This window comes from Schistocerca gregaria, chromosome X, assembly GCF_023897955.1.
Source record: "Schistocerca gregaria isolate iqSchGreg1 chromosome X, iqSchGreg1.2, whole genome shotgun sequence".
NCBI lineage: Eukaryota > Metazoa > Arthropoda > Insecta > Orthoptera > Acrididae > Schistocerca > Schistocerca gregaria.
Window position 1 is genome coordinate 318672074 of NC_064931.1, and position 72089 is coordinate 318744162.

Here is a 72089-nt window from a genome sequence, read left to right on the forward strand (position 1 = left end):
CATACATTCACTTCTACTGAAACAGTACAAGAACGGAATAATGACTGCACTATAAGTAGAATTTGTTAACTAACCTTCCCCTCAGACGTTGCTTCGGATGGTTCCAGTAAGGTCAGTGCACGTATCTACGATAAAATTTAACTGACGTACATAGGGCGTTATTTAAGAATTACTATAAAAACGAGTAAAGTAATTACATATTTGTGAGAACATTTCATTTGGCATAACGATAGAATGCAATCAATGTAAAGAGCAATGAATTACATAAGAATGAGAAGTACGAGAGCAGCAGGTGAAAGTCCACTGGTAGACTCTGCTGTAGAGTCTGGAGAAGAGGTGAAATTTTCTCCATAATAAGTAGCTTAAACAGAACATCTTTTGCTTCTGGTGCTATTCTGATTGAAAAAAATGTGTATCTATGAAATTATCATGTTAATTGTTGCAACTGACACATGGTATTTAATTATCTGTTCATTATAAACAAAATGAATTACGTTAGCGTCTCATTCCCATCTGATGTGGACTTTAAATCCAGACTCTTTACTAGGGCCGTGGGGGCTGTAAGAGTATTAATCATATAAAAACATTAGATTTGATGCTATACAGTGTTATTCTGTTACAAACATAGAATGCCATACTTGCGACTCCATTTCACAGATTATGTCCTGTTACAACATTCGTTGGTACTGTATTTTACATGGTTTAATAATTTAACCATGTACACATAGAAGTGTTATCCCTGGTTTGTGTAATCAAGAAAATCGCCGTGCTGAGGATTCACATGAGTTGATTCCATTAAATATTACAGTGAAGAGACAAAAAGTTGTGACACCTGCTTAAGGTTACATTGGTCCAGCGTCGGAATGCAATGCAGTATCGATTCAGCGTAGCATGGATTCGAAACGTCATTGGCAGTACTCCCAGGATACGTTGACGCACAGGTTATGCCAAACACAAGGTCGGCGATTTGTAGGCGTGGAGCTGGCACCGGGTAGCTTCGCAGATATAGTCCAGCGGTATCATATTAGGTGTATTCGGTGGCCAAGGCAGCAATACCAGTTCCTTTATGTTCACCAAACCACTATAGCACGATTCTGGCCATGTGGAATGGATATTTAAACTCCTATCGCCATCGGACGAGACATCAAACATAATATGATGCAGATGGCTGGTGGCCTAGATGCAGTGCATGTTTCCAGCAAACGTTTTGGTGGATGATATATCCGGACACAACCATCGACGTAGTGTTACAAGAAATGTGATTCATCCTATTAGGCGACACTTTTCCAATGAACCACAGTTCGATCGCGATGACTCCGTGCCCACTGCAGTTGCTTTTGGCGATGTCTTTGGGACAACATGGGAAATAAGTATGAGCTGTCTGCTACAGAGCCCCATTTTCAACTATGTGAGTTGCACGATGTGATCCGAAACCCTAATGCCTGTACCGTCATCGTTCCCTGTCGTTAGATCTGCCACAAGTCACTGCCAATCCTGCTGTACAGAAAATGGAATAATCCGACCACCATGTTATGTTATGAGACGTAGACACCACATTTCTTGTCTCGCACTTGTGTTTTCAGCGTCTTCACAACACTTTCCATAGATGCTCACGACATTAGCATGCAACCAGCCGACTCGCTTCGCCGTTATTGAGACATTCATTCACAGGCTTCCCTTTGTCAGTTATATCAGCAGATGTCAGTGGGAATCCCCATTCGTTTCCCAGTTCATCGCTAGAAAAGCTCACCATTCGTCCGTGCTCCGATTTTATAACTTCCTTACTCCTTCACGTGCTCGCAGAACCACTAGGTAGCATTCCGTCTACCGGTCGGCAGTGGTCATAATGTTTTCACTCGTCATGGTATGTCTTTTCAGTCTTACAAGACTTACACATTATTTTTTCTACCATCCAGCAGGAAGTATCTTATTTGTTGCGAGTAGCTATCGAGAAACGAAGATGAATACTCGGTCATTCACGACACCATTAGACGAGGCGAATGAGTTTGGACTAGATGAGGATGGGAATGATATCAGCCGGATCTCGTATGAAGTAAGTATTCCAGTGAAAACGTGCATGTTTATAAAATCATTTTTGTGCGGATTACTGTTTGTATACCAGTTAAATTGACTATCACGTTACACGCTTTCACAGAATGAGTATGAAATTAAAAATTAAATCCTTCTTGGCTGTTGTTTCTATTTAAATTAACGCATCCAGTTTTAAGAACGAGACAAGTGAGACGGAAATGTTGTTAAGGCACTGAAATACCATTTTGTATGAGGGTGGCTAAAATCAGTGTCGCTCCGTTCAGATACAGATTTTCCGTGCTTTTCCTAAACCGAACCCCCAGGGGGCTCACAATTCTTTTGTGAGAACGTGTTTTTCTACTACGGGGCCCCAGCCGTTGACTCATTACATCCTTACCCTGTTGCATGCTTATACTTCCACTATCCCTTTCCCCCTATGCTTGTCTATCGGATGATTTCCTTGGTGCTACCCCTGCTCGGACCTGGTTTATGACTGGGCCTAGAGTTTCCACTTCCCATGTATTCTGCAAATGTTCGTTAAATAAACACATTGTCCCCATTGTTGGGTTTGACATGCCACCAATTTTAAAAATTCTCCAGCAGTGTGGATGGTACAGGGAAAGTCGCCCAATACAGTGTGTGCTCTACCTTTGTGCCTTTCCACCTGTGCACCTTCTCTTTCATACAAATACAGGTCGGCGCCAAGGAAATCATCCGATGGACAGGCAAAGGGGGAAAGGGATAGTGTAAATACAAGCATGCAACACGGAAAGGAAGTAATGAGTCAAAGACTGGGGCCCCGTAGTAGCAATATCCAACATGGTATCCAACCCGTTGTTAGGTGGGGGGTGGGGGGGTGGGGGGACTCACCAAGCACCTACATGGTGGTAGCCTCCTGACTACACACGGATTGCTGTGTTGGTGCCTGAGCTGAAATCTTTCCATGTATGCCAAGGAGTATGTGCCCATTGCGACTGAGGCGCAGGGACTGCAAGCAGCTAGCAATTGTTGAGGCTGCATAGCGCCCATGGGGTCAGCCCGCTGAGGAGTGGGTGGCACCGTGGTGATCAGCCGCAAGTGAGACAGATGAAATTATCTCCCGCTGGTAGCCAAATGGTCCCAGCAGTCTCTATGAAAGGACAGTCCCCTTTTCCATCAGGAGGGACACAACCCTAAAATGTTCCCTTCTCTTGCTACACTGTGGGAGGAATTTAGGTCTAAGTGGCAAGCAGAGCAATACTCCCCGCAATACTTGGTTTGCGCCAGGACTGATGATTATTTCTTGGCCACAAAACCCTTGTTCTTTGTGGAGAACTTAGAAGACCAGTCTGGGTAAGTGGTGGCCATCTCTCGCTGGCTCTCAGCACTATGGGACTTAACTTCTGAGACCATCAGTTCCCTAGGACTTAGAACTAATTAAACCTAACTAACCTAAGAACATCACACATATCCATGCCCGAGGCAGGATTCGAACCTGCGACCGTAGCGGTAGCGCGGTTCCAGAGTGTAGCGCCGAGTACCGCTCGGCCACTCCGGCTGGCTGGTAGCCATCGCTAAAATTAAACGTGGGTCAGTTTTGATTGTAATGACATCTCCTGCCAATTCATGGGCACTGCTTTCTTGTAAGAAGCTGGATAATATACCAGCGGCTGCCACACCACATAACAGTCTAAACTGAGTTCAGGGCATCATTTTCCACAGATCCTGCTCTTATAATCTGATGTTGAGCTTCTCACAACTTGGTGTGACACTTTGTCTGTCGTGTACGTGGGGATCCAAAAGACAGTAGGGTTGCTACCAGCGCCTTCGTCTTGGCCTTTGAGGGCCATTCACTGTCTGAAAAGGTCAAGTTGATAGTATATTAATGGAATGAAAAATCATATGTTTACCTTCCCTCTGTGATGCTGCAAGAGGTTGAAATACCAGCACATGTCTTTGTATCGCAATTCTAGCTCCATCTGTAGAGATTGTGGGTGAATGCTGCATGGCGAATGCTCACTGTGCATCTCCCCATGATCTGTGTTAACTGTGGAGAGCACCATTCTCCCTGCTGTACTGTTTTCCAGAGAGAAAAGAAAAGACAAGAATACAAGAAGCTGGACAAACTCAATTATCATGAGGCCAAGCAAAGGTATGAGCAGTTGCACACAGCATGTCAAACAGTGTCATACGCTACTGCTACGACGACGTTTCCCCCCCTTTTGGCGACGGTACTCCCACCCATTCCAACTACTACAATAAGCCCTCAACGCCACTCAAATACTTCTGTCCACCTAATGGTTGGGGACTCTCCTCTTGCTGCCTCTTCCCACCAGGGACATTGGTCCAGGCACCTTCCAGCAGGAGACAAATCACCTTTCTTGAGCTCTTGTCGTCAGGAAGGGGCCCTTGGGACACTTTTCTCCAAGGTTTTTACCCAGTCTACCCCAGACACGAGCCACTGGCTGAAGACGCCATAAGCTATTTGTCACAGGGCTTCACGATCATTATCTTTACCTGAAACTGATTCAGAGAAGCCCTTCAGATAACCAGAATACTCTAAGGAGAGGAAACACTAGAAGAAATTCTCCAAGATGGACATTTTGTGGTCTCCACTCCACCAGATCCTGCATGTTGCGCTCGTGTGGCTGAGGTTCTAATTCAAATGGTTCTAAGTACTATGGGACTTAATATCTGAGGTCATCAGTCCCCTAGACTTAAAACAACTTAAACCTAACTAACCTAAGGACATCACACCCATCCATTCCCGAGGCAGGATTCGAACCTGCGACTGTAGCAGCAGTAGAGTTCCGGACTGAAGCGCCTACAACCGATTGGTCACAGTGGCTGGCTGTGGATAAGGTGGAGATTCTAGTGGGCCCTGCCACCCCAGATCACAGCACATAATGGAATCTGGAAGATGTGCATATTGATGTCATAGCCTCTCATCCAGTAGCGACAAAGGACTCTAGGCATAGCCTGCCCTCTTTGCGCCTTCATGGCCTCACTGTCCAGTGACAGCATTATTCTTCAGTGCAATTGTAGCGGTTTTTTCGACCACCTGGCTGAGCTATGACATTTTTTGAGTATTTCCCCTGACTTCTATATTGGCCTTCAGGGACTTGGTTTCCAGCAACGCAGACCCCAGCCGTTCAGGGGTACTGGGGATGTTGTAAGAAACGTATTGGCTAGGTCATGGTGTCAGGCAGAGATTACACATATGTTCTTCTGTACAGCAGACTCATGCCTCTTAATACACCTTTGGAGGCGGTGACTGTTTGATTAAGGGCACTTCAAAATATTATCATCTCCAATGTTTACCTCCCTCTCAATGGCGAAATGTCTCAGACCATATTTGTTGGCACTGGTTTCTCAAGTCCCCCCACCTTTCTTAATCTTGGATGATTTCAACAGCTATAACCCTTTGAGGGGTGGAACCACGATCACTGGTGGTGGTAAAGACCTCGAAGACTTACTGGCACAACTTGACCTTTGTCTCTCGAATACTAGTACCCCCTCACCTTCAGTGTGGGGCACAGAACTTTCTCGGTCATTGACCTTTCCATGTCCATGAAGAACCATGTTCTTCTCCCATTCATCCACTGGAGGGTCAATGATGACCTGTGCAATAGTGACCACTTCTTGGTCTTTCTGTCCCATCCTCATTGTCACTTCCCTGGACACACGCCAGATGGGCTCTCAACAGTCCTGACTGGAATGATTTAATCTCTGCTATCGACCTTTGGTCCCTGCTGCGTGGAGATATCGATAAGGTAGTCCAGACCACAACAACAGCCATTCATTTGGCAGCTGCTTTAGCAGTCACTCATTCCTTGAGCCTGCACTGATGGAAGACAGTTCCTTGGTGGTCCTTGGAAATAGCAGAGACCATTTTAGATATTATGTGAGATCTCCAAAGCCACAAGCGGCACGAATTGATGGAGAACCTCACTGCCTTTAAGCTACTTTATGCCCAGGCCCACTATGCAATAAAAAGATGGAAGTTAGAATGTTGGGAATGGTACATTTCTACCTTCAGACCATGTACCTCTCCTTCACAGGTTTGGGCTAAGATCAGATGCCTCTATGGATACCAGACACCTGCAGCTGTATCTGGTACTACCCTGAATGACCCTGTCTACATTGACCCAGGCTCAATCGCCAAACATTTTTCTCTGGACTATGCTCAAGCTTCAGCGACTGGGAATTATCAACCTGACTTGCCTGTCCTAAATTAGTGGTTAGATCAAAGGCAATTATCTTTTACTACACACAAACTGAAGACATATAATGCTCCATTCAGTGACTAGTTCTAGCCCACTGCCCTTATATAGGGTGTTACAAAAAGGTACTGCCAAACTTTCAGGAAAAATTCCTCACACACAAACAAAGAAAAGATGTTATGTGGACATGTGTCCGGACACGCTTAATTTCCACGTTAGAACTCATTTTAGTTTCGTCAGTATGTACTGTACTTCCTCGATTCGCCGCCATTTTGCCCAATTGAAGTAAGGTAATGTTGACTTCGGTGCTTGTGTTGACATGCGACTCATCGCTCTACAGTATTAGCATCAAGCACATCAGTACGTAGTGTCAACACGGTAGTGTTCATCACGAACGTGGTTCTGCAGTCAGTGCAATGTTTACAAAAAATGGTTCAGATGGCTCTGAGCACTATGGGACTTAACAGCTGTGGTCATCAGTCCCATAGAACTTAGAACTACTTAAACCTAACTAACCTAAGGACATCACACACATCCTTGCCCGAAGCAGAATTCGAACCTGCGACAGTACAATGTTTACAAATGCGGAGTTGACATATGCCCATTTGATGTATAGATTAGCACGGGGCAATAGCCGTGGCGTGGTACTTTTGTATCGAGACAGATTTCCAGAACGAAAGTGTCCCGACAGGAAGAAGTTCGAAGCAATTGATCGGCGTCTTAGGGAGCACGGAACATTCCAGCCTATGACTCGCGAATGGGGAAGACCTAGAACGACGAGGACACCTGCAATGGACGAGGCAATTCTTCGTACAGTTGACGATAACCCTAATGTCAGCGTCAGAGACGATGCTGCTGTACAAGGTAACGTTGACCACGTCACTGTATGGCGAGTGCCACGGGAGAACCAGTTGATTCCGTACCAAGTACAGCGTGTGCAGGCACTATCAGCAGCTGATTGGCCTCCATGGGTACACTTCTGCGAATGGTTCATCCAACAATGTGTCAATCCTCATTTCAGTGCAAATGTTCTCTTTACGGATCAGGCTTCATTCCAACGTGATCAAATTGTAAATTTTCACACTCAACATGTGTGGGCTGACGAGAATCCGCACGCAATTGTTCAATCACGTCATCAACACAGATTTTCTGTGAACGTTTGGTGAGGCATTGTTGGTGATGTCTTGATTGTGTCCCATGTTCTTCTACCTACGCTCAATGGAGCACTTTATCATGATTTCATACGGGATACTCTACCTGTGCTGCTAGAACATGTGCCTTTACAAGTACGACACAACATGTGGTTCGTGCACGATGGAGCTCCTGCACATTTCAGTCGACGTGTTCGTACGCTTCTCAACATCAGACTCGGTGACCGATGGATTGGTAGAGGCGGACCAATTGCATGGCCTCCACGCTCTCCTGACCTCAACCCTCTTGACTTTCATGTATGGGGGCATTTGAAAGCTCTTGTCTACGCAGCCCTGGTACCAAATGTAGAGAGTCTTCGTGCTCGTATTGTGGACGGCTGTGATACAATACGCCACTCTCCAGTGCTGCATCAGCGCATCAGGGTGGATGCATATATCCTCGCTAACGGAGGACATTTTAAAAATTTCCTGTAACAAAGTGTTTGAAGTCACGCTGGTGTGTTTCTATTCCATGATTAACGTGATTTGAAGAATAGTAATAAAATGAGCTCTAACATGGAAAGTAAGCGTTTCCGGACACATGTCCACAGAACATATTTTCTTTCTTTGTGTTTGAGGAATGTTTCCTGAAAGTTTGGCCGTACCTTTTTGTAACACCCTGTATAGCCCCAGGGCCAGACCACGTCCACAACCGAATGAACAAGCAACTACCGATTTATTGTCAGTGCCATATCCTCGCCATCTTTAACAACATCTGGAGCAAATTGTTGCTCATGTCGGCACCAATGACACCTGCCGTCTGGGTTCAGAGGTCATCCTCAGTTCGTACAGGCGGCTGGCGGAGTTGGTGAAGGCGGAAAGCCTCGCTCGCGGGGTGGAATCAGAGCTAACTATTTGTAGTATCGTTCCCAGAACCGATCGCGGTCCTCTGGTTTGGAGCCGAGTGGAAGGCTTAATCCAGAGGCTCAGACGATTCTGCGGAGAGCTGGGGTGCAAATTTCTCGACCTCCGCTATCGGGTGGAGAAATGTAGGGTCCCCCTGAATAGGTCAGGCGTGCACTACACGCCGGAAGCGGCTACGAGGGTAGCGGAGTACGTGTGGAGTGCACATGGGGTTTTTTTAGGTTAGAGAATTCCCTCCCTAGGCCCGACAAGACGCCTCCTGAGACGCGGCAAGGCAGTAGGCAAAATGCAACAAGGAATAACAATATTAATGTGCTTATAGTAAACTGCAGGAGCGTCTATAGAAAGGTCCCAGAACTGCTCTCATTAATAAACGGTCACAACGCCCATATAGTACTAGGAACAGAAAGTTGGCTGAAACCAGACGTAAACAGTAATGAAATGCTAAACTCGGATTGGAATGTATACCGCAGAGATAGGCTGGACAGTGAAGGGGGAGGCGTGTTTATAGCGATAAGAAGTGCAATAGTATCGAAGGAAATTGACGGAGATTCGAATTGTGAAATGATTTGGGTGAAGGTCACGGTTAAAGCAGGCTCAGACATGGTAATTGGATGTCTCTATAGGCCCCCGGGCTCAGCAGCTGTTGTGGCTCAGCACCTGAAGAATAATTTGGAAAATATTTCGAGTAGATTTCCCCACCATGTTATAGTTCTGGGTGGAGATTTTAATTTGCCGGATATAGACTGGGAGACTCAGACGTTCATAACGGGTGGCAGGTACAAAGAATCTAGTGAAATATTTTTAAGTGCTTTATCTGAAAACTACCTTGAGCAGTTAAATAGAAAACCGACTCGTGGCGATAACATATTAGACCTTCTGGTGACAAACAGACCCGAACTATTTGAATCAGTTAATGCAGAACAGGGAATCAGCGATCATAAAGCGGTTACTGCATCGATGATTTCAGCCGTAAATAGAAATATTAAAAAAGGTAGGAAGATTTTTCTGTTTAGCAAAAGTGACAAAAAGCAGATTTCAGAGTACTTGGTGGCTCAACACAAAAGTTTTGTCTCAAGTACAGACAGTGTTGAGGATCAGTGGACAAAGTTCAAAACCATGGTACAATATGCGTTAGATGAGTATGTGCCAAGCAGGATCGTAAGAGATGGGAAAGAGCCACCGTGGTACAACAACCGAGTTAGAAAACTGCTGCGGAAGCAAAGGGAACTTCACAGCAAACATAAAGATAGCCAAAGCCTTGCAGACAAACAAAAATTACGCGAAGCGAAATGCAGTGTGAGGAGGGCTATGCGAGAGGCTTTCAATGAATTCGAAAGTAAAGTTCTATGTACTGACTTGGCAGAAAATCCTAAGAAATTTTGGTCCTATGTCGAAGCGGTAGGTGGATCAAAACAAAATGTCCAGACACTCTGTGACCAAAATGGTACTGAAACAGAGGATGACAGACTAAAGGCCGAATTACTAAATGTCTTCTTCCAAAGCTGTTTCACAGAGGAAGACTGCACTGTAGTTCCTTCTCTAGATTGTCGCACAGTTGACAAAATGGTAGATATCGAAATAGACGACAGAGGGATAGAGAAACAATTAAAATCGCTCAAAAGAGGAAAGGCCGCTGGTCCTGATGGAATACCAGTTCGATTTTACACAGAGTACGCGAAGGAACTTGCCCCCCTTCTTGCAGCGGTGTACCGTAGGTCTCTAGAAGAGCGAAGCGTTCCAAAGGATTGGAAAAGGGCACAGGTCATCCCCGTTTTCAAGAAGGGACGTCAAACAGATGTGCAGAACTATAGACCTATATCTCTAACGTCGATCAGTTGTAGAATTTTGGAACACGTATTATGTTCGAGTATAATGTCTTTTCTGGAGACTAGAAATCTACTCTGTAGGAATCAGCATGGGTTTCGAAAAAGACGGTCGTGTGAAACCCAGCTCTCGCTATTCGTCCACGAGACTCAGAGGGCCTTAGACACGGGTTCACAGGTAGATGCCGTGTTTCTTGACTTCCGCAAGGCGTTTGACACAGTTCCCTACAGTCGTTTAATGAACAAAGTAAGAGCATACGGACTATCAGATCAATTGTGTGATTGGATTGAGGAGTTCCTAGATAACAGAACGCAGCATGTCATTCTCAATGGAGAGAAGTCTTCCGAAGTAAGAGTGATTTCAGGTGTGCCCCAGGGGAGTGTCATAGGACCGTTGCTATTCACAATATACATAAATGACCTGGTGGATGACATCGGAAGTTCACTGAGGCTTTTTGCAGATGATGCTGTGGTGTATCGAGAGGTTGCAACAATGGAAAATTGTACTGAAATGCAGGAGGATCTGCAGCGAATTGACGCATGGTGCACGGAATGGCAATTGAATCTCAATGTAGACAAGTGTAATGTGATGCGAATACATAGAAAGATAGGTCCCTTATCATTTAGCTACAAAATAGCAGGTCAGCAACTGGAAGTAGTTAATTCCATAAATTATCTGGGAGTACTCATTAGGAGTGATTTAAAATGGAATGATCATATAAAGTTGATCGTCGGTAAAGCAGATGCCAGACTGAGATTCACTGGAAGAATCTTAAGGAAATGCAATCCGACAACAAAGGAAGTAGGTTACAGTACGCTTGTTCGCCCAATGCTTGAATACTGCTCAGCAGTGTGGGATCCGCACCAGGTAGGGTTGATAGAAGAGATAGAGAAGATCCAACGGAGAGCAGCGCGCTTCGTTACAGGATCATTTAGTAATTGCGAAAGCGTTACGGAGATGATAGATAAACTCCAGTGGAAGACTCTGCAGGAGAGACGCTCAATAGCTCGGTACGGGCTTTTGTTAAAGTTTCGAGAACATACCTTCACCGAAGAGTCAAGCAGTATATTGCTCCCTCCTACGTATATCTCGCGAAGAGACCATGAGGATAAAATCAGAGAGATTAGAGCCCACACAGAAGCATACCGACAATCCTTCTTTCCACGTACAATACGAGACTGGAATAGAAGGGAGAACCGATAGAGGTACTCAGGGTACCCTCCGACACACACCGTCAGGTGGCTTGCGGAGTATGGATGTAGATGTAGATAGATGTAGATGTAGCGGGGGCGAGTTGCCAAAGCAATGGCGAGACAGCATTATTGTCCCAGTACTAAAACCGGGTAAATACCCTCTAGAGATGGACAGTTATTGTCAAATATGTCTCAACAGTGTCCTCTATAATTTGCTTGAATGCTTGGTGAGCTGGCAGCTATGTTGGCTCATTGCGTTTCCGCGTCTTCTGGCCCCATCATGAGGTGGTTTCCTCCAAGGCCCTTCTACTATTGATAATCACGTTTACCTGTAGTCTGCAAGCTGAACAGCATCTTCCCGCCGTTAACATCTTATAGCAGTCTTCCTTGATATATAAAAGGCCTATGAGACCACATCGGGACACTACATCCCTGCTACCATAAATGAGTGGAATCTGTGGCGTCCGCTCTCGGTTTAAATCTAAAATTTCCTGTCACACTGTATGTTCCAAAATCGAGTTGATGCTTTCCACAGCAACCTCCATATCCTAGAGAAATGGGTCCCACAGGGCTTTGTACTGAGTGTTCCTCTCTTTATAGCAGCTATCGATGACCTAGAAGCAACTGTGGGGTTGTAAGTATCACCCTCCTTATATGCTAAAGACTTTTACCTCTATTATTGCTCCTGTAGAGTGGGTGTCACTGAAATTCATAACAAGGTACCAGACAGAGGCATCGCCCTCAACCATATCTTTCGATTTTCCATCGCCAAGTCTCACAAGCACTTCTGTCGATGTCGCACCATTCATCCACAACCAGAACTTTACCTCAACTACCAGCTACTCAATGTGTTGAAGATTTGTCGCTTTTTAAGAATGATTTTCCAGTCCCCATTGATATGGAAGTGAAGCTAAAGTGCTGACTGCAGATAGCGCTACACATCTGCAGCTTTACAAAGCCTTGATACAGTTCCGCCATGATGATAGGAGTTTGGCATACGAGTCAGCATCGCCTTCAGCATTGTGAATACTGGTTGCACCACTGCAGGGTTCGACCTGCGACAGAAGCCTTTCGAACTAGCCCCATGAACAGTTTACTCATGGAGGCTGGGGTACCTCCACTGCGGACCAGGCACCAACAACAGCTTGCCAATAATGCTACCCACGTTCTCAGCTCAATCAAGCATCTGAACTAACATTCCCTCCTTCCTAACATGGTAATCCATCTCCCACAATGGCGTCCCTAATGTCGAATTACGATCGCAATCCGCAACTGGTTCCCTCTTCCACCTCTCCTCTAGACTCACTCCCGTACACCTGCATGGTGCATCCCTTAGCCATAGCTTCGTCCTGACCTATCACAATGTACGAAAGACTCAGTTCATCCTGAGGCCCTTTGCTCCCAATATTTTTCTCCTTCGTTGGCGCATCCTAGGGTTCAGCATCTGACACTTCACTCCTTTTTTCTTCCGACAGAAGTAAGCATAATCACTCTTTGAGTGCTTTAACGTCTATAGAATAAATTACTGGGGTAAGAAGTGTACCCTTATTCCATGACAGAGCACAGTGGTGTTTAGGCTGTAAACAAATTGGTTTTTAATGCTGAAGTTTTTTCACAGATGTACACGAATTTACACATTTTGCAATGTGACAATGTTAGGATAGTTGTCAAGACAACACATCTAGTTCTGAGTAAGTGAAATAACTTTAAACACAACAATAACTTATTGTAACTAGTTTTTTTATAACATTATTCTTCCTACTACGTCATGAAAAAAATGGTTCTGAGCACTATGGGACTTAACATCTGAGGTTATCAGTAACCTAGAACTTAGAATTGCTTAAACCTACCTAACCTAAGGACATCACATACATCCATGCCCGAGGCAGGATTCAAACCTGCGACCGTAGCGGTCGCGCGATTCTAGACTGAAGCGCCTAGAACCTCTCGGCCTCATTGACCGGCACTACGTCATGAAGTTGGCCAATATTACGATAAATCATCTGATCCCAGTTCTAAGTTCTGCACTATTTAGGGTTACAATCAAATCTAAGGAGGACGGTTAGTTTTGTGACAAGCTGAGCAAAATATTACCCAAGGTTGCTCGAGTTTACAGTGGTCGCTAGCTAGTGAACCAACAAGTTACGCCTCTGCTCGCGGTATTTACCTTAGCTGTCGTCTGCATGGCTGCTCTCGTCCTCTGAAATTACTATAAAAGCTAATCAGAACGTTTGCTGATTTTATCAGTACAAACTCTCCTATGTTTCTCTTGGGGCGAGAAAACATGTACTCATCCCTAGTCTTGGAAACGGCAATATGCACCCGCATCGCTGGAGCAGCATGCATATTACAATGCCCTCTTAGTTCTCGCTAGAACAATTAACTAAGTGGCTGGTTCGTTTCTCTGCAGTTGGAGCTCAACGACGCTTCAGCTAATATCGGGCTGAATGTCAGCCGCAGATAATGTAGTGGTCAATCAAATTTATCCTCTGCGTCATACAGAGCATTATGCACCCCATTCTGCACTTAAGGCCAGTTCAGAGGAGAGTGTCCTCGAAAACTTTGGTTTTGTCTTTCTTGTAGTAGAACTGTCCCCCACCTGGGTCCTTTCGTGCTCCACGTCATGGCTTTTTCCAACCAATAGCAGTGTTCCTCTTATTTTGTGGAAACTCTCTGTGGCAGTCACAAAGGCCCTAACAATAAACTGTTTTGAAATCTCGGCACTTTTCTCCATCCTAGTTCGTTTATACCAATCGTATATTTTGTGCCGAAAAGATGCCTAAGAGTTACATACGTACATCATAAGCGTACTACGTGATATTCACATGATCAACTGCGTCTCTGATTTGTTTGTATCCATTTGGAAATTGCGAGATGCAGTTTTCTAAAGCTTCTTTCTGTCCCACTCCAGTGGCCCACTACTTGTTCTCTTGCGTAAGTCACCTGGTGCCCTTTCGTTGACTCTCACTGCAGGACGCCCCCTACGAGCTTACCGTTGTACTGCCTGTGGTGCCCCCTTCGCGCCTTCTCACACCAGTTTCCCATCAAATCATTTCCTCTAGCTGCTTGTTTCACCTCTTGCTCATTGACATGCAGTATATAGGATCGGCGTGTTCATCCCGTCTTCTGCGTGTCACCCCTTTGCATTACATACTTACAGGCAAATCTGCCCATTTTCGCCGAAGTAAGTTAGATGTCATATTCACTCTCCCGTTACGATGTATAAGAACTCTCATGTACGGCTTCATTTAATCTGTCACCTTACATATCCTCCTCCTTCCATGTCAAATTTTGCGCTGGGTCAATCAACGGTTGAGAAATTGATTATGTCTGCCACCTTACAAGAAGTAGTCTACTCTGATAGCTCAATCGTTGCTTGTCATGTAGGCTTTGCTTATACTTATGTGTGACATACTGAACTGCTCTCGTTGCCAGATGACTGTAGTGTATTTACAGCAGAGTCGGTAGGCATCTCTCATGCTCTTGAGCATATACATCCTGCACTGTTGGGTCCTTTCTCATCTGCAGTGGCTCCTTGAGCAGTCTGCAAGCTCTTGACCAATGCTACCCTCACCATCCCTTGGTCATTGCTATTCGGAATTCCCTGTATCGACTGAACAGTGAGGAAGCTCAGTGACCTTCATGTGGACCCCTGGCCACTATGGAATCGCAGGGAGAGAACTAGTTGATACACTGGCCAAACTAGCTACCAGTACCAAATCTTCAGATCGGAATTCAGGAAATAGATTATGCTTTCAAGTTTTAAGTGCCTGGAATGACAAAGGAAACTTTGAATCTGTGGAGGTCCTCCAAGCAGACCTCTCGCGAGGATTCTACCATCCTTTGCTGTCTCCTCATTGGCCATACGTGGCTGACTCAGTTATTTCCTCTGTAGCCAGGAGCCATCCCACAGTCGTTGTGGCTCCCATTTGATGGTGTTCCACTTTTTCCTGGACTGTCAAAACCTAGCTGCTCTGGGCCAGATTCTCAATCTCCCTGACTCACTATCCCTGGTGTTAGGAGACGATGCCGCATCAGCTAACCCAATTCATTATTCATGAAGCAAGCTTTTATCACTCTCTTTAAGGGAAGGCCACTTAATCTTATTGGCCCACACAGACAGAACACTCTAACGCTTTTTTGCCCCATCTGCTCAGACTGGGCTGCAGCTGTCTGGGCTTGGTGGTCCAGCCCAGTTCTCACCCTGTCTGTTCTTTTACTCTTCTTATCCTTCCTGGGTGATCTATTATACTTGTCTTTTGTTTCTCTCTACTTATTTTTTCCTATCTGTGTTGCCATTATTTCCAAGGCAATGTCTAAGTGAAATATCTTTGGTAAGTGACAAGGGCTGAAGGATATATGTCCCCTCATTGCACGTTGCACTCTGTTTCAGGGCTTCCAGCTGCCCCCTAGATGGGACACCTTTATTGCCCTTCTTCTTCTGTCTCCCTTTCATCTTTTTGACCGTTACGTCAGCTTCGCTGACATTGCTATACTTTAGGTTTCCTTCTCCTAGGTTTTAAGCTTTAGGCTATTTATGATCTACAGTCATGTAGACCTGCCTGTTCCAGGAAAAAGGGATTGATGATGTAATTGTTTGTCCCTTTAACCATCCCACCGTCCACCACAGCTACCACCACCACCACCTAAACCGACTAAAACGACGGACGCGATAGTTCTCACGAAGTGAATACCGCTGATTCCCTTTTCAACGTTTTTTCTATCCACCATCTGACTGCCTCGCTAACAAGCGAGTTGTTGACGTGACGTTAAACCTTAATCTTGCTTGTTTATTTCCATTAAAGAGAGAAGGATATAATAATAATATTTCTTACTCGTCCAAGAAGAGCTTAGCCGAAAATGAAGTCCACAATTACGTAGCTTGCGCTATGATGACCTGGGTATGCCAAATGAATTTTTTGTTTAAGGATGCAGTATGATAAAAATGTTACGGGAATATTGGTTAGTGGTGTATTTGCATTGGGTTGTTTTGATGTTCACGTACAGTTTATTTTCCCTTCAGTAGCATAATTTTATTTGCATGTCCATAAAGAATTTAAATTACCAAAACATGAAAAGCGTGAGAAAAGTATCAAGCATTTTCAGTTACACAATGTCTTCCCCCTACTTGCAGCCAACTTGGTAACAGGATTCCCTGTCTGTATTTGTCGCCGCAAATAAAACTCATTCAATCAGCTATTGGAGAATACCCTCACCACTGGAAATTTGTCGATCGTTCAGTAAATTGTGTAAGGCAAATCAAATTTGACGTCGGAGAAGCGTGAATGAGAGCGCCATCTCCATAATATGGATATAAAAGCCAAAAGAGACGAAGGAGCAGATGTTGGGGAGGCGGGGAGCTTCACAGAAATGCACAGGCCTTACTTCTTAAATTCACAGCTAAGGTTTGGGTACGTTTAACGTTACACTACTGATTAATAGGTCACTGAAAATTTTTCTGAAAACACTTGTTGTAATTATCAGGTATCACATTTATTTTTATTAGATATCCGTGGTTTCGAAAATATCGAAAGCTCGGAGACTGTCATCAAAAGAATGTTCGAACTTAGTTTTCTTGACTCAATTTTTAATAAAATTATTAAATAAAATTACGGCTATTGATGGCAACCGTCAATGCATTTACAAGGAATGTATCAGCACAGTTTTACGATCATTACTGACCCTGCTGAGCTATATTTTATTCTGAAACTATACAGAATATTTTTTTCAGGGCCTGTGGTTTTTGTCATGGTTCAGTGCATGCTCGTGGATGCTTTGTTAGTGCCAGAGTTTCTCGGCGGATTAGTTCTTCTCGGTGTGTGCAGAATTACGATATCTTTGATTACTGAGTCTGTGTATGGTTTTGTTTTCCATTCTCTTCCGGCATAACGACAAGCGCCGGCAGGACGACGCAGAATGAAGAGTAGAGAGGGCTGTGAGACGACGTCAGCCAATACTACGCTGACTAGGTCGACACCTCTATACGACGAGAATATAAGCACCGTGCCGTCTAGCCGTGGCCGTAGTAGGAGACGAACCGTCATTCAAACGCTACAGCAGTGACTTTTTAACTGTATTGCTTATCTTGCACTGAAACTGTACTAGGTGATCAAAAAGTCAGTATAAATTTGAAAATTGAGTAAATCACGGAATAATGTAGATAGAGAGGTACAAATTAACACACATGCTTGGAATGACATGGGGTTTTATTAGAAAAAAAACATACAAAAATTCAAAAATGTCCGACAGATGGCGCTTCATCGATCAGAATAGCAATAATTAGCATAACAAAGTAAGAAAAAGCAAAGATGATGTTCTTTACAGGAAATGCTCAATATGTTCACCATCATTCCTCAACAATAGCTGTAGTCGAGGAATAATGTTGTGAACAGCACTGTAAAGCATGTCCGGAGTTATGGTGAGGCATTGGCGTCGGATGTTGTCTTTTAGCATCCTTAGAGATGTCAGTCGATCACGATACACTTGCGACTTCAGGTAACACCAAAGCCAATAATCGCACGGACTGCCGTCCGGGGACCTGGGAGGCCAAGCATGGCGAAAGTGGCGGGTGAGCACACGATCATTACCAAACGACACGCGCAAGAGATCTTTCACGCTTCTAGCTTCCAATAAAACCCCATGTCATTCCAAGCATGGGTGTTAATTTGTACCTCTCTATCTACATTATTCCGTGATTTACTCAATTTTCAAATTTATACTGACTTTTTGATCACCCGGTATATACCGAAGCACTTTGATTATTTGCAAGTTGCCATTTGCTTGCGATACAACTTTGTGGATACGCAAAGTTAAGCACTGTCAATTTAACTTACTGTAATAAACTCCATTAATACAATTTGTTTGAATTATTGTCAGCGATAAGAGGAAACCACCTCCTAGGCACCCTATATGAGACGAGTGGGCACACACAAAAGATTCTTCATTTTCCGTACGTGAATTACTTATAGTTAAAACCCGTCATGCAAATAATATCATGGGATTTACTAATTTTCAGTCTCTTAGTGACTAGGCGATATTCCTTCTGTAAATACTGTTTCAACAGTTTTCACAATTCTGCAGCTGATAGTATTGATGGGTCTATTAATTAAAACCGTTTATATATAAAACGGAACATTTTGAGGTCAGTCCGTATCATACAAAATTCATGAACCTCTTCTACTTTATGAATGCTTTGAATGGGCGAAATGGTGGAGCGCCAGTGATTGAGGCACCACTTGCGGCTAACATTCTTGTTGCGTAGCAGCTGCAGTGAGATGGGATCGTGACCACTCTAATTTAATACTGTTTTCTTCCACAATCGGCTAATACAGAACAATGATAGTCACAGTCACTACGAAGATTAACAAGATGCGTGCCATATAATATATTTAGAAGAAACTTCGTACAGCAAAGTCCAAATTTTTTACCTATGCAAGTGGTCCTACTGGAACGAATCTGATTAAGTACTATTGAACATAACGAACAATTGCATTGCAGTACTGAAATTTCTTACGTAGGATGATTTTCTTTCCAAGTTTTGTAATTAGCCTTTATGATTAAATAAGTACTGATTTCTGGATCTAACCATATGTATGTATACATGTAATAAACCGGGGACCTAGAAACGACGGAGAGGCTTCGTCCCGTTGTAGCCCTCAATGGTTCACAACCCCACAACAGGCCACAGCAATCCACCCACCCCACACCGAACCCAGGGTTCAGAGTTATTGTGCGGTTCGGCCCCCAGTGCAGCGTACGTGGATATGGTGTTTGCGCAGCAATCGCCGACATAGTGTAACTGAGGAGGAATAAGGGGAGCCAGCCCGCATTCGACGAGGTGGATGGAAAACCGCCTTAAAACCATCATCAGGCTGGCCAGCAACCCGGACTTCGACACTAATCCACCGGGCGGATTTGTCCCAGCAACCAGCACGCCTTCCCACTCGGGAAGCAGCAGTGCGTTAGACCGCGCAGCTAGCCGGGCGAGCCGGATCTAACCACAACTTGCAGCGTTTATTTAGTGACGCTACAGCTAGAAGTGCTACTTCTATTAGCTCAATTGATCGTCTTGGCAGGAACAACCTCTGATAATGGTTTTACGTTCTTCAAAAAGCGACATGCTACGCTTCTAGCACGTTGGAAAGAAAACATAAATACGGATAAAATTGCTGTATGAGAGCCGTAGATATAGAGAGGCTGCGAGGACGAAGAGAATGAAGACATCCACCCCAAAACAGCTTCACATGCCTTCACATACAGTTTTCAATAGAACTGTAAATATACAGGGTGTTACAAAAAAGGACGGCCAAACTTTCAGGAAAAATTCCTCACACAAAAGCCAAAGAAAAGATGTTATGTGGACATGCGTCCGGAAAGGCTTAATTTCCATCATAGAGCTCATTTTAGTTTCGTCAGTATGTACTGTACTTCCTCGATTCACCGCCAGTTGGCCCAATTGAAGGAAGGTAATGTTGAATTCGGTGCTTGTGTTGACATGCGACTCATTGCTCTACAGTACTAGCATCAAGCACATCACTATTTAGCATCAACACGTTAGTGTTCATCACGGACGTGGTTTTGCAGTCAGTGCAATGTTTACAAATGCGGAGTTGGCAGAAGCCCATTTGAAGTATTGATTAGCACGGGGCAATAGCCGTGGCGCGGTACGTTTGTATCGAGACAGATTTCCAGAACGAAGGTCTCCCGACAGGAAGACGTTCGAAGCAGTTGATCGGCGTCTTAGGGAGCACGGAACATTCCAGCCTGTGACTCGCGAATGGGGAAGACCTAGAACGACGAGGACACCTGCAATGGACGAGGCAATTCTTCGAGCAGTTGACGATAACCCTAATGTCAGTGTCAGAGACGATGCTCCTGTACAAGGGAACGTTGACCACGTCACTGTATGGCGAGCGCCACGGGAGAACTAGTTGTTTCCGTACCATGTACAGCGTGTGCTGGCACTATCAGCAGCTGATTGGCCTCCACGGATACACTCCTGCGAATGGTTCATCCAACGATGTGTCAATCCTCATTTCAGTGCAAATGTTCTCTTTACGGATGAGGCTTCATTCTAACGTGATCAAATTGTAAATTTTCACAATCAGCATGTGTGGGCTGACGAGAATCCGCAGCAAATTGTGCAATCACGTCATCAACACAGATTTTCTGTCAACGTTTGGGCAGGCATTTTTGGTGATGTCTTGATTCGAGACCCATGTTCTTACACCTACGCTCAATGGAGCACGTTATCATGATTTCATACGGGATACTCTATCTGTGCTGCTAGAACATGTGCCTTTACAAGTACGACACAACATGTGGTTCATGCACGATGGAGCTCCTGCACATTTCAGTCGAAGTTTTCGTATGCTTCTCAACAACAGATTCGGTGACCGATGGATTGGTAGAGGCGGACCAATTGCATGGTCTCCACGCTCTCCTGACCTCAACCTTCTTGACTTTCATTTATGGGGGCATTTGAAAGCTCTTGTCTACGCAACCCCGGTACCAAATGTAGAGACTCTTCGTGCTCGTATTGTGGACGGCTGTGATACAATACGCCACTCTCCAGGGCTGCATCAGCGCATAGGGATTCCATGCGACGGAGGGTTGATGCATGTATCCTCGCTAACGGAGGACATTTTGAACATTTCCTGTAACAAAGTGTTTGAAGTCACGCCGGTACGTTCTGTTGCTGTGTGTTTTCATTCCATGATTAATGTGATTTGATGAGAAGTAATAAAATGAGCTCTAACATGGAAAGTAAGCGTTTCCGTACACATGTCCACAAATCGTATTTTCTTTCTTTGTGTTTGAGGAATGTTTCCTGAAAGTTTGGCCGTACCTTTTTGTATCACCCTGTATACGAATCAGTGTTTTCACCGTTCGAATTTAATATAACGAAATTTTTTTTTATCTGTGTGTATGTAAATTATAACTGTCCCATTTTACGATACTTAGGAAATGCATGCCCTACTGATGCTTCAATGCCTCATACACCCTTAAACATGCAAAATCATCTAATGGCACAAACAATACATGATTTCCTTAAATCAAAAAGAATAATTCAAAGCAGTCAGGTACAATTCTTGCTGTCTTTTCGAGTCCAGGGGAAATATCCAACTGTAATTAAATTCATGTGTAATGTTTGCACTAAAGGCGTAAATTGTAATAATCAGCTGGTTAGTATTAGTGGGTGCCCAAATTAGACTTGCGACCACTGTTTTTCATTTGAAAATTAAGGATAATAGATCTTGTGGGCTGAAACTGGCCATACAAGTCTATCTTTACTTTGTTTTTATAGCTTTGTAGCTCATTGACATATTAATCGACTATTCAAGATATGAGAGATTGCTGAGGCTAATTGTGGCTTTAGTTAAACAGAAGTTTCATTCCTTTTCGTAACACTTAGATAACACTTTCGTTGTCATATAAAAATAGTAGTGATGCCGAAAAAGATGATGGTATATCATACTGTATCAACATTTGCACTAGAAGAAGTTTTAGATGTAGTTCCCTAGTGACAGGACAGTTTATTATCTCGGGAAGTAGTATTACATAATTACTCGTGGGACAGCAGGGAGATTCATTCAACTCAGAAGCAGATAATAAACAGCTCGGCCAGCCAGTTCATCCTCTTTCATGATGGCCAAACCACATTATTCACTACTACGTCTTCCTCTTCTTCTTCTTTTGCTTGTGCATTTGTCCCACAGTTTTCGCAGGGTCGGCATGGTTACGATCGGATTTGACATGGTTAATTTAACGGGTGACTGGATCCCCTTTCTGCCGCCACCCCATACCCCCCAGGACAGAATCAGTGTATCCAGCTCTCTGCGCCTAGTGAAAACAATGAAATAGTGTGAACGTGTTGCAAATGTCTGCAAGTTATGTAACTGAGGCGGGACGTGTTGACCAGGCCGTTATTCACCTACTGGGATGTGGAAAACAATCGAAAAACAACTGTCCTCGTTGATAATCCACCGGGTAGAGTTTATCCTGGGCCAGTGCGAATACTCGAGTCCAGGAAGCAGTGCTTTAGCGCTGTCACCTAACCTGGCGGGTCTGTTAGTATCCTTTCCTGTGGAAGTGTAAACTAATTTGTCGGTCCTAGGCTCATTGATCTGGGTACCAGCGGGTTTGTGAGCTATATCCGGTGACGATATGTTCCTTATTTCTGGGTGATTGGTTGCAGTGAATCACGAGTTAGACACCGAGAGAGGTGGCGAAGTGTTTGGAACAGTAGTCTCGGGAAGACCATGGCTCAAACCTGCGTTTGGCCATCTTGATTTAGGTTTTCCATGATGTCCCTATAATTCTTCAGGCAAATAGAGGAAAGGTTCCTTTGGAAAGGCACGGCCGACTTCCGTGCCTAGCTTTCCTAGTCTGATGGGACAGATTACATCGCTGTTGGGTCAACTCGCCCATATCAAGCACCAAACCAACCAGCAAGTTCGTCGCCAATTGCTCTGCTGACCAACATAACAAAATTTCCTCCTGTACAAAACTGTCTCATCTGTTTCATCTCTCTTTGCTTGATGTGTATCGCCAAGTTGTGCAGAAAGTTTTTAAGTATTTGCTGCCCATAAGCAATTACAGCACTCGCATCGCAGAGCTGTGTCTAGATGGTTTCCCAAGGAAACATAGCAGTACTCACTTTTGCGTTTCACACAATCGTTCTGTTTGACTGCAGATTCAAGCGGAAATTGGAAATTTGTGGTAAGGACTATGAGACCAAACTGCTGAGGTCATCGGTCCCTAGGCTTACAAAGCAATTATACTGACTAAAACTAACTTACTCTAAGGACAACTCACACCCGTGCCCGAAGGAGGACTCGAACCTCCGACGGGGAGGGGGGAGCAGCGCGAACCGTGATCGGACGCTTCAGACGGCACAACTATCCCGCAGGTGCTAGCTACACTTTATCAGACGGGTTTTCAGCCACAAAATACGCTACAGACTTGTCCAGATTTTCACTCCTAGCGCCAATATTTCATCAAAGAACGTCTGTGTCATGCCCATACTCAGATCGCAAAAATATTACTACTGGCTACACACAAAATGTAGAACTTTGCCTAACTACAAACGTCGACACACATATAATTCGTATGTTAATGTGCAAAGTCAAATGAGAAGAGTTATCTTGACTTCTATCGGGTACCAAAAATGCATACGGAAGTCAGTTGTGATGGATAGACCATGGTCGACTGCTTACAGATGCTCAGAATCTGAACTGGAATAGGTAGATCAGTCATTAACCTGTGAACTGACTCATATTTTGTCATGTAATGAGTGCATACTATGAAGATAGTAGTCAACAAATAAATATAAAAAATTACGATTAACAACTATGATATCTTCAGAAATGGTTCAAATGACTCTGAGCACTATGCGACTTAACTTCTGAGGTCATCAGTCGCCTAGAACTGAGAACTAATTAAGCCAAACTAACCTAAGGACATCACACACATCCATGTTCGAGGCATGATTCGACCCTGCGAGCGTAGCGGTCGCTCGGCTCTATATTGTAGGGCCTAGAACCGCCTGGCCATTCCAGCCGGCTATGATATCTTCACTTGAAGGCTTAGATGAACGATGGATTACAAGAGACATGATATATCAACTGATGCAGTGGAAAGTGTTGTGGTTGTCTTTATTGAGCTAATTGTTAAAAATGTGTTAGTGGAGATACATAGTTTCAGTCAACGTATAATGTACAGTCGTGGACAAAGCGAGCGAGACCCCTCGCCTTTTCATTATGCTGTTCCGCACAGCTTTAAAGCCTGCTAGACAGCATAAGAGGCAAGGAGACGAAGTGCTACCAACATACTATGCACAGGCGTGAAATTGAAATACTATCCGAACTATGTCAGACTGTTTTCAATCATGTGATTAGTGTGTTAAATACACGTAAAAGACACGTAAATATAAGATATAAATGAAAGCAGAAACGCTAATTGGTATGAACTGTACTAATAAATATGAATTTCAGCTTATCGAGATAACATAACTGTTTCAGTAATACAAATTACCACAGATCGTTACGAATTAAGAAAATAATATGCACATTCGGCCGCGAAACGGCCTGTGTCAACGTTCAGACCAGTCATACTGGTTTACCGTGCCTGATCTACCGTGAAAGTGTGCAAATTTAGCAATACGTGAAGACTCATAACAAAATTCAGTTAAAAATCATTCAGTGCCCCACTTAAGTCAATTCATATTGACATCCTCAGGTCGCCAGTACAGAATAAAGGAAGGAATAAAACGTATTGGGGGAGCGATAATTTCTTAAAATTGGTTTACTGATAGTCTATATGCCTCCATCAAGATTAGAACCGAAAACAAACCAGGCCTCCCTTGCAGTAGCGTACACCTTTTACTACGCTAGCAGATATCCTAGGCAAACAGCCCTCTATTATTACCCCAGACATGAATAAGTCAGCAATTTCACAATGAAAATGGCAAAATGATCGGCAATTTCTGTTGCATAGAGCTTTATGGAGTCAAAAACATGAATTTTCTACCTTTATATCCTTCTCGTAATGACTGGGTGTTGTGTGCTGTCCTTAGGTAGTTAGGTTTAAGTAGTTCTAAGTTCTAGGGGACTGATGACAATAGATGTTAAAGTCCCATAGTGCTCAGAGCCATTTTTTTTCTACCTTTATGTAACTGCTTAGGTGACAATCATTCGGGATGTCTATCGAACTAACAAAATACTGTTATTAGCGGGTAAATTTAGTAGGATAATTCTGCACCACCTCAAGAAATAAACAGCTACAATGTTTTCAAACGTGTTATACCTGGTTTCGAATTCTCCATTAGACTCGCCACAGCCAGAAAAGGTTCATTAGCCGAAGTGTTTCTTAAGCTAGCTAGCAATGGGAATTCTCGCACTTCTAAAATGCGGTGGCGTTAATATTTGGATCTGAATTGCCACGTTTATAGGCAAATGGATTTTATTTGCATTCCTGGAAACGTGTTTTGGATCGAAAGCGTAGCTACGAGTAATATGCTGATGTAGCGACTGCAACTAGAACATTTCGATTAAAGAGTAGGGGTAATTATTTATGCGGCCCTCATCTTCACTAACTGTCGTAGCTATTTTTGCCACCTAAATCGGTAAAAATGGAACCACACTAGCCTCACTTTCTTGACCGTCTACCTGTCTACAAACAATGTCCAAATGTGTGCCAAATCTTATGGGACTTAACTGTGAAGGTCATCAGTCCCTAAGCTTACATACTACTTAACATAAATTATCCTAAGGACAAACAGACACACACACCCATGCGCGAGGGAGGACTCGAACCTCCACCGTGACCAGCCGCACAGTCCATGACTGCAGCGCCACAGACCGCTCGAATAACCCGGCGGCTATCTGTCTACCCAACCCTTAAAACCTGTGTACCTCTAGTAGGGGTAGACATAATAAGCAGAAAAGTATCAAACTTCCTGGTGTAAAAATGTGAGCTTATGTGTCAACGCAATCTAAAGATACGGCCGTTTATGTAAAGAAAAAATGTACCCGAAATAACAAGAAATGGCTCTAAGAACTATGCGAGGAAACTGCTTAGGTCATTAGTCCACTATACCTAGAACTACTTAAACGCACCTAACCTAGGGACATCAAACACATCCATGTCCGTGGTAGGATTCCAACCTACGACTGAAGCAGCCTCGTGGTTCGTGACTGAAGCGCCCGGCACGGCACGGTTGGCCTCTGCAATAAAACAAGAAAGAAAAAGAAACTGAGTGGAAGGATCAACAAACGAACTTGAACGTGACGCCAACGACGACCAAACACAACGAACAAGATGGAAAAAAAGAACCACTCGGCCACCGCAGCCGGCTAAACCCTTTTCACCTCATGTATAATGATAATATATACTGTCTAGTGAGGATAAACTGTATTCGCCAGCAACTAAGATCGTTTGATCACGAGACTTTTACGAAGATACATTCAAATATTGTTCCAAGTCTTCTGTAATAGCCACTTACAAACACCCTAGGAACATCGTATGCGATATCCACTTCTGAAGACACTGGCAGATACTGCAGTATTATAACAAGTTGTTAGTCGATGCATGACACATTATTTCAGTATCAGTTTAACGCAACTAGGTTTTTGTCTACGGCTGAAAATAATGAACAAAAAGTCAGTAAACAGAAAACACCTTGGATGTTCAAATCAGATCTAACTCAGATGTCGAATTACAACATAATTTCGTTTTTACATCTACATACCTACATCTACAGGATTTCTTTGCAATCCAGACTTACGTGCCTGGCAGAGGGTTCATCTAATCAATTTTGGACTATTTCTTTACCTTCCTACTCTTAGACTATCAGTAAAGCAATTTTAAGAAATTCTCATGCCCACAATATGTTTTATTGCTACTTTTGTTCTGTACCGGCGCCCTGTGGATATCAATATGAAACTTTAGTTTCATACCTGTTACCGCTTACTTTCTCCTCTTCTGTCAATAACTGATTTGGCTTAAGTGTGGCACTGAATGATTTTTAACTGAATTTCGTTATGAATCTTCACGCATTGCTAAATTTGCACACTTTCATGGTACGTTAGCAACGGTAATCCAGTGTGACTTGTCTGAACATTGACACAGACCGTTTCGTGGCCGAATGCGCATATTATTTTGTTAATTCTTAATGATCTGGGGTACTTTGTATTACTGCAACAGTTATGTTATCTCGATAAGCTGAAATTCATTTCTTTTAGTACAGTTCATGCGTTTCTTATTTCATTTACATATTATACTTACGTGTTGTGTTTAACACATTAATCAGCATTAATATAGTCTTACACATGATTGAAAACAGTCTGACATAGTTCGGATGTTTTCCCAATTTCACGCCTGTGCATAGTATGTTGGTAGCACATCGTCGCCTTGCCTGTTACACTGTGTAGCAGACTTCAAAACTGTGCGGATCAGCATAACGAAAAGGCGAGGGGTCTCGCTCGTTTTGTCCATGACTGTACACTGCCGAACCAAACCGTTATCAACACCTGCTTAATAGCGTGTTGCTCCACCTTCGAAGCTCAATACATTTCTGGGTGACATGTATTCGACAAGTCCTTGGTACATTGGTTTCATGAAGAATGCGGCATCAAATGTGTACGCATGGGCTTCGCAGTTCCGGTAAACTACGGGCCAGTAGTTTGTGGGTGCTGACCTTTCCAGATATGTACCACAGGAATCAGGTCAGACGAATTTTGTAGCCAAGACATCGATGTGAGCTTACTATCACGCTCATCAGACCACTGCAGCACGATTCGGGCCTTGTGACACCGCCATTTATCTTGATAGAAGGTACCATCGCCGTTAGGCATAAACGTCTAACATAAATGGACGCAGTCAGTCCGGGATAATTCTCACGTAGTCTACATTTTTCATGGTGTCCTATATTAGTACCAGAGGACATATAGAAAGTCAGGTGAATTTTCCCCATAGCATTATACTACCCCTACACGGCCTAAACCTGTGAAGCATGTATGTTGCATACAGCTGTTTATCTGGATGACAACGTAGATGGACACGACAATCGACTTGGTGTAACATGAAATCTGATGCGTCTGGCCAGACGACACAGTTCCACTGATTCACTGTGAAACCTCCTAGATAACGTACTCACTGCAGTTGCAGTTGACGATGTCGTTGCGTCAGCATGGTCATAATTATGGGTCACCCTCTTCGGCGTAACATGTGCAACAATGTGCACTTCGGTGAGCTCCGAAACCGTTTTGATTGCAAGAGTATTGTACTCTGTCGTCACATCTGGCAGAGGTCGCTGCGTATCCCATTGTACAAAGTGGACAAGCCTCAGGTCTCGACGGTATGTAATGAGGTGTGGACATCCATTACCTTGTAGCTCTCTCATGATTTCACTGTCCTTCAACTCGTTCCCATAGATGTTGATGACATAAGCACTCGAACAGATGACAAACGTCACTGTTTCCGAGACATTCATTTCCAGGCAAAGGGCCACAACAATTGACATTTTGTTATAGTCACTTTTGTTGGTGGATTTTCCAATCTGCGACCTGCAACACCTAGTCCCGCCAAAGGTTTAATAGAAAAGAGGTCTAAAAACGAGGCTCTAACGACGCTGTAGCTTCGTACAGTATGGCCAAAAGCAGACAGCGTGAACTCTACACCCTCCCGCAGCTGTCTCATTAGCTCAGTAATTCAATGAGGTCAAAAATCACAATAGATAGACTACACTAGATTGCACGTTATGCTACAAACAATAATTTCATTGTGTACGTTTGATCTCCAGGCTTATCTTCACAGAGCCGTTACATACACGAACCAACAACGTTCACTTTAGATTATATGTTCAAAGTGACCACCTTGTACTTGCAAACAGTTCGCCATTCACGGGATCATACTTTACTGGGCCGTACGCAACACACCTATAACCACTATTGTGGAAGCACATTTACACGAGCTATTGGGTATTGTACACCCATAAGTGGAGTACTATAAATTTGTTCTTTAAGCGACTCAAGAAATAAAAATTTAATTGATTGAGGCCCGGGGAACGGGGAGGCTACAACATTGGACATCCACAACCAACGTATTTCACTGTAAACGCTAAATTTAAATAGTTGCGCTCATTCACCCCAAAGCTTGGTGTTACATCATCCTACTGAAACCGTAGCAGCCACCAAAAGCCTAATAGAACATCTTCTAATGCGTCAGGCAAAGTATTGCAAATAAATGTGCGATACAGGGACGCATTCAACTTGCCTAGCAATAGGTAAAGACCGAAAAGTATCCCTTCCACAGGTACTCCAGTACACAGGTTTATGTCAAATTGTTCCTGAAAGCCACGTCACATGCGACATCCTGCTTGAGTTCCAACCAATAATGGCTGTTGTGGATATTGAAAATACCTTCACGAGTGAAGGTACATTCGTCAGTCAACGTCACTTTATTTATAAAATGTTATTTATCTTTCACTTGGTACACGAGCCATTCACAAAAGTATACTCGTCGAACACAGTCTTCTGGCAAATGATGTTAACATGTAATGATGTGCATGCAGTTATTTAACGTGCAATAATTCAACAACCAATCTTTGAGATACTGGAATTGCCTTGCAATATTACTGGCACTTCACCAATGGCGAACGATCTGAAGTATCGTGTCCCCCGTTTGTGGAGTACGTCTAGTCCTTGGACGACCTCTGCCCACTACTTCTGGGCGAAGATTATAAGTTCCCCGAAGTCGTTGCTCAAGGCGACGACCAACATTGTAATTGGGTAGGCATCTTTAAGCAGCTTCGGTACCGGATCCACCCAGCACCAAAATCGTATCGACGTATTCATCGTTCGTGTACTCCATCGAGAAGTGCCCTACAGGATCTACACAGGACCAGTTGCGGTTGTGCAAAACTATCGTTAGATGGGTGTAGGTCCCAAGTCAACTGCGAAGTTCTTAGAAGTATACAGAAACCAGTTGGATGTATTCGTCCTTTAACAGCGCACATTACTGAATGAATATAGGGGCTTGAAGATGGTGCCGATGAAACTAAATAAAATTATTAAGTAAAATTACAGCTGTTGGTGTCTATCTTCAAGTGATCTACCAGTTGCAGTCCCATTCCATTTACTCTATATGTCTTTACAGAAAGTGGTATATGAACCTACTGTTTGTGAATTGTGTTGTAAATAGTGCTAACAGTAAAGAGGTAATAAATTTTGTCATGCTTCATGTGAGAGTTTTAACGCATGATCAATGAGAATGTAGTCATCGATAAATTTTATCATTTCATCATTTTGTGGCGGCAGTCAGCGAGAAATTATGTGTAAAGGTTGTTGCAAGTCATTAAGTGCTCTCATTCTCAAGTACTGGATGGAAGTACAGGAATTTGTGAGTCGTGGGTTACACTGCGTTTTCAATTCCATCTCCACCGCTTCAATAGTTTGGTGGTTCTTATCCCACAGCGATTGTTTCCAGACAGTGAGTGATAAGTGTACCAAGTCTGATTGAAGTCAGTCCAGTGGTTTCGGAAGAAAGGTAGAACAAATGCTCAAATGTGTGTGAAATCCTATGGGAGTTAACTGCTGAGGTCATCAGTCTCTATGCTTACACGCTACTTAACATAAATTATCCTAAGGACAAACACACCCACCCATGCCCGAGGGAGGACTCGAACCTCCGCCGGGACTAGCCGCACAGTCCATGACTGCAGCCCCTTAGACCGCTCGGCGAATCCCGCGCGACAAGGAGGAAGAAACACAGACACACACACATACACACACACACACACACACACACATAATATCTAGCGATGTACACCAAATACAGTATTTGACACTCCACACGTGATGGTCCTACTAAGAAACAACACAAATTGGCGATGGTCGCAAGACTTCAGCACAGAATTCAATAGAATTGAAGACAATTTAGCAGCGGCATCATTACTAGTTCACTCAAACTTTGACCAACCTTTACATTTTGCAACGGATGCCGTGGACTTCAGCCTAAGATCTCGTTTATATTAGAATAGAAGGACATGCCATGGAAAAGAACGTAGTTCAATAGTATTCACAGGGGATGCTAACAAACGACTAACGAAATTAGCTGGTTGCCGAAAGAAAACACTAGCCATTGTATAGTCGTTTAGAAAATTTAAATATTTCTTAGCAGAACATGAAGCAGTAATACACTCGAAATGAAGCACATTATCCTTTATATTAAAATGTAGACTTTTGTGTGGTAGACTAACATGATTGGTCCTGTTTATATCAGAGTTCAAATTTTCCATACAACATGAGGAAGGAACTGAACAATTAGTACCAGATGTATTATGCAGACTGCCAACAGGCATATAATCAAATAAAGATGTAAAATTAGAGATGGCATTTTTCAATATGTGTCCTGTAAGTAAATAAATATGAAAAGGAGGCTTCTTCCTCTTGTAAACTCTGTTGCTAAATCGAGGTATATTTGATAAGTTCCAATTAAGCAATGGAAATTCAACACAAATCGTGCAATAACCACCAAATGCTCAATGTAAACAACAGTATCCAAAGACTACAATACGCAGACAAAAAAATTGCCTATCAAATCGTGTTGCCAGCATAATATAAGGTCTTTGGAAAGACCGGAAGTTTTGAAAAACGATGTTTTCAATGAACACGTATTTATGGAAATTCAATGTCGCGACATGAATTCTACAGCACATTATTGAAAATAATATTTTCAATACTTGGAGTTGAGCTACAGGTAAGATTAATATGTCATTTTAAAGAGGAAGATCTGTACTATTTTATTTCACAATAAACTGAAAACCCAAAATTTCATCATATTTAGGTTCCGGGTTCCCTCAATACTGTGCATTACACCTCTTCCCGCTCGTTTTGGTTATCCTGATACATTCGGTGGCAGAAGTTGTCACTACATTTGGTGTCAGAATAGCGCACGTCGTATGGCCAATACGATGTTCGAGCTCACCGTCCACAACACATTGAAAAGATGTAGTGAGTTTTGACCAGTTTTGTTTTGAGTATTGGACATTGTCTTGCCTTGTTGTGTTTTTGAGTATAGCTCATGGCAGACCATTTTGGATGTTTTGAGTAGGCATATTTTTTTGTTAGATTAAATATTACTGTATTTGGGCAGTAATATTTATTGTTTCTTTCGTGGCATTTAAATACTTTTGAATTGGTTTGAGTATGATGTTACTGAGTATGAGTATGATGTAGGGAATTGGGTTATCCTTGTACTTAAATGTTTTGTTTCAGGACTAACTGGTAATGAAAGCAACACAATGGCAGATTCAGGGACATGAGGTGTGTCGGAACTAGAAGTGCTATGGATTTTCTTGGAAAAAGTAGCACAACTGACAGCAAACAATACGCAGTTGGGAAATGAATTAACATCTAAAAGTGAGCAGAACCCGCATCTAATCAGTTGCTGCCTAGGGTGCAGGAGATTGATCCAGCTGCCACGAGTTTGATTATTCCATTTTCTGGCAAGGCATCTGAGGATGTGCGTTCGTTTGTGGAGGGCTTGCAGACTTCAGCTGTGATGAATGGTTGGTCCGATGAGCAGTTATAGCCAGGTAGTTTCATAGTTATCTTCATACCAATAGCACTCCAAAAGTTGAAGTTCCTCTTCGTCCCTTTTGTCCACATTCGAAAACTCTCCACACAGACTTTACAAGACTTATGGGAAGCCAAAAGCTTACTTTCGTCCCCAATACGTATACATAAATATGACATACATGTTTGTTTCACAAAGTTATTGACGTTCCTTCTATTTTTCAGCGAACTATGTTCATGACACACATAACAGAACTCATCAGCGGATACCAGTCAACCTCACGATGAAAACCTCAAGTCATATCTCATTCAAAACAACACACAAAAAGTGTGAACGTAATATTATATTCGACACAATACCATGTTACATGGCAATGAACAAACATAAATATAAAATAATGAAAGATTAATCGCGGGATAAAAGTTATTTGATAAGACCCAGTAACATAAAAAGAAGAGCTAATTTGGAAAAACGAAGGACAGATTTGGATTCTACGACAGCAAAATAGTCAGTATTTGTTGCATCTTCCGTGGCACCTCGATTTTTTTTTTCGTTCTGATTTTGTGTACCTCAGTAGTTGTTTAATTTGATGAAGAATAATGTGTGTTTCCGTATCGGCATTGTGATGGCTTGTTGTTCTAGTATGATTTTTCTTTATAGTATATCACAACTTTTTTGTTTTGCATTTAAAACTAGGTTGTTTGTTATTCGGTCTCAGCGGGAAAAGGGGTGGTGTCCCCCTGAGCGCTACATTTGAAATAGGAAAGGAAAAAATGTATGAAAGCCTAATATATTTTTACCTAAAAATATTCTACTGAAATAGGTGATTAATCTATAACTTTGTTCTTTACTACTTAGTCATTAGCTATGAAGCATTAAATTCATTAAAAAAATAAATATGACAACTCTGTATAACGTCAGTAAGGACAATGCAATGAGAAAAAACGTATTTTCTCCTAAAAATCGCTTCGCTTTCATGAAACCCCTTGTATGACCTACAAACTTACTGCGTTTCTCTCACGAACATAATGCTTGTCTTTACCGTTTCTCGAAAATAATTTGTTGTAGTTTTCTAGGAGTATGATGTCTTCCTCAGCCAGGACATTTAAATCTTCTAGTATTTTAAGGAGGTATAGACCGTTGACGAAATCTATATTTTCATGCGGGTGGAAACTGACTGTCTTCTGTAACTCGTTTCTCAAGACAAATCTAGCAGAAGGTAGTCCTTTTTTATTAAAAACCAACGGTAACCTGCTGTGATTGATAATATATGAGATTTTATCGATTCCACGATGAACTATTTTAATATCTAATTTTGACGCTTCTGCCGTAGGATTAAATTCATCGATAGTTTTCATTTGTGAATAGGAATATGTGTTCTTCTGCTGCCTTTCTTTTACTCGCAAAAATCCTCAGAGGATGAGTTGCTATGATGCTTCTAGCGTCTATGAAAAGGTTTCTTGCTAATCCGTGTTCACTCAAAAAACACGCGTCACTAACAGCTGCGTAACTGAAGCAGTTTCCTCAGAGACTGCTAGCTTAACGTATGATTAAAGACACTTTCCATTGAGAGTTTTATAGACAGTAGACGTATGCTCTGTTTCCAGGCCCAGATCGCACTGCCGGTGTTACAAGAAGTTATTCGGTGCTGAAGTCTGGCAAAGTCACAGTAGGTGGCATGTAGTCTTTACCTTCAAATCTTTTAATTAATTTGGCAGACATTTATTGAGGAGTCTCTCCTGTTAGCTGCAACATCTTGGTGTCTTATACTTCGATCATAATATGAGACTAGCTGCCTCGCTACCACCGACACTACTGTCATTCGAGGCTGTAGAGAGCTTAGGAGGCTTATTCATGGTCTCTTCACGTTTTGTACTTGTAGCGATGAAACATTTTAAACAGTGCATTCAGTCGAGTTTCCTGTGACTTCTTAAAAATCGAATATCTCTGAACCTGACGTAAATTCGACACGCTCTGATAAGAATATGAGATAACTCTGAGTGAAGTAGGTCTAAAGTTACCAGAACTGAATGAATTGTAAATTTTCTTACATTCTATTTCTCAATGTATTTATTCATATGACTATAATTACAAGAATTTACAACTTACCACAATTTTTGAACTTAGTATTGTCTTCACATTCGTCTTAGCGACTGCCTATGTTCTCACTTTTAACTGAATTGGCATTCAATTCCATTCATGAAACCTGGCTGTCTCTTCAACTGTTGGATGATCATAACTGCACATCTCCCTCCATAATAATAATATTCAAGCAACTGGCGTGTGATACGTTTAAACTGTCCTACATTACTGTGAAAAAATTTTTCTTATCCGCTTTAGAATATCCGTCGAACTTCTACCTTGTTTTTGTATTAGCGTCCATTGTTAATGCAATGGTTCTAATTTTAGCATCAGCTTGCTCAACGCTCGTCTCGGAATTAATGTGTTTCCCTAGTAAATCACACATGTGGTATGTATCCTTGATCGACAGTTTATTTACAATGTCACAAAATGTAAGAAGAAACTCTTAAGATATATTTTCTTGCGTGAACGTCCTGAAGACGAAGATATTGTACCGGTTACAACTGCTCCGTTTCCACGAAAGTAAAAGTCGCAATTTGGTCCGAGTTGGGTCGTAAGAAGAAGCACGGCTCAATCGGCCCTCGTTTTACTTGATTCCTGGTTTGTGAGTAGCTCATCCGTCACGTTACCGATCGGTAAGGTCTGTGAAGTGGGATCGCATTCCTGTAAGAAGACTTAAGCAAACAAGTCATCTAAGTAGACTAACGCAAACAGTTTACATAATGAATTAGTATGACATGCAAAAATATTTTCTATGAAGTTCGTAGTTTCATATTTTTCTGCATTTTCCGATTTTGAAGGTCCAAGGCTATTACACGTATTCATTGACTCCTGATTTTACGAAGTTCATTTCCATACCAATTTAATGTATGATATAGTTCAAGAAACCGTGTGAATTTTTTTTTGGGGAAATGTCAGATACGATCATCTCTGACCAGCACATAGTAGATGATTCTGCTTTCTAGAGAGACCAATAGCCACCTATTGAAACGGTCAAATGCATGCAGGTGGATGAAACAACTTACAACTAATATGAACGTTAAAGAGCGCGTGTAGACTGGTCATCTTATGATTAGAAGCCACTATGAGATTACTGATTCTGATAACTGGAAACCTATAATATTCTATAGGCAGAGATGCCTCAAAACGTGTGAATTATAAGGAACCCATTTAATTCCATAACTCTTTTCATAGTAGAACGTTTCGCACAAAACCGCTGACATAGTACTGTGTCTCTTTTGGACTTCAGATCATTACAAACACAAGATGTCGTATCGCTCACTGTTCACACAGTCATGTTGTTGCAAACAATTGATTCATGGGTTATTGCAACGAAAATAAGTTTGTATTGTAATCCTCAGCATTAGCTACGTCGACTGTCGGCTGCTGATACAATTTATATTGATTGCAGAGCTTTCCTAGTGGTACGTAGAAACATTTCAAGGCTATATTTTGAGTATCCAGAAACGTCTATGATATTCACTCTGATATACCGTTATGCTCAAAGTAAACAGTGCTACCACCTCGAAACATCAGAAAGCGATGAGTTGCAAATGATCTTTGTCCAGCATGATATGTTAAAAATTCATGTGCTCACTGCCCAAAATTTAAAGTAATGTCCATTCAGTAGGCTTAATTTAGATTGAATCTCGAGTATCTTGAAATTATTCTATATTGCTCTATGGAGCTGAGAAATTCAGAACATTATTTCGTAGTTATTTTTTAAACTAATGGTGAAAATCCAAAGAATCTTCTAAAACTGAGAGACATATACCTAGTAACGAGCAGAAAGGGTAGATATGGGTCAGCTACTCTGACTGATAGGCCTATGTCCCTGAACAGTGTTGTGGTTAAGGAAAATGAATTTTCTGTTGAATAACCAGTGGTTAATATTGTTTACGGTGTAGCAACAACTATATAGACGGCTATTTTAAACATTTCGTTGAGCTTGACGTAGATTTTCATTGCGGATAAATGCCGAAAGAAAAACTACAGCATACAATTTTTAATTGTTTCAGACAGTGGTAATATAGGCCTAGAATTCCTTGTCCGTACTCTCAATATTCAGTTCAGTTCGGACAGATCCTTGGTGCCGCTGCCAATCACTGCGAAGTGAGTGAGACCTGTTTGTCAGGGACAGCTGAACGATATAGCTTTCCGGTATGTAACGTCATATATGTAATATGTTACTACTGCAGGGTCTACACGCGGGACTTGCACATGGAGAAGACACGGCGAGGGTAACAGAACCTGGCAATAGGTATATATTTTTATTCTCTTCACATGTTACGAAGTAAGATGCAGAAGTACACTTTCACCACTACCACCCGTAGAGATACCTCCTTCAAAATGTAAGAGAACCTCCCTGCTGAGAATTCAACTGACAATTTTTTTAGTGTAAGCTTAGACACTTTAGCTGTCTTAATACTCACGTAAGTAATAAGCATTACATAACTGTACAAACGTACAGCCACGTTACTCTTTCTTTCTTTGACAATGAAGAACAAAAACAAGTGATGATTACGTACCGGTTGATGCCACTGACAGTATGAGATACAATCAGCTCCTCATACACTTGTAATCTACATCTACATCTACATCCATGTGTTTAACCTGCGCCACGTATATGTATTCACTTTTTATGCATGTAGATAGTAACGTGTGCAATCTCGACTTCACACATAAATGTTGCGATATCTTGTTAGGTTTTTTTGCGTTTCATTATTTGCGTTCTACGATCTGATTTCTCGAGGTAATAGGGAATTGATCATATTCAGACAAATGTAAACTGTTATGAGCTCTACAATCTTACTTTTCTCCAAAAAAAACGTTATAAGAAGGAACATTTAATTTTAACACTGAACATTCTTTGCGATCGCTCCTTAAGATCTACACAACACATGGAACTGCGTAAATGTTTTCGAAGTAAGCACTGAGATCTAGGACTGATAAGACAAATGGCTATTAATTATCAGAGTATGGATGTGTTTACTAATTTTATAAGTACTTAAATACGTTTCTTGAATGAAAGTTATGTAAAACCTCACTGTTGATTATTAAAGTGCAAGCTCCCTGTCTATTCGTCTTACCAGACTTGTTGATACTTGAGAATGACCTCCTGTCCAACTAAAGTTTATTTTTTGGAATTACTAATAGACTGTAAGGTTCTAGATTTTTCTCAGTACTTGCATGTGGATTCTCACATGGAATGACTAGAAAGGAAAATATTGTGCAAATGCTCTTAAAACCTTCTATAGCATATTACGTATTGTAAATATAGTACTGAATAGATATTTATAACAGCAGAAAAACATATCTGCAGCAATATTGTGAGCTGGCTATTCGTCTTAAGAAAATGTTACCATACGAACATCAACTAAAGTAAAAGGGTAGTGTTAGGTAGTCGATATAAATCATCTGATGAGAGGGAAGTGGATTAGAAAATAAGACACTAAAAGTAGCAATGAGATTTTTATCTGTGCAGAAAAATATCTGACGCCAAAGGAAGTAGAGCGGCCATAAAATGCAGTCTCTTAATAGCAAGGAATGCGTTTTGGAAAAAGAGTAATAGATTAATAATGAAATAAATTTAAGTGATAGTAAAACTTTTCTGGAGCGTAGCCTTGTACGGAAGTGAAACATGAATGATACGCCACTGCGACTGAATCAGAATGTGGAGGAAAGAAATTTATGGGAAATCTTGGCTAAAACAAGGTAACTGTTGATAGGTAACATCCTGAGGCGTCATGGTTATCGTCAGTTTGGTAACGGAGGGAGGTGCACGAGGCACGAGTAGAAAATTCAGGAGGAGACCTAGGTTTTATTGCAAATAAGTACTTTCAAGTGGATGTTGGTTGCAGTAGTTATGCAGAGATAATGAAACCCTCACATGGTAAAGTAGCAAGGAGAGTTGCATCAAACCAGTCTTCGGCGTGAAGACCACCACGACGATAATGTGTAGTATCCGCAGGACTTTTGATTTTTAAATTCAATTTAGCGTTCGTGCAATTGCATCAGAAGTACTTAAGTATTTGTGAAGTACAAACTGTAATGAGAAGAAATGCCCTCCTCAAAGATTACATGTTACTACCTGAAGGATAAATTGTCTATGCAGTAGCCTTGTCGAAATCAAAAATACACATTGCTCACTCTTGTTAGAAAAATTATACCTACAAAAAGGAACCCAGATTTTGTGAACTGATTTGGTTTTATTATTTCCAGTGCTTGTCTTCTACGAATGAGCAACTTTCTGAAAACGTGATCTTGTTATTGAGCGCAGTGTACACTCATTATCTGTGTTAGGAAGCCTCGTCCGAGATGTGGGTGATGTTCTGCCAGCGGCTGTTGAGTCAATCATATGTTTTTGATTATTCGAGGCATCCTACCACGGGATGGCAGATCGGCATCTGTTCAGTACTGAGGAAATGGGATTTATTTTTTATTTCGTCCTTCTCAGTTGCAACGATATAAATTCAGTTGCACTAGTTACCGATTTCGGGCTGACACTCCTATTCTCAAACCACACACCTAAAATTACAAAATACATGCCTCACAACAACGTGTACATACACCTACGTATGTCCTTACTACATGTGCTCATATACTTATAGACGTAACTTGCTATTCACCGGAATTATTCATACAATATGCTGTCGAAAGGCACAACCAGTTTCTGCAAAGCAAAGTATACACTGGACAGCAAGTACCGTCGTTGATCATAGCCTGTGAGCCTGTTGTAAGTGACCGATACAACCAAACTGACAAATATTGCCTACAGTAGTCAACAGGACACCTCTCATACATACGTGCATGCTTACATGGCTGACTGTTAGCTTTGTATGGTGCTGCCGCAACCCCTATCATTTTATTAATAAGATTTTTAAAGTGAAGTAGTATCATTTTTACCGTATTAAGTTGACAATTTGGTTCTAGAAAATAACGTTGCATCCAATTGAAAATATCAGTTTTACAGTACAGGAAAGTTTCTCTTATTATTCAAAATACCATAGTCGAAACGGAACCTACAGAGTCACGAAAGAACGATATAGCGCGTACAACCCTGTGTTTTTGTAGCGGAGTGCAGTACCAAGCATTACCACCTTGCGTTCAGGAAGTCAGTGCTAAAACACAAAATAAGCGGTTCATTAGTATATGTTATATTATTAGCGCGCTTAAGGTGCACACTTCAGTAATCATTTGATACATTTCTTCAAATGTGTATGATCAAAATCTGCACGCCTCATGGTGGCGCATATTATCTGTAACATGCTCCTTCGATATGTAGCCCTATGTAATTGTACACCATGCTCAAGCTGCCAAAAGAGAAAAATGACTTTAAACCGAAATTTTATGTGCCTATTCGATAGAGCATCCCCAAATTAGTCGAAACACCTAGCCCCAGACATGAACCGAGAATAAGCGCGTTAGGAGTGATATATGACTGTTAGCAAGCCATCGTCCTGACGTACTGTCCCTACTGAGTTTTTCATGTACAACGTTCAACACAAACCGTGTAAAGGAATGAATTAAACGGTAACTTCCGTTACAAATAAAATGCCTTGTTGTTGCACATTATGTCTCATATAGTTAAATAATTGTCAAGCCTCAGTCACTGTAGTAATCATCGACCCTCTGCCATTCACTACACTCTACCAGCAATCCTAAAAGCAACATATCTGCCGTTTTGGCCACGTGCCCTTTACACTCCACCCAAAAACGCATACTTAGGCAGTAAACCTATCTAGATGTCTGTACTAAAGTGACAGCTACATTACATCGTTGCCAAATGAAGCAGTACGTACCGCAAAACTCCATATGACTGCTGCATTTTTGATCGTTATGACCTGCAATCAGAGTTCTGTAAGCATGCATGTCTATTAGCAATCTACGTCTGTTTTGTACACTTACTGCCACTATATACAACCAACCAGCTACATCTGGAGAAAATTTAGCTGCACGTACCGACTGAAATATTATCAACGGAGTCATTTAGATATGTCGTCCCCAAGGGAGCAATACGTCTGAGCCAGACAGCTATTGAAGGCACGGTCATCTCTTACTACATAATATACGAGGCTGTTGAAAATATGCCTCACAATAAATTCAGAGGCTATTCACTCAAAACCTTACCTCCTCATTTTGCACATAAGAGGTTAACATCCCCATTTGATCCACCTTACAATGCACCCCCCCACCCCCCTCACACCCTAAAATCCTAAAGGCTACATGGTGGTTGGTGATCTAGCTTCTATAGGTGTTAGCACGCCTTGTTCTTTTTCTTTCTTTTGTTGCAGATACCTGCTCTGTATTATATAGCACATATCATTCCCACTTTATTATTTGGTCGGAAATGACACCATACTGCATATTAATGTGCTTATAAAATCAATATAGAGGTACTATGACTGTCAACCTAAGTTTGTTACGTAAGCACACTGCTACTCTATACCGTAAGACATATAGATAGGCAAGGGAGTTAGCGGTAATATACTTACTAAAGTATCTTTCTTATACGTGAGAAGTCACCCTCATGCAAACGTTACATTATCCCAGGCATCTTTATACAACTAACGAAGCAAAGAAAAAAGATACTACCAATATTAAAGTCACGCGTTATCCTGGCATGAGGTCATTGCAATGAATGATGATGTACTGCCATTTTGATGTTACAGGACGACACACGGAACAACTGTGTTTGATGCCCACATGTAACCGAGTACTGTATTTTTGATCCCTAGCATTATCGTCTTACCCGTTTTATATCCGGTCACTTCTCGCAGAGAAACGTTTGTGAACACGGTATTAGTTCTCAAAGCAAACCATTATATGCAGTCAAACACATGGAGTTCTGCGTTAGACACAGAATGCGTGGATTAGGTAGTACGATAGCAGTTCTTTTTCCCCACTCTCGTCACTCTACCTCTTACTTCCCCTTATAAATGAATACCGAACACTTTAACGTCACGTGTCTATGTTATCAGAAAGTCACGTTACGGGCTGGATATGTAACCTGGTGCTGATATGAGCAACAACCTTCAGTTTGCTAAAGGTTGTTAACTTGCATGTAAACTTCGTTCTTGCAAACTCTCACAACATGTTCACCATCATTATTCCGACAAGATCTCCACCCAATAGATGATAATCATTTTATTAACTCGTGTGGTATCATTGGTGCCTGTGTGTATGTTCGTGTGATGCACCCTGGTATCCTACTTTATTTTCAGTATTTTGACTGTGTGTGTTTAATTTAAAACCTTCGAGGAAGAATGCGATCTTTCCCAACTAAGATAACTTCACCTCACATATCCACCTATAAATAATAACTACTCCTTTAGGCATGGTCTTACTCTATATATGAAAACACCTACATCGGGACGAAACTAAGTGGGGTGGCAGTGAATTTGTTTGAGTTCTTCATTCGCTTTGTAAGTGGAAATATTTAGCAGTGTTGTGTGATTTTTTATAACACAGTCTTTTGCAATGTACTGAGAACTATTTTTGGCAGCGGAAGAAAGCGATGCAGAACGAACTGTTCACTCTTCAGTCCACAGGTCCACCATTCAACTCGCCGTAACTGAAATAAAATTTTTTACTCTCTAAGAGTAGAGCGGAGGAGTCACGAAACACAATGATAAATAAAGGTCTCCCGTCGTTTAACTGAGTATTATATTCTGACAAAAGTTTACCCCCGCAAGAAGAGTTTAGGAAATCGTTAAAACATATTGTATTGTACTCAGCACTTGACAGCTTTAGAGACAGTTTCTCTTTGTCCCTAATAAAGTTAACTGCTGGCCTTTAAAGTGGACAATAATGTCAGACACGTGCCACGGCGTTTTCTATTGTATAGAGGGTGGCACACGAAACATGGCATCGAAAACGAAACACAAGTTTACCAGTAAATCATTAATTCAATTAGTTTCACCTTCACAAAATCTCACAAGATCTCCGCGTTATATCATTCGATCGAGAAACCAATAACGTCTTTCGTCATTAGCGCCATCCGAAACTTAAGCGAGTGGATTGTCGTACACAGGATCACAGCACATTCAACAGCGGAGGGTAAAATATTCCTTATGACTGACGGCGATCGAATAGCTTCTTCAGTGCAGACACCTCGGTCTTTGTGTACTCGGGGTGCGGACAGCAAAGAAAACACTCGCTCCAGAGTTGCTTCCAGTGTCGGCAGCAGTGCTGACCTAGTACCCTTTTTGACTACAAAATTATTTATATCGTCGACAGCTGAAGACCTCAACGGCTCCAATTTTTCTCTAAGCCAACCTTTACGGTGTTCTATGTTTATATTGTATAAAATTATCAGCCCAGAAACTTTTAAACTGTACCCTCCAAAATTTTTCAAAAGGAACCGCGGATGTACAGTATAGCGGCCTCTGAAATGTCTACTTATTTTTGTACCTGTGTTGAATTAAAATATCACAGTGGAAGTTGGTACAGTTTCATTATTACTTACGTCAAATACAGTGCTGTCATTTATGCTTTGTATCATATATACTGTAACTGAATATGAATATTTTTACTAAATAATTCAAAAAGTAAGGTGAGAAGCCACGTGAAGTCGTGTGCCATGTGTTTTTATGATAAACTGAATGTAATTCCAAAGGAAGGACACCCGAACATCTGTATTATGTGCGTCTAATATTTCGAAAAGTACTGGAATAATTGAAAAAGTAAAAGAGATAGAGCCCTGAAAACCTGAAGAGAATACTTTTATAATCAACTAAACCGAATTCCAAATGTGCAACTCTCTAAGTACTATATTACGTGGTTTTAAAATTTGGAAGAAACTGGAGTTCTGAAGAAACTAACCATTAGATTCCGCTACGATTCGGAACGTTTGAGACCGGTTTTGTTCTACATAATCTGGTCATGTTTGAAGATTTAATTTTACGTAAGATTATTGTTCAGTCTCTTCATTCGCTCTGTTCACGGCATGCACTAGGTGCTGTCAGACTGACTTTGTCCGAGCAACGAAGAAAATGCAATATGTTGCTCGCCACACTGGACATACTGATGTACGCTTGCTTCCCCACAAGTCCGATGCATGAATACGCTCCATCACTATTTACACTAACTGCATATATCTTGTATTACTCGCAAGGCAGCCATGTTTCCATACACATTGTTTAGTTTGTAATGTAAGCCCTTCTACAATTGAAGGCTGTTTTCATTAAGCAGTCTTATCATTGATTTCAGTAACATTGCCGTGTACCAGCGTAAGCAAGACGAGGCTCAGTGTTAAGTAGTAAAACATATACATTTTTTAATTTGACGATGTACCTATATTTGATGTATTTTGGCGAACAATGCTATGGATTGAAACAAAAACATACTTACCCCCCTTTAATATCACGCCTCCATTTCTTTAGCCAAGAAAGTTATAATCGTGTTATCGTGGTTTACAATAACATTAGCGCCCCACTTGCGAGTCCTCCTCTTACACAGAAAAGTCATGGCTTGATGTTAGGTAATCACGCAATTCACATTTTGTAAAAACTCACAGAAATGTCTCAAGCTATATCCATAACGTTATGGGGACAACCGACTACACCAAATTCTGATGCCCTAGTCCAGGCACGTGACCCACTAGAAAATTGAATTTTACGTCAACCAACCGCTCTGTGTTTGACACAACCACTGCCTTTTTATACATCCTCGAAATTAATTTCAGGTCTATAGTGAAGCACTACTACCAACGTATAGTGGTATATGACAGTTTCGTCTCCAAACCATGTCTCGATATCGTTCTGTCATTCCACTATAAATGCACACATGTGTGGTGCCATCACTCAGCCATATCTACTGCATACATTAATGTCTTACAGCTTACGACACAAATTTCTATTACTCCCTCTCCACAGGGTGGTCAGAAATAATATAAAATTGTTCTAAATGTGTTACAGGGTAGGTTACTCAGAGAAATAATTGTTAAGAAAAAAATTCAGTACGTTGCGCCGTTGCAGAGTTAATTAGTATTGAAGCTAACCAATCAAGCCATTGTGTACGCATTTCCAAGCGGCCCACCAGCTGTCAGTTGTTCTAATAGTGAAGATAACAGCGCGTGAGTTTGCTTAACCTTTGGCACGGGTTCCATCCTTATTGCAGCGCAATGTCCAATTCTTATTTTCTCTTATTTGGTTCTCCGAAACTAAATGAAGGAAACGTTTGGCGACACTATCTCTGGCGAGTAGCTTGAATTTGCACCCACAACGGGCTGATTGGCTAACTTCAATGTTAATTACTTCGGTAACGGCGCCAAGTATTGAACTGTTTGTCAACAATTATTTCTAAGACAACCTACCCTGCAAGGCCCTTGAAAGATTTTCTGACTATTTCTGACCACCCCTTATAATCATTTTTTCTAGAAGATTCTATAAATAAGCGCAGGCAAGGAGCTATAATTGGTAAGCTACAGTAGGTTTATGTGGTAATAGAACTTCATTTTTTCCCATGTAAGACACCGCAATATAACACCAATCAGCTGCGAGTAAAACACGTTGTCTCTGGCGTACCATCCCCATATCCAAATGCAGTTGTTAACAGATGATTGCCGGCCGGTGTGGCCCTGCGGTTCTAGGCGCTTCAGTCTGGAACCGCATAACCGCTATGGTCGCAGGTTCGAATCCTGCCTCGGGTATGGATATGTGTGATGTCCTTAGGTTAGTTAGGTTTAAGTAATTCTAAGTTATAGGGGAATGATGACCACAGATGTTAAGTCCCATAGTGCTCAGAGCCATTTGAACAGATTATTCATATCCGAATGTCCCACCAATAGCACTATACGACATGTAAAATAGGGTCCTTTCCACAGTCAGCATCGACGAAAGATGGTGTTCCCCGCCATTTCTACGTTTTAACGTTGATAAATCATGATTCCTTAATGTTTACCAGTTTCTCTAAGGATGTGTCAAGATAAAAACGTAATCATATTAAGAATTGCCTTTCCTAGATATTATCTGTCTCTGTATACAATATCAGTGTGTGGCTGCACTGTACAACATGATTGTTAACTCGAACATAGGATCTACAATACAACGTACGTTATACACAATGTCCAGAATACCTACTTATCTTCTCTCTCCGGAGTGCCATGTACAAGTAGCGTGCATGTGATAACCATCCGTAACTTTGTTATATGTTTCTTTGTGTGTGTGTGTGTGTGTGTGAGTATAATCGAATGATGTCTTGACATATTCTGCAGTTGGCGATATGTATCATAGTAAGATACTTTGACATTACAGTTTGTGCAAATTAATGACGTCATAGAATAATCCGCGAAACGGCGGAAAATTTGTTCACTAACGTGGAAGACTACGGTATATTCATTACAAAGGATGACATGGCTTCTAATCTCCATTATTCAGGGTTATTCGTTTTTCTTCTCATTTCTAATTCCACAAAATGGCAGAAAATGTTATACCAGTGGTAGCAAATCTAGAAACTGTTAGTACTAGTTGTAAAATTGCCAAACGGGCAAGATGGGTCATAAAACTGTTCGTAAAATCGGCAAACTGGCATGATGTCAATTATAGAAATTGGAAAATTGTCAGAACAGCTCGTAGAACTGACGATAAAATCAGGAAATTGGCAGGACACCAAATCCAGATATTGTTAAACTGACAAGATAGATCGCAAAATTGGTGAAAAAACTGGCAAATTTGTGGGATACCAAATCTAGAAATGAGCAATTTGACAAGATAGGTCGGAAATTGGTCGTAAAACTCAGAAACTGTTAGAATATAAAATCCAGTAATTGATAAATTGCCGGTAAAAACTGGCAGTTTGGTAGAATAGTTCATGAAATTGATTAGCTGTTGTGATAGATCGGAAAAAGTTAAACTGGTAGGTTAAAGCCAACGATTGTATATGCTAAAACACAAACGCACATGGACTACTGACTTTAGATGTCTTACATAAATACAGTTTTAAGTCTTCTGATTCTTACCAAACTATCAGTCCTTGATCATTGAACGATGATGACATCCAGTTGTACTCTCTCGTATGTTAATAAGACACAATACAGTCGAACTATAATGGTAAAACTTCGCATATTTGCTCTAAAGTTAAAAGATGTATGAAACAGACGGAGACAATAATCATGTTTGAGGTACAAACGGTATCCTATTGTAGACACACATTGTTCAATTTCGCTATTTTGTGTTACCACAGGGGTGGGAGACATGGGGGATCCAAGAGTCCAGGGTAGGTCTCGGAGAGGTTTCAGAATTGGATCCACCTGCATTTTTTTCGGGATATTGCTCAGGGTAGATCCATCCTCGTGAAGTACGGAGTGGTGCCCGAAGGCGTATCCAAAGACCTTAATAACTACCAAGGACCAATTTTAAAAACCGTGTCATTCTTTGTAAATAAAACTTTGTTTTCTACGTTACTCGTCCAGTTTCTCTACGTTTTGCTGAATATGCAAATGAAATTTTATATTTGCAGACGCCGTAATATCAAACAGAAATAAAATCTAAAAAGGTCTGTTCTTCATATGATTACATTGTCATCTTAAGATGTCCTTGCAAAAACTGGTCATCATTGAGGAAGCATGATTCATACGCACTAAAACGTAGAAATGACAGAAATACCATTTTTGTCGATGTGGACTATCTTCCATAGTATTAAAAAGACACCATTTCATTCCTTACACAATGTTCTTGGTTACAGTTGGGGTCTGGACAATGTGTTAACAAGTGCTTCGCGATACGGGACGGCACGTCAGAGGTATCTGTTACTACACACTCAGCTACACCAGTAGCCAATTAATGTGGTATTTGTGTGTTTTGCATGGAAAAATAAATCTAATTTCGTTACCATACAATCCATCTGCTGCATACCCATTATGATTCCTTGCCTACTCTGACTTCTAGATATACCTAGGAAAAAAATTCATTGCCACAAGCTCTAGGACTTCACTGAACGGATTAAATACACAAATACGATGCCACCACACGAATGTGCCTTCGTACTGGAAGGGCGGGACGTTTGAGAGACATAGTGTCAATACGAAACTGACATATTCCCCAATACAAGGGCAACGTCGCATCAGCAACAGGCATACTTGGAAAAGATCTGAGCAGGAAGCGGTGGAAATCATTTCGAAGAAATATAAAAAGCCTATGGCTGTATAATATAAAGAGGCGTTGTTTAACAGTAAATTACATTTCATAAAGTATGAAGTGCTTGGCCTATAGATTCAGAGCTCGGTGTAGACCACGTAATATTATGGATATGAAAATACTGCGAGACTTTGTTGGGATTTGTTTAACAAAATGAGAGATGTGTCTACCTGACATCAAGTCACGACGAGCGTATGCAATAGGAAGACTAGCAGGGGAGATGTTGATGTAATCGTAGACGAAACTAATACTGTAGCATTTTACAGCGCTAGAATCACCTTCAATTAGAGCAAAGGTGTTATAACATGCACAGATGTGGTGGATATTCCCAAGGAGGAATTCAGAGATGAGTGGGCTCCCAAAGATACAGTCGACATGCAAAATATAATGAAGAGAGTGGATGGGGGACACGCGAAGTCAGCCTCCTTTATCCTCAGGTCTAATAGCACAAAATTTCTGTAGCACGCTAAGGCCGGTTTCCTTCACCTAAGTGTGCTACTTTACGTCCCCAGACCAACGCACTTTTTTAAGTTTCAGTGCTTTTGTCATACCACTCTTCGTTGCCATGGAAAAACTGCTTGTCGTAAATGTGGCAAAGCCGCCTTCTCCATTGAAGTGTGTGAATTGCTCTAGAGCTCAACCTGTACGGAGTCGGGACCGCAGCTTGTATCTGGAAGAGTCGGAGATAAAAGAGCTTAATACTACGAATCGAATCCCATATAATGATAACAGAGAATGGATGAAGCTATGCTGCCCCCAACGTGCGCTTCTTCTTTTGCTTCGGTTGTTAAGCAGCCAGTGCAGAAAGCAGATGCTGTTACACAAACGGAGGTTGCTGGTGTCAGCACTGGTACCTGCATTTGTCCATGAACTTGATTATTCATAATCCTATTAAGTTTTGATGTTCCAACACAACTGTTCACATGTACAGCCATGCTGTGGTAGTCAAGTATTGAATGTTTTCCACAAACACACATAGATGTTATGTACAGCTGACAAACGAGCAAAATTATTTTATGTGGAATAAATTTGCCTATTGAATAATGGATATGCCAAATTAGTCCGAAGGCCTACCCCTGCACATAACCCGACACAGAAGCCGGAAATGAGCGTGTTATAAGTGTTACAGTACTGTTAACGTGCCATCATCCTGACATACTGTCCCTAGTCAGACCAGTACAGATTTACACAGGAAATGTGTGAAGCGATCTGATTGATCTCCACAGTACGTCAGACAAAAAGGAGGAAATGTAAACGACTTTTTGCCTGCAGCCAATAATATCCTGACATGAAGCTAGCGGCGCATGTCGTGCATCCCCTTCTGATAAACAAACGCCCGAAGTGTGTTTGTTGCTGATTTGAAGTTTGCCCTCTGACCATGCGCAACACACAAACGAAATCTTGCTGCACTGACGTATTGTCTGATATATTGCACGAAAAACATTTCTGATTCATGTTGCTATATACAGCTCTTTCAGATATCAGTTTGGATGCGTAGGATTGGATTGGATTGTTGGGGGAAGAGACCAAACAGCGAGGTTATTGGTCTCACCGGATTAGGGAAGGACAGGGGAGGAAGTCGGCCGTGCTCTTTCAAAGCAACCATCGTGGCATTTGCCAGGAGCGATTTAGGGAAACCACCGAAAACCTAAATCAGGATGGCAGGATTCGGGAATGAACCGTCGTCCTCCCGAATACGAGTCGATTGTGCTAACCACCGCTCCACCTTGCTCGGCCTGGATGCGTACTAAGTGTATAAAAGTACATCTTGAAGTACGCAGAAAGGCACTGAAACATAGCTATGACCAAGATTGTAACTGGGGTCGACAGCATCGTCGTCTACCACCTTGACAACTCGAACGGTGACAGTGCTCGGCCGGTTACTTACGTTTACTGGTATCAAAGCTGCAGTATGAAAACACAAACATGTTGTACAGAAGTGGAAGAAAGAGCACCACTAAATTCTATTATCCGTATGCATTATATACACACAGAAATTACTGTTACAGTGTATTTATGGAGCCATACGAGTGAATTCCATGTTTTACGATGAGAAAGAACACTGGCAAACAGTCTTCGCTACATTAGGTTATTTAAACTGGTGTCACTCTGAGCTAGAATTTATGGTCAGCGACTAACTGTATGGACAATGAGTCAGATGCAGGTTTTGCAACTGTGAAATACTTTCCTACATTATTGAAGCGAATATTAAATTTGAACTAATATTGCGAAAATTTTGAACTTGGATAGCTTAGAATGAAAATCTTTCCGTTTATTGTAAAGGAAAACAATTGATTTTCTAAAACATTTTCTGTCATACACAACTTGAAACACTTCACGTCGACCAAATCATATGGAAGAACTGTCAGCGACGTATATCGGAAGGCAGTAAGATCCGTTGACTTTTGGTTTGGCAGTGTTCGACAGCCATTTCTAAGCGCATGTGAATGAAGAAAGGGGGTACGTATTTGTTATCAAGTAACGCCTTCATCAATTACTTTACTTTTAATGTAATCTACGAGTAATTGCTGATGTTTGTTATTAACATGAATCGCATTCCATAGACAGGGATAGAACCTGTTCTTGGGCAACTACTTTTATAATGACCAAAAGGCCTTAAATGAACTTCAAGCACATGTGTTCCACCAATGGTATGAAGAAAATGATAGTAATAATGACGGTAATAAGCGAATTATCTGGTAACTTCACACTTCACAGTGGATTTTCTCGAAGTAAGAAATTTCCTGAATTAGTGAAAATTTCAAAATGGCTTCACATCGAGGAGATGATGCCTAGGAGGGTCTTTACATCCTGCTGACGTCAGAATAGTATAATCTCCACGTCAGAAGATGCTCCTACTTAACCATTTAATAGACTCGCATTTATTCCACCGTGACTAACTCTGTAAGCTAAGCACATCATCCGTTACAACGCACTCCTGGTGCTGGGAAATGTGACCACAATAGTCTGGTGGAACGAACTATCACAATTGCTATGCATGGGTTCAGGCATTTACTTTTGAGAGGCACTAACAGATTTACTTTACCTCTGGCAATCTCAAGAGAAATATGTTATAATCCAGAATTCGCAATTAAACAACTCGTTCCTTAATTCCCAACTGGACAAAGCCGGGTTTTCTTTGGGGAATGATATAGTTGGTCATGGTAAACACAAATACTGTCGCCAGTAAAGTAACTTACATTAGAAAATGTTGTTTTATTTGATGAACCGATTGCCATTTACAGGAACAGGGCTCTTATTTTACTTGTACATGACTGAACTACAGACGTTGAGAAATTTGGTGCTGGTCTGTGACTCTAATTCGTATCTCCTCTTTCGAGGATCTGAATCTCCCGGGACAGTATAGTTCAATCATTTCGCTCCTTTTCCCAAGACTGCAATCTTCTCTAGGTCTCCTCCAAAGGTAAGTATGTGGGTCCGAATCCTGATTCAGTACAAAAATATTCATAATTTCATTTCGAGCCCTATCATGTGCACACCGGCCTGCTAGTGAATTTTAACGTGCTTTTTTAATGTCTTTTCATGTGTAACCAATAAATTCTGGTCAAACACGCTTACATCATACTGTTTGCGAGGAAGCAATTAATACTTAAGCTATATTCGTTAACTATATAGAAGAACCATAGGAGTCCAGTTCGAAGGTCGCTCAGGCACAAAAATATGTATCCTTATTTTAGATTCAAACACCTAGCACCTGATAAGAAAAACCGATACGTAACATTTGATTTTACTTAGTTACCAATCCGATTACGGGTTGGTTTCGTATCTCCATCACAGAACTTCACATCATGCGCTTCGTCTTTAAAGGGATACACACTTTATTGCTTCTGAATGGAAATATATCTGACATCGTTCGTGGTTAATTAACAGGGATGAAGGGGTCTTGATAGGAGTGCCAGTTTATTAAAAGAACTGACGTCTTTTATTTTCAAGTTTAGATTTGGTTACTGATATTGGCGAAAATTTCGGTAATTCACCACTCTTCACGGCTAGTCAGAAATATGATATGATAAGATTACACTGATACATGTTCCATAGATCTTGAATACAACATTTCGTGCTGATGTGGAACGTGTCATTTCAATGAAATATTTCTTTACATACCAGTATTCTATTTCTTTACAACAATTTTTTATCCTCCCCTCTCATTCTTTTTTATTTCTCTCTCTCTCTCTCTCTCTCTCTCTCTCTCTCTCTCTGTCAAACACACACACATACACACACACACACACACACACATCATTTATGAAATGCCACATTTGCATACCTGTTGGGTATAACACAGCATACCCATTAAACATAGACCCAATCGAAACCAAGCGAGTAGTATTTTACTAATTCGTGCCGATAGAGGCACACTTGTGTACCGACACTCAGTTTTATGAAAACAGACTTACGTTGTATGGTTATTGTGGGTAGTTTTATTTCATTTCTTATAATACAGTGCACACTTTTCTTATGGTTTCTTTCAGTGTCGTTGAAAAAATAGTAAACATGAGAGAGAAGTTAATCGTAAACGATATATGCGAATTCTCTGATGTTATCTATAAGAGTCTGACAATTCTCATGCAGTTTATTGATTACATGCATATAGATAACTTGTTCTGAGTTAAAGCTCTCGAACAAGGTTTATAGAAGAATAAAATGCCACTACCAGACGACAGATAATGTAGAATATACTTTCCTGACTATTTGGGCATGATGCGCTCTCCCCATACATAATAGAAAAGCTTCGAGATGCATCTGCTGCCTGGTCGTCTATTAAGCCTGATAAGAACAAAATGTCGCAGGATTTAGCCCTTTTTCACATGCGACTAATTTGGGTTGAAAAGTGAAGGTGATTATGTTCAAAGTTCCTTTAAATTCATAACATCAGCAGACAGCAGAATGGCGTTTTAAAAAATGTTGCAGCAAATGAAATAGAACTTACGACGTCTTAGCTACAGTGCGCGACGCTTACCGTTACGCTAATATCCGTCATGAAGCTATCACATCTCCAGAAGTCAGCAACAGTTCTTCCAGAAAGTCCGCATTCCATAGTGCTGTGAGATAATACAGATGGCCAGATATAGACTTCTGAGAAACAGGCAGTTACAGCTTCTCGTTTGCACTGCACGACGTTTTCAACAAACCGATAGCGCAATAGAGTTGCTCAAATGAAAAGGAACACTTCCTATTTAAATTTCTGCATCCTACACTGTTGGAAGTTCTGTGTAGGTGGCAGTTACGTGATTTTATTTCGGTACTTACCAAATAGAGTAGTATGTATGCACTGGCTACCGAGGCAGCTAGTACATGGCTGTTCGGTCAACCAAGTAAATGAATGTACTGAACATGGTGCAAACCACTACAGGGAGCCTGTGTGTCAGAATACTCATCGAGTGTTATAATAGAAAAACGAGTTTCAGAGGAGACTGTTTGGTGGTCTGTTGGATTGATGCTAGGTTACTTTGCTATTGGCCTGGTTCGATTCCGACTTTTTAGTAGGGAGTGACTGATTCTATTCTCTTCTGGCTACGCCAAGTCAAGAAGGTATAATGGCACTGTGGTCTGAAATTCACATTAAACCTGATATTCCTTCTCTACCAAGTAGACGTTACGTTGAACCACAATAAAGTCAGGAGTGGAGAAATTTGGGAACTCTATCACCAGTAACCTTTCCTGTGGTAGTTATTTATTTCTGGTGATGGAACAAAGGCTATGTAGGGTCACAGGACACTTATTACATCTTTTATTTGAGCTGTTGTATTAAAAAAATTGGTTCTGAACTGGGGACGCAACCACCCTTAACGCGGAATTTGATCACTTCGTGACAATACTGCTCGAATACAATTTGTTGTTTGCTCAAAACTGCAGATTCCTCAACATCTCAACAATTGCGCGTGAATGAGTTCGAATCCTCGCCCAGCACTGAGGTTTTCATTATGTATTATCAAGCTCTAGCATGAGAACACCTACCTACTGTTGGATAATAATTTTGATTTTTAATGCATTTTCATTCGTTATCAACGCTGACATCGGACGTTTTTGGCTCCCTGTGAGACATATAACTATTTGCAAGATTTCTGTAAGTTCAAGGCCGGCCGCGGTGGTCTCGCGGTTCTAGGAGCGCAGTCCGGAATCGTGCGACTGCTACGGTCGCAGGTTCCAATCCTGCCTCGGGCATGGATGTCCTTAGGTTAGTTAGGTTTAAGTAGTTATAAGTTCTAGGGGACTGATGACCACAGCAGTTGAGTCCCATAGTGCTCAGAGCCATTTGAACCATTTTTTTGTAAGTTCAAGGATGTTATTCCGAGCTGCTGGTGGAGATAAATTCGGTAGCTGACGCCTCTTTGTGTGTAGCCAACAATAATATGGGTGGGGTTCGATTCCCAGTCAGCACTGAACTCTTCGTCACATTATTTCTAGTTCAAAACTTCTCACATGTCAATGCTGGTGTAACAAACCAATATTTAACGTTAGTTTTCTCTAGAATAGAATAGCGATAGGTGCCGGGTTGGAGTCCTGGGAACAAAAAAACTGATGTTTCCTCTCACCCTTTCAGTTCAAACATCTAGCTACTACCAAGAAAATCGGATATGTCACAGTTGATTGTGCTTCGATAACAATCCAGTTACGTTCTGGGTTCGAATCCCTGTCCAACACAAAGCTTTACCTCACGGCATTTCAAGTACGTTACTTGTGAAGAAGCAATATTTAACATCTCTCGTAGTTCGTTAACATGGACAATAAATAATACATTACAATACAATAATACAATACAATACATAAAAATAATACATTAAAAATGTAAAGTTGATATTTGTTAACTTATACTGCTTAAATTCGAGGTATATCACTCTCTGTATGCCTAGTCAGGAATGACTGTTAGTTTCAGTCAGTCACAAAATCTCAGTCTGCACGACCTGGGTTTGAGTGCATATGGAGAACGAGACGGTTAGTCGTGTCATTTGAACTTCATACATACTCTCAACTAGCTGCTCGTGAATAACTTAAATTTTTAATCTCATTTTGTGTTAAATAACAAGTACCTTATGTTTCTTTGAAGTGGAAATCATGAATACGACGATCTTAACTACGTGCATCACCTATCTGACGTAGTAATGAGAGTGGTAACATTCCAGGTACGTCATTTATTGCAATAAAAAATGAGCTTACAAGCCCGAAGGACATTCTTATCTGTGATAAGGTATTTCCTGATATTTGTAGTGTCGTGGTATTACTTTACATCTTGGGTTATTGCGATACAGAGCCGAGTTTTCTAGTGGTGACTTGTTGGAACCATTTTCAATAGTTAAGCAACTGTTCGAAGGAGCGATTACGAATCAGGTGAAATGCAATTCATGTCGTTCGGATACTTTTGAGCCTGACTGTACATATGAATCTGATGGTGTTTGTGACTGCGGTAATCTCTGATCAGTCGTGCGAAATACCAATAAACAGTAATGGAGGGATGTACTCATTTATCACTGTGTTTGCAGAAGCCGTAAGCATTACAGCACTTAGCGTAAAATTTATTTCCGATGCACCTATTGCTGAAATAGGATGACTCACCAGTAGGGGTTTATGACAGTTTTGTCGCTGTAATCTCATCGCGCCACTCGTGCCCGCATCTGAGGCAAAGTGTTCGGGCGTTTCCTCCATTATATTCTGACCAAAGTAATGGACACACAAAAGAATTCTGCTGACATGTTAAGTCATAGAAATAGTCTATTTCGTATACATTTTAGTATTTAGAATAGATACTTGTGAAATGGTTACAGAAAAGTGTCTAATACTTTTTTTTCGAAATTGCATTTATGTATATAAGGAATTTGAAGGCAGCCGTTTTGAGCCATTATTTATTAGTAATAATGGATAACATTTTAAATACTACAGCCCTCAGTCACACACAATTTGCCTAGAGGTGTGGATGGACTAACACTTTCAGCCTTTTTGTAGAACTAAAGATGCAAAATCATCTAATGTCTCAGAAGAAACTAATTTGGAGACAGGACTACGCTTTGCAATGAATGTATTGGAGTTCTCCGTCTCGGCTTAACTGTACTTACATGTCTTACTTTATTCTACCTAAGAGTGCTGACTGGATGCTTGGAGTGTGTTAGCGCAGTGGTGTCGAGATACTCGCCATTTACTGGTTTACACACGACATTAGACCTAGTGTCCGCCTATCGTTTTATATCGACCAATCCCAAAAAGTTATTAGTCTGTATTTAGTCAACGAGTCAATACTTTAGTAATCAGCGACTCTTTAGAAGTGTGTGTGTACGTTCTGAGCATAGGCTGAGGTTTGCACAAATAAGACTTTAGTGGAATAGATAATGTAAAGGCACACAGAAGGTAGTGCAACACGTGTTTCCTCGTAGCAATGCTTTTAGCCTCGTACTTAGAATAGGTATTTGTATAAAAATCAGTTACAGCAAATTACAGAAAATGGCCAATACTATGCTGATAATTGTGTTAATTAACATATGACTCTTGAAGGTAGTTATTAATTATGGTAATATTGGATAGCATATTTAGGTGGGATAGTCATCACCCACATACTCAAAAAGCCCCTGGTATGCTAATATGTTTGCAGAATTTAGTATGGCGTCATTAAAGCTAGGATGCTTGGTGTTGATAACGCAAATTAACGCATGTGCAGGAAAAGCGAGGCCTTGTTCTTATTTTAAATGGTTTTCCTGTAACTAACACAGACTTTTAGTTGAATTTATTTCAAATGTATAGCAATGCTGAAATAATACGAAGTTATGCGAAGAGAATGTGGTGGGCCTGAGTAATAGTTTATTACTTTTTTAAACAACTCTAAAAGTTTATTTTTATAATATACAATCACTTACATACAGCTTATACAAATAGTTATACTACTGCAGTTACAGGTTGTCGTTCTGTATGTTATAAGAATTAAATTCCATGGGTTACATCTTTTTTCCTCAATTTCAGTTTACAGCCCATATGATATGAATTACTTTAATTTTTTTCTCATTACAAAAATAGGTACTAAAAATATTGTACTATTACCGGTAACACCAGTTACTTTTAGTTCAAGTTCACTGGCACCATAGACTGTAATGTCGTATCATAGGATACACAGTGTTCTGTGGTTTTGATGTTGGTTCTACCTCAGTAGACATACACTATAATATGAACTCAACGAGAAAAAAATTACTAGCTTCCTTATTCCGCTCGCTTCGATGTCATCGATCATAGAGATACAGAAAACAGAGCAAGCGCTCTTCGAATGTGGAGGCGAATGGATACGCCTTGGTTACATTTACAGGCAATTTTAGAAAACGGAACGATAGCTTATGTCGCAGTCGCGTAGATGGATCTGACATAAAATCGAAAGAAATTCGAAAACTGATAAGCTCATAGGTGTAAACTAACCTAATATACACCGAAATGCGGTGAAAATGAGAACGTACTTGCTTATATTCTGGTTCGCAGGGGGGATTTTGTACATGGAGTCAAGTATGCGGCAACAAGAGGAATGTAGGAAAACGATAACATCGAAGCGAGCGGAATAAGGAAGGTACTCAATTTTTTCTCGTTGTGTTCGTATTATAGTCTATGTCTACTGAGATAGCAGTGATACACGCGAGTTGAATACTGTATCTGATGCTTTTCAAGAGAACAGAGAATCATTCACGTCTAAAATTACTCACATCTGTGTTGAATGATAACAGAGAGTGTACATGATGATCGATTGAGACAGAGCTGCAACTAGGTACGATTCAAACGTTGACTCATTAATTCTAGAGAAAGGACAAGTTGCTGAAGGTTGATTTTTTTTCCAGTATTCAAATTGGATGCTTTAGTCGCATGCTATGGCCTGTGTTCTAGAGGTATGCGGCTACGTGTTCCGTATGTGGTTTAAAGCACTGTCTACTTGCGATGGTTAACGGTGAACCCATTGGTCATCGGAGGACTTCCATCTGATGTGTGATGAAAGTTGACACAATCCTCTAAACGCACTTTGATTTACGGGATCCCCACCCTGTCGCATGCTTGGTGTAAAATTGAAACTTCAGCGTCATAACTAAGTTAGCTGTGGGTATTTGTGAGGATCTGTAATCATTGTGTACACACTTACCCGACAGATGGGTGTTTACAGAGTTGGTGACGGGATGACTTGTAGTTTTCACATGTTGGACGCTGCTGTATTCGTATTTGTTTGCTTCTAGGATCTACCGGCTGCTAATAACTATCATTTTTATATACACTCCTGGAAATTGAAATAAGAACACCGTGAATTCATTGTCCCAGGAAGGGGAAAATTTATTGACACATTCCTGGGGTCAGATACATCACATGATCACACTGACAGAACCACAGGCACATAGACACAGGCAACAGAGCATGCACAATGTCGGCACTAGTACAGTGTATATCCACCTTTCGCAGCAATGCAGGCTGCTATTCTCCCATGGAGACGATCGTAGAGATGCTGGATGTAGTCCTGTGGAACGGCTTGCATTGCCATTTCCACCTGGCGCCTCAGTTGGACCAGCGTTCGTGCTGGACGTGCAGACCGCGTGAGACGACGCTTCATCCAGTCCCAAACATGCTCAATGGGGGACAGATCCGGAGATCTTGCTGGCCAGGGTAGTTGACTTACACCTTCTAGAGCACGTTGGGTGGCACGGGATACATGCGGACGTGCATTGTCCTATTGGAAGAAAAAGTTCCCTTGACGGTCTAGGAATGGTAGAACGATGGGTTCGATGACGGTTTGGATGTACCGTGCACTATTCAGTGTCCCCTCGACGATCACCAGAGGTGTACGGCCAGTGTAGGAGATCGCTCCCCACACCATGATGCCGGGTGTTGGCCCTGTGTGCCTCGGTCGTATGCAGTCCTGATTGTGGCGCTCACCTGAACGGCGCCAAACACGCATACGACCATCATTGGCACCAAGGCAGAAGCGACTCTCATCGCTGAAGACGACACGTCTCCATTCGTCCCTCCATTCACGCCTGTCGCGACACCACTGGAGGCGGGCTGCACGATGTTTGGGCGTGAGCGGAAGACGGCCTAACGGTTGTGGGACCGTAGCCCAGCTTCATGGAGACGGTTGCGAATGGTCCTCGCCGATACCCCAGGAGCAACAGTGTCCCTCATTTGCTGGGAAGTGGCGGTGCGGTCCCCTACGGCACTGAGTAGGATCCTACGTTCTTGGCGTGCATCCGTACGTCGCTGCGGTCCGGTCCCAGGTCGACGGGCACGTGCACCTTCCGCCGACCACTGGCGACAACATCGATGTACTGTGGAGACCTCACGCCCCATGTGTTGAGCAATTCGGCGGTACGTCCACCCGGCCTCCCGCATGGCTACTATACGCCCTCGCTCAAAGTCCGTCAACTGCACATAGGGTTCACGTCCACGCTGTCGCGGCATGCTACCAGTGTTAAAGACTGCGATGGAGCTCCGTATGCCACGGCAAACTGGCTGACACTGACGTCGGCGGTGCACAAATGCTGCGCAGCTACCGCCATTCGACAGCCAACACCGTGGTTCCTGGTGTGTCCGCTGTGCCGTGCGTGTGATCATTGCTTGTACAGCCCTCTCGCAGTGTCTGGAGCAAGTATGGCGGGTCTGACAGACCGGTGTCAATGTGTTCATTTTTCCATTTCCAGGAGTGTAGAACTGATGGAGTTATAGTATAATTTGTGACTCGTGATCGGATGTGATCATTGGACACTAGACGTGTCCGCAGGGCTACATTGGTCTCGTATCATAGGAAGGAAAAGTTTTATGATTGGGGGAGAGATAGCTCAGCGTAGGGGAGCCGGGAAGAATGATGTATGTCTGTCTGGACGGAAAAGTAAGCGATCTAAGGTTATCACCGGTTTTTAAGTGCTGAAAGCTCTAGCCTTAGGAGTGTGTGTGTTTATGTTCTCTCTCTCTCTCTCTCTCTCTCTCTCTCTCTCTCTCTCTCGCCCTCTCTCTTTCTCCTACTAGAACATACGATGCACCGATCCTGGACTCTGGAACAATATTTTACACAAGATAGATTGCATGATTTACTTAAAATGTGTCGAACTACTTTGTGTATAAATATCTCTCCGTTTTTGTTCCTCTTAACTGTATGCTATTAAATTAAGGCACTTTGAGATTTCTTACTATAAATCGATATGGTCTGCTAAGCTGCAAGACTTGGTTACATTTCGAGAAATGCTGTGCACGTGGAGGGGTCAGGACTAGGAAAGCTCTATCCTGTCAAGAGAGGTGGAGTTAGCTGTATTCGTCTGCTAGAGTAATAATAATTGGGTATTGATGTTGCGGGGTAGGTTGGTTAACGCCGAGGTGAGGATGGTCTTTTAATGTAAGAGGGCGAGATAGCTCTGTGACCACTATACGCAGAAAGATTAATCGAGTCCTATGCGTGAGGTCTTAGAAATATATATAGCGTTGTCTGGTATACTTTGATCGTTTTTATGTGTTCGAGAATTAAGAGTGAATGGTCGTGCTGAGCAGTCATCTATGAATGTTCGCAATGATACTTTCAAAGTAGAGGAGGTATGGTTTAGCTATGATACTGAAATTAGGAAAACAAGCTGTCACATGATTGGTCAGTGTTGGACGTACTGTAAAATTTTTCGCGATATCAGCTGTGATGGATAATATTACAGCAGATCGGTGGTGTCTTATCCATCCCATCTGTCACCACAACACCACCAGGCTCTTCTAGTTTCCTTGTGTTACGGCTGTCCTTTATTTAATATCATTAAATGTTATGCTGTCGACTGTAAGAATATGATTTAAAAGGCGGAAGGTATAGTTTCCTGTGAGAGGCAGTGCATTAGTCAGTGTTAATTTCTGTTTACAATCAGACACGGACTTCGAAGTCGAGGCAGGAAGACGAATTGTTTGACAGTCTGCAAAAGCGTGTTCTAAAACACTGGTTGATCAAGGGTCAGAGGTAGCATCTCATTCACTTAGAGTATGGGTGATCAAACTTTAAAGTGGTCTCTGCAATGTGTGTATATTTAATATGATCTTGTTCACATAGGCATCTGCAGTTTGAGGTGTCAGACTTGGCGAGCTGTTAGGAGTTCTTGGATGGTCGCACTCTGAGTTATTCGGGGACAGTGTTGTGAATTCCGTTTGTCCGCGCTGAAGGTGGATCGCATTGGTGCCTTCGCGACTTGTAAATATGATGAGCTTTTATAGCTGGTAACTTTTTTTCACTGTTTGATGGTAGAGGATAAGGATGACAGGATATTGATGATCTGTTGTACTTGTATCTAGAATGGAACGTAAAACATTGCCCTTTTCCAACGAATGGTCAAAACAAGGTCCTGTTGTAGTAACTGAAATCATTCTGTTTATAGGCAGGTAGCAGAAGGTAACAGATATGTCTTTCTCCGACTTAAATTGCAGAGGTCAGATGGGTTAAGATAAATGCACACTCATCTATGCTTAGAAAGGGAGAATGCTTTTTTATTATTAAGTGAGTTTTGGCAGGAGTGAATATAGTTTCATATATGCGAGTGTTTAAGATTTGTGAGTGGAAATTGTCAGTGAAGGGTGAATGCTGTCGTGTTCGCAGGCTGGGGGGAGACATTGTTTACATGTCCTGTTGGAGATGCAAGGGGGAGATAGAGATCGGCGCTGTTCAGGAATCCATTTGAGCACTGTATGTCGTGAGACAATAGCTGGAGAGCAGGTATAGAGAGAGCCTACTTCAGCATGCTGGTCCTGGGGCTGAGTGGACGGCTGTTTAGATGGACAGTTATCTGGCTTTGACATGCCGCTCACTTTGTAAGGTGCTGTGGGATTAGATTGAGCATTAAGTACCTGTTTTGGTGGCTACTGGATTAAGAACTGTAATATTGAGGGTCATGTCCTCAGCAGGAACGCTGTGTAATTGAGTAAAAGTGTTTACGTATTTGAAAATATGTTTCGCGATTGGTGATGTTAAGTTGATGACCCAATTTAGCTACCACTGTAAAAAAGAGCTGTCTCCTGCTGAAAGGAAGAAAGAACGGTAGAAAGAAAGGAAGGGGTGACCTAGCCCCCAGACTTGATGGATGAGTTATTAGACAACAGCAGGTGATAGTTGTTGAATGATGCTATGTGTTCGGATATAGGAGCCTCTAAACGGCGGCGTGAGATTTTTTTATGTGGAAATTTATGCAATCTATAGATAGTGATATTCGGCCGCTAGTGACAACAGCTAAGAGCGGAAAAAAGGTCCAAATCGAGCGCTGGCAGAATGTTGCGACAATGGTAACAATATTTAATTCAATGTGGAGGTGGTAAATATGGACCAGGCTTTGAATATAAGTGTGAGTATCGCATGTGCTTGATGCTCTGTATAAAAAGTTGACTCTTTAATTGCTTTTGGTACTTCGCCATGTGCTTAAAACTAATTTTACTGTTGAAAGTGCGAGAAAGATGAGTTGATTGGTGTTTAGATAGAGGCTAAGTTTGTAAATCGAAAAGATGGGATGAGAATGGTAAATTGATTGAAGGACAAGGTTTGTGGGGTTATATATGAGCGTCAAGATAGGGTTGAGGATGTTTGCGTATGTTGATGGTGAGACAGGTGTGACGTTAAGTGCGGTGGGAGGAGTAAATTAGAGCTTATTTTTTAAAAAAAATGTTGCAAAGTAAGAATAATATTGAGGTTTTAGATGGCTGGTTACGCGATGAGGCGAGAGCAGGGACGTGTAGTTATGTTTAGTTAAAAGGCCGTGTAATATCATGACAGGAGCAATGCGCAGTGTGCTATTGTGTCATAGGAGGCAAAGACATGTGCTGCTATGATGTGTCTAGCGTATGGAGGCTGCGCTTTGGAATCATGCTTCGTTGATATAAAGTTGACTTTCACCCGCGTTTGGTGGTCGCGGCTCAGGATTGTGATGGATCGCGTTCCTGAACAGGCGTCTGTGTGTGCTTTGACAGCTGACGAGCGCGTCGACCGTGCAAACTCAAGCTTGCGGAAACCGAGCAGGGGCTGTGTGAGGTCTGAAATCAGGCGGATGCGTGACTTTACGATCCTGTGGGCAGGGTGCCAGAGGGGATACCTGAGCACGTCTGCTGAGTTATTTTGCGAGTGGATGTGCAGGCTCTGCTACGCATTATTTGGATAGTTTACGAGTACTGAGTGTATCTACACATCTGTGTGAAGAATTATTTAGTAGCAGTTTGCTATTGTGTGTACTGAAATTATGACTGGGTGCGTGTCTGTGGGCTGTGCGACATGGCCTAGGGCAAATCTGGGTGGGTGTTTTGTGATAGTGTGCCAGATATACTGTATGGTTAAATAAGTTGTTTGAAAAAATAAATAGAGTGTTTCAATCATTAAACGGCCATGTAGCACAGAACAGAATGATCGGTTTTCCGTGACCACAGTAAGTTTTTCGCAGCGTTGTTATTCATGTGTGTCGACGAGCTATGCGCTATTCTGACAATATACATGAAGGCAGGTCCAGACCTGAGACGCCAGCTGTAAACATGATAAGAACAATGCAGCTTTCACGTATGTCAGAGGAGAGTGCCCTTTCTGTTCGGCTGTCACGAGCGAGCGCGGAAGCTAAACTTGGGTGGAGGCTCTGGAACCCCTTCTCCCGCCAACCGCACGCGTGCACGGCCTGCCCTGGAGTGTAATCTAAGGCGCATAGGCAATATCAATTTCACGCACTAATGCGACTGTGTTGTGATCATGTTTGGGGGAGGATGAGCAGAGACTTTTCGTCGGTTTGGCAGCTGGGGGTGTTTGGGCGCTTCTGTTGCACTATTTTGCCAGCATGTCTGTGCACTGTGCTGTGCTTTATTTGGAGAGTTTAAGAGTACAGAGCTCGTCTGCGGATATTGTGTACTGCATTATTTAAGAGCAGTTTGGTATTGTATGGTGAAATTAGGAGTTGTCAGATGACCACAATCGGATCAATGTGGGTGTTGTGTGACAAATATACCCCATGACTAAATAAAAGGGCTTGAAATAAAAATAGTGCAGTCCTTTCTTAGTTCCCCGAGCAGCACAGCGCAGTCTGAGCGGTTTTTGCACAGTAACGGCAATAGGGTCAGACTATGAGTGAGTCGACAAATAACTGGACAAATTTATCTGTAGAGGAGTTGCAGGTCTGAACTGGAATGAATATCTTGAAGGGTGTGTTTTTGATGCCAAGTGTAGTGCACTACTGGAGTTCAGAACCTGCCTTACATATCGAAACCTATGAGAGCCAAAAGTTTCAAAAATATATGTCCCAAATAAATAAAGTACACTCCTTCCTCCTTCCTTCAGCCTATGCACTGAAATTACTTACGAAAATTAGGAGTGGTTTGGCTATTTGGACCTAAATGTTTTGCATTATTTACGAGCGGTTCGCATGTCTGTAGGCTGTGCTATGCATTATTTTTAACTGTTTACAATTAGCAAGCGTGTGGTTCAAATGGCTCTGAGCACTATGGGACTTAACATCTATGGTCATCAGTCCCCTAGAACTTAGATCTACTTAAACCTAACTAACCTAAGGACATCACACACACCCATGCCCGAGGCAGAATTCGAACCTGTGACCGTAGCGGTCACGCGGTTCCAGAATGAAGCGCCTAGAACCGCTGGGCCACACCGGCTGGCAGCAAGCGTGTGTCTAGAGCATTATAAATGAGTTATGTTGTAGTGTTTTGCCCGTCTGGATGGTGTGGGACATGTCGGTGTGATATACTCCATTCCTAAATAAAGTAAATGCGTTCCTCCATCCATGGGCCTAGTGCAGGGTGAGTCCTTTTACCAAAAACGCGTAGGAAGGGGTTCAGTCCTGGTGGCTTAGTTTAGTGGTGATGAGCTACGTTTGCAACAATTTTCTTAGGTACGTGGAGGAAGTGCAAGTGAGCTTTGTTTACTGGCAGAATTCAAACTTGGTGCTGGTTCCTAGGAGGAAGTGGCGGTCGGGTGGCTGAGATTAGTACAAGTGCCCTTTCTTTCCAATTTTCGTAGGTTGGTAGAGAAAGCGGAAGTGACGTTTCTTTACTGCCAGAGTTCAAACTCTGTGCTGGTTCCAAGGAAGAGGTGGCTGTCTGGTCCTCGAAAAGTAGTTGAAATTAGTTAGTTGAACACCTTTGCATACCTATATGAAATTGTGAATTGAATTATTTAATATGATTAAAAGCGAAATGGAATTAAGTACTTAGGTAGTTGATAGGTTAGATGAGCGATCTGGGAGTTAGCATATTTCCAGAAGACTATGTCCGCCGCATGTATGAAGGGTGTGTGACGTAAGCGGGCCGGCGGTGCAGCAATTGTACAGTTATAACGAGTGCGCGAGAGAGAGTCAATTAACGAGCGTTCTAGTGCCGACCAAACATGCTGTTATACAGTCATGGCGGATTCCACTGTCGAGCAAACTTTGCCGCTAAAAGTGTAGCACTGCATTCTCGCTCACACAAGGACACGTGGTGTACGGTGAGCGGTTGGGAGCGACAGGTTTGGACGTGCCCAGGAAAACAACTTTGGCGCCAAAAGTGTGGCAGGGAATGGTCGACCCTTGTGTGATTCAGCTCCGAGGCAAACAATTTTGGCGGGAAACGTGCGGAGGCGACGAATACATGCGGTGAATGGACAAGGCACCGCTGTGACGTCAAACTCGGCAAGTTCCTGCGTGTCCAGCGAAAACATGTTTACGACGTAAGAGCGATCGCTGGGCTCGCTCCCAGCGTACCGGCAGTCCAGCGCGAGCGACCGCCTCACGTGACGGGCGTCGGCAGTGTCTCCGCGCGCTGGCCAGGGTGTGGCGAGGATTTGAACTAATTCAGTTGAAGGGTGGACATCGTGGCGACTACACTGCGATATCAAAGATGTGTGCTGACTGTGTTGGGGAAAAAATGAGGACTGTACTGCTTGACATAGTCTTCAGTCCCTTCCCTCCTGCAAAATCAAAGGATGTGACTTAGGTTACTATAAGTGCAGGTTATTATTTGAGGCGAATCTGATAGGTAAGTGATGGAGAAAGTCTGTATGTGTGATCGATTATGGTGTTGGGGTTTGAACTTGTGATAGATTTTTGTTACAGATGTAAGGAAAATGGCTTTCTCACCGAGAAAATTGGACATCTTGAATAAATAACAAATGATAATAATATATAGAAATACAGTTTTTGAGAGAGTATTGTGTTGGAATTTGAATTTGGCGCAAATTTATAATGGAGGTAGGCCTATAATAAATAATAATAATAATAATAATAATAATAATAATAATAATAAATGATAATGAATAATAATAAATCACAATAAATGATAATGAATAATAATAAACAAAACTAAGGTTTTGCAGCCATTATTGTACTGGAATTTGAATTTGGAGGGAATTTTCTAGTGGAGGCAGGCCAAAAATAATAAATAATAATAAGTGATAATAAATGATAATGAATGATAATGAATGTTAATAAATGATAAATAATAATAATAAAGACAAGTACAGTTTGGAATGCATTATCCTTTTGGAACTCAAATTTTCCCGCCATTTTTTCTTCTGGAGGCTTAGGTTAGTGGACACAGAACAATTGGTCTATTTTCCCATCAAAATTCAAACTTCCCACCATTTTTTCTGGAGGTTTGGTTAGTGGACGTAGCACAATTGGCCTATTTTCCCGCCAAAAGCCGCCATCTCGGATGACGTCATGCGCTGTTGTCAAGTCTACATGCCACCATCTTGGATGACGTCATCGCCACTATTTTGAATAAATTTGGCAACAATGGAAAGTGGGAAAGTGGGGTGGTTCGAAGGTTGCCCTACTACTCGAACAATCGAAAGAAAGTACTGTAGCTTCACAGTACCTTGAATGCAATGAACTGCAAAATTACCATGGAACTGTGTCAGGTATTCGTGCCATTCGTCTTCCCTGTCGTTAAACTGCCGAAACGTAGAATAGCTGGTCAGCAACACTTGTTGGGTATGTCGGTCGGTCCGGCGTGCACCTGTCGTTGCTTGTCCAGCCAGAAGTTGTACCATTGTTAGCAAGGCTGCAATTTGCCAGTTCTGATACTGAAAAGCTTGTGTTGGGTCCATTACATTGGCCGTCTGCGGCTGTGGCACGGGAGCAGCGAATGGAAATGGTGGATTAGCCATGGTTTACACGAATAAGTTATAGCAAAAAAGAAGGAAGCAAAACCTCTGAAAAGAGAAAATTGAATAGTTCTGCAGCTCCCTTCCTGGAATACACACAAGATCTTAACAACAAATTTGCAATTAGAAAGCCCTGAAATCTGTAACAGAAGAGAAGCAAGCAACTTCTTCGTCACTGAAGCTTTCTCGTCACCACTGTTGTATTCTCTTTAGCCGCTTTTACGTCGTCTCGTTGTCTCTGTAGAGCCGAACCAAGAGAAGCAAGGTGGCCAGTATCCTCCTTCTATAACACTAACTGCACGAAATTTATAACTGGGTTCTTTCTTCGTAAACAAAGTGCTACTTAGCTTGAAGTTTCAAATGCTGAGGTACAAGCTCTCTCTTGTGTGTAGTTCAAATAGCCTAAATGCTGTTGAAGTATAAGTCCGCAATGTTTACTACCAGGTTGGTTAAAAATGGTTCAAATGGCCCTGAGCACTATGGGACTTAACATCTGGGGTCATCAGTCCCCTATAACTTAGAACTACTTAATCTAACTAACCTAAGGGCACCACACACATCCATTTCCGAGACAGGATTCGAACCTGCGACCGTAGTAGTCGTGCAGTTCCGGACTGAGCGCCTAGAACCGCTAGACCACCGCGGCCGGCTACCACCAGGTTGCCATGTGCTGGCTGTCTCTGTGCTAGAACTCAGTCTCTGGTTCCATTTCGGTGATATGCATGAACTCCACGGTGTACAGACTATAACTAACTGTCATAACAGTCTCGAGCTAACTGACTAAAACTGAGTGGATAAATTGTCCCTCCGGTCCGCGGTGGCGATCGTAAATACTGGTGGCTGAGAGGGAGTTGGCCACGTGTTTCCAGCGAGTCTTGTCGTTTGTCTCTGCAGATACTCTCGTAACCTCTATGCCGCATGGTGTGCTGGGGCCAGCATATGAATAGGTATTGCATGTTGACGTCGAATGTAAGCCGTAGTAACCTTCCATGCTGCTTTTCGCGGATGATACTGTAGTATACAGAGAAGTTGCAGCATTACAAAATTGCAACGAAGTGCAGGAAGATCTGCAGCGGATAGACACTTGGTGCATGTAGTGGCAACTGACACTTAACATAAACAAATGTAATGTGTTGCGAATACATAGAAAGAAGGATCCTGTATTGTATGGTTATATGATAGCGGAACAAACACTGGTAGCAGTTACTTCTGTAAAATATCTGGGAGTATGCATGTGGAACGATTTGATGTGGAATGATAATATAAAATTAATTGTTGGTAAGGCGGGTGCCAGGTTGAGATTCATTGGGAAAGTCCTTAGATAATTAGAGAGACTCGAGCGCGCACGGAGGCTTTCCGGCAGTCGTTCTTCCTGCGAACCTTACGCGACTGGAACAGGACTGGGAGGTAATGACAGTGGCACGTAAAGTGCCCTCCGCCACATCCCGTTGGGTGGCTTGCGGAGTATATATGTAGATGTAGATGTAGAATGTGACTCGAAGATGTAGATGTTGAGATGCTGGTTACGTTGTGTACAGTTTATGAACAATCGCTGCTACTCGAGTTCTGTTCGCTGTGCGCCACCAAAGTCACGTTGTTCTTAGCAGATGCAGAAAACAGCTACGCGTATGGGTACTGAGAACAATCACTGCGGCCCTGTCTTTTGAAGGAATAAGGTTTCAGTCATGTGGCATCCGTTCGCATGCATCTCGGAGTGAAAAGAGTGGGGTACACAATGACTTGCCCTGTTCGGCACGGCAGTAATTCCACTGTGCAGAGTAGGCCGTGTGACTTTGTATTGGAAGGTACGAATACTATTTCGTATATTTTTTGCATGCACATAAATTTTTAAAGCTTGCACCAAGCCACTGGGCAAGTGTGGATGTTGAAACACTCAAACTGCCAACCTTTACATTTTAGTTCCATCTCCGCCAGAACTCTCACCCTGGTCGTGGCCGGGTGGGGTAGCCGCTCTGACACTGAGGCGTCTTGTGACGCTCCGTGAGGCTCCCCCCTTCGGAGATTCGAGTGCTCTCTCGGGCATGGGTGTGTGTGTTGTCCTTAGCGTAAGTCAGTTTAAGTTAGAATAACTATCGTTTAAGATTAGGGACTGATGACCGCAGCAGTTTGGTCCCATAAAATCTTACCAAAATTTCACCCTGGACCTCCTTATGGTACTGACTACTATGGCAGCGCAGTGTTATAGTGTAATGCAGGATTCCTCCTATGCTATTGCAAACAATTCAAATGGTATATGAACGTAGGCTTCCGCGGCCGGTGTCATAGTGATTAAAATTCTTCTGGGTAATATGCCGCGTCATTTCTAAAAAACTAACAACAATAATAAATTAAAACCGACGTTTCGGCCGAATTGCAACGGCCTTCCTCAGGGCACGACTGGTTTTGCATGGGGTAGGTGCTACTATTTATTACAGACTATCGATGTCTGACGTCACGGTTGTAGAATTTTAATTGGCCCTCTAAAATGATTGGCTAGTCATGACGTAAGGGAAGATGGAAGGAAAGGGGCTATTCGTGGATATCCATGTCGTCATCGATTGGTAGCTGACCGCCAATCAGCGTTCCGCTTCTGGTCGGCAAGTTTTCCTCCTGTTGTGCGCGGAAGTGGACTGACAGTTGCTCTACAGCTGTTTATGTAGATACGTCCGTGTCCCGTGTAGCTTCTGCCCCGCGGCCGCTCGCGGCCCGTTGGACTGGGATGGCCGGCAGCCAGGACGCTGGGAGTTTGTAGCCGTCTTCTCTGTTGATGTTGTCAGGCTGCTTAATAATTTCGATCGCCTCCCGAATTTTGCGTTCTCGCATCCACGATTCTTTCGCCAGTACTCGTGCTTCCTGGAACCTGATAGGTTGTCCACAGTCACGGTGGTGTTCCGCTATCGCCGATTTAGTGTGTTGTTGTAGTCGTACGTAGCGTTCGTGTTCTGCTACTCGTAAGCTGATAGGTCTTCCTGTTTCTCCTATGTAGGCAGCTCCGCATTCACACCGTAGTTCGTAAACACCTGCAGTGTTCAGATGGTTGACTGTATCCTTGGTGGAACCTATCATATCGTGGATCCTGTGACTGCTTCGAAAAATCGGTCTGAAACCTCGTCGGCGGAAGATGTTGCCTAGCCGTTCACTGACGCCTTTTACATATGGTAAGTGTACCATTGGAAGCTTCTCTTCTTTGCCTTCTTCTCGTGTTCTGCTCCCTTTAGTTTTAGCTACCTTTCTTATGATGTTGCCATCATAGCCGTTGGCACGAAACGTGTTTTGTAGCTCCTTTAATTCTTCTTTGATACTATTTTCATCGCTTATCCGGTAGGCTCGGGCAGTTAACGTATGCAGAACAGAATACTTTTGAGCTGGGTGGTGGTGGCTCTCAGCGTGCAGGTACCGATTAGTGTGAGTTGGTTTCCGGTACACTTTGTGTCCCAGTTTACCTTCCGCAGCTCTATATACTTCCACATCCAGAAATGGCAAGGTACCATTGTTTTCAGTCTCATGTGTGAACTTTATATTTTTGTGCTGGCTATTTAAGTGCTGGAGGAAGTTTCCCAATTCCGCTTCACCGTGAGGCCAGATAACGAATGTGTCATCCACATATCGTAGCCAACAACTGGGACGTAACGGAGCACAAGCTAGGGCCGTTTGCTCAAAAGCTTCCATGAAGATGTCCGCAGCTACAGGGGAGAGCGGGGAACCCATTGCCACACCATCTAACTGTTCGTAATATTTTCCCTGCCAGGTGAAGTATGTTGATGACAGGCATAAGCGCACCAGATCGCAGATATCTGGTGGGATCCGATCCTGTAGAATGCGCATAGTCTCCTCAATAGGGACGTTAGTGAAGAGAGACTTGACGTCAAAACTGACCATAATGTCTGATGGCTTTATTCGCTGTTCACTAATCAGTTGTTGTTAGTTTTTTAGAAATGACGCGGCATATTACCCAGAAGAATTTTAATCACTAATTCAAATGGTGCCAGTAATGCGATTAGAATTTTACATGGTCCTTCCCAGAGTGCCTGGAGATAAGAGTGTCGGCGCCAGATGGCCTCGGACAGCGTGGAGGAGAGATTTCGACAGCTCTGTGGCTTCAGTGTGCGTGTTGGTGATACTTTCGGAGAGAGTGCGTAAAAGCCTGGCGATGGTCTACTTTGTGTCGACGTTATGCAGCCTGTCCTTAAAAATACCTATGTTGTGGTTTACTGCATCAGCTGATTACCGTCTGTCGGTCACGAGGACGGTAGCCGTGAACCCAATGTTCGGCTGTTGTTTACCTCATCTTCTTCGAGATTTACGAACTCTGGTACCGCGCGCCGCGGAATTTGAATCCGAGCCAGACGTCATGGACGTCGACGACCCATAGAGATCTCTGCACCATCGCGCCATAAGCTGTGGCGGGGCGTGTCTCCTAGGCCGCTTTTAGTGTGAGGGCGCCACAGTGAAACACGTGGTTCCAGCGGCCAATAGCGGCGCCCCCGGTAGAGTAATTAAGCGCCTGCCTCTCGCTCAGCCAACCACACTCCGGCGGTACTCCGCAAGGTTACCGCCCTTCAGTTGTACCATTCCAGCACTAATCGAGGCGCTAGTTTTTCAGGTGCCAGCCAGCCAACCAGCCAGCCAGCCAACCAGCCAGCGGTACAGCCAAGCAGCAACGGTCCAGCCGAGCAGCAGCGGTCCAGCCGAGTAGCAGCAGCAGCAGCGGTCCCGGCCGGCAGCAGCGGTACCGACCAGCATCAGCGGTCCAGCCTGCAGCAGCCAGCCACCCCTCCAGCAGCAGCGGTCCAGCCAGCCAGCCCGCCAGCCAGCCCGCCCTCCAGCAGCAGCAGCAGCAGCGGCCCCGGCCGTCACCTTCACCGTCACCATCTCAGGCGCTGTCTGCTGCGCCAACACCAGGACCTGCCCATTCCCGCCACCTCCCTATAGCTCCCATCCCTCATATCACCACCCACCCTTCTGCCCCCGTTAAACGCCCTAGTGGCACCACCATCTCCTTCGCTCACAAAAAGGCCCCGCCCCATCCTCCGTCCCCCTCCCAGGATGCCATGGATGTCTCTCCACCTGGCCCTGCTCCCTCCGCCTCCTCCTCCTCCTCCCCCCTGTTTATACAAATACCTCCTCTCCCGTCCGGATCCTTCCCTTCTCGAGGCCCGGAATCTCTCCCTCCTCCTCCATCAACACGTCCCTGGTGCCCCCATCTCTCTCCTCACTCCCAGACGGGATTCCGTTCTCATCTCCTCCCCCAGCCCTACCCTCCTTACTGACATCGTCTCCCACCTCCCCAGCACCCGTTTTGGCTCCAACGCTTCCCTCACCCCTGCTCCTTCTCCATCTCCAACCTGCCAACCCCAACCCCCACGACACCCACCGGCCCTCACTGCCAT